This window comes from Scyliorhinus canicula, chromosome 13, assembly GCF_902713615.1.
Source record: "Scyliorhinus canicula chromosome 13, sScyCan1.1, whole genome shotgun sequence".
Lineage (NCBI taxonomy): Eukaryota > Metazoa > Chordata > Chondrichthyes > Carcharhiniformes > Scyliorhinidae > Scyliorhinus > Scyliorhinus canicula.
In genome coordinates this window covers 33247181-33319269 of record NC_052158.1, presented here as the reverse complement: position 1 = coordinate 33319269, position 72089 = coordinate 33247181, and the positions used below count along the sequence as shown (strand labels likewise).

At 48.4% G+C, this 72089-nt stretch overlaps 1 protein-coding gene across 1 annotated transcript; it reads right to left on the bottom strand.

Annotated features, from left to right (window-relative positions):
- Nucleotides 1-20473: 20473 nt before the first annotated feature.
- LOC119976596 (netrin-G1-like) lies at nt 20474-64264 on the bottom strand. The gene is made up of 6 exons (XM_038817203.1): nt 64150-64264; nt 47335-48222; nt 29588-30231; nt 24506-24678; nt 23109-23135; nt 20474-22519 (listed from the first exon to the last, which is right to left on the bottom strand). The coding sequence occupies exons 2-6, from the start codon at nt 47572-47574 to the stop codon at nt 22290-22292; spliced, it is 1314 nt and encodes a 437-aa protein (XP_038673131.1). The 5' UTR covers nt 47575-48222; nt 64150-64264; the 3' UTR covers nt 20474-22289.
- Between the last annotated feature and the right edge of the window lie 7825 nt (nt 64265-72089).

Genomic DNA, 72089 nt, shown 5'->3' with positions numbered 1-72089 from the left:
ACACTGGCGCTGATTAGTACTCCTTTTTAAGAATATGAAGCTGATGGAAGGGCTTCTGTGGAATGCCAAGAAGGTGAGTAGCCATCTTTGCCGACAGCCAAAGAGACTGGGGCGCTGGCCTGTCACCCCAGCATTTGGCGGGGCGGGGAGTGACTTCCGCAGGAGTAGGCGGCCTTTAGAAGGTGGGGAGAGCTGCAGGGGTGCATCTGGGGGGGGGGGGGGGGGGGGATCCCTCACGGCACCACCATGCCAACCCTTGAATCCCAACCCTCATAACCCCCACCGACTGCTGCATGGCTGAAGGCTATCGCTAATAGGGAATCATCGGTCATGGTTAAGTGAGCACTTCACACATGCTAAGTGGGTTGCGGTGAGTAGGCGGGCCATGTAGCAGGTGGGAGTCACTGTCTTGCATCCCAATCACACCTTGGTGCATGGAGGGTGGGTAGATGGCACGAGGAGGGGGAGGTTGCCAGGAGGGACAGGCAAAGGGTCCGGGGATCAGCTCACATTGCAGAAGAAAGTGACAGAGGCATCATAATGCCTGTGCAAATCATGAATGTGCTGTAGAATACCCCATTTCGGATAATGCGCACCCCTAATCTTCTCGGCACCCAACCCCACGTTCTTCCCATCCCCTTCCCCTCAGCCCAGTGTCCTCAGTGATGCCCAACGTGCCTGGCCTTCCTAGCTCTACCACTATGTCATGGTGCTTTCCGAGGATGTACATCTGAGGTGGAGGTAGCCAGCTGCTTACCTCATCCCGTGGCCTTTGATGCGCCTGGCAGGCTTCCTCTGAGGGCTCTGGGGCCGGAGGGCCCCAGCTCATGCCCACAGTACATGCACAGTTGTCCGCCCTGTCTCATGTGCTGACCCCGAAATGTGGCCTCATCAGAGGGGTGGAACTCGGGAGTGCTGGTGGCCACCTTAAACGCCCAACGGGAGGGGCCCATGTTGGCATAGAGCGCCACCACCTCCGGGTCGGTGCCCATAGAGCCCGAGGGTTCATCTTGGGATAGAGCGGCAGCTGGTTCGGGCCCCGACTACTCCTGCATCATCTGGCTCTGCCAGGCCTGGTAGATCCCCATAGTCTACACCATCAAGTTGATTCCCCTCAGTGACTGGGACACATTCCCCAGTAACCGGGCTATGCGCTATGGTGCCTCAGCCATGCCCACCTGCAACTTGGACAAGCTCCGAAGCACCTCGGCCATTCCCACCTGAGAGCGGGACATGTCCCGCAGAAACCCCTCAAGCTTGGCCTGGTACTGGATTACATCCTCCGGTGAGGCAGACAAACTGCCGAAACGCTGAGCCAAGGCTGTCACTGACTTTGTGACGCCTTGGACACCTTCACTCATTGTGCCGACATTGTGCACCAGGTTCTACACTGCAGTCACCACCCTATAAGTGTTGGCCTCAGTACAACTCATTTCCAGCACCATCTCCTGCACCTGCAGCCTCTGGAATTCCTTCAATCCGCTATACATCTGCTGGAGTGTTGCTAACATCTGGATGTTCAGGTTGGTCTCTATCGTTCCCACTGTTCCTGAGGCTCAGCATCAGGTTGGGACCCAGATGGGTCCTGGGATCCAGCAGACCTCCAACTGCTGTCTTGACTGGGAGTTCCTGCCTCCACCAGATATGCATCATAAAGAATGTGGTGCTCACCAGTTTGTGCCCCAGATGGCTGACCATTAACATCCCACCAAGCTATGTGTACCTGTGCAGGTGGAGGGTGGGGATGGCAGCTGTGCAGCGACTATATCAGTTGCATCCTCGGAGCTCTCCTCCAAGGTGGTCTCCCCAGAGTAAGGAGATAGGGCCACCCGGGATGGGCTGGCGCCGTCGTCTGCTGGACCTGGGGGAGAATGGACTTGTGGTCAGTGGGAGGGATGGTTCAGTCAGTAAGGCAATTATTACTCATAGGTCCTCTGGGTGTAGCCATGGTACATTGGTGAGACCATGCAGACACTGCAACAATGGATGAATGGACATCACGCGACAATCATCAGGCAGGAATGTGCATGCGGGTAAGCGTTCTCCAAGGTGGCCTTCAGGAAGCACAGGAGCACAGAATCGCCAAGCTGAAACTGATAACCAAGTCCCACACACATGAATACGGCGTCAGCCGGGACCTTGGATTTATGGCGTACTGTATTACATTCAGCCCCCCCCCCCCACCCCCCCCCCCCCAACCATCTGGCCTGGCTTGTGAAATTCTACCAACTGTCCTGACGAGACCATTCACACCTCTTTAACTTGTGATTATCCCTCTCTCCAGTTGATCCGTCTCGGCCTGAAAGACTTTGTTAGCTGCAAAGACTCGCATTCAAAGTTTCGGCTTGCATCATTGACTTTTTCTATACATGTTTTTCTGGAACGCACCTCATCATTCACCTGAGGTAGGAGCTGCGCATCCAAAAGCTAGTGATTTGAAACAAACCTGTTGGACTTTAACCTGGTGTTGTAAGACTTCTTACTCTAGACTCAGAGCCCACTCAGTGATCTAAGGTTGTTTCGTGAGCTGAAAACCAATTATGCTCAAACTGAAACCACTAAAACTCGCAACAGATAAATGGAAACCAGAAAACATTCTTAAGCTCTACACATCACCATGAAGAAGTAGCCTTCCAGAGTTCACTGGATGCATTTAAAATCATATCGCTCTAACTCCAAAACCGAATACGCCATACTGTGATCCTGATTGGTAATCTTAACTTGTGGTCAGTTTAATTCTTGGCACATCGAGAATTCTATAGTAACTGTTGTAAAACACAGTGGCCAACGTTAGAGCTGATTCTGTGATTGGACAATATTTGCATGGCCTGGAAGCTATGCAGAGTAATACATGGGACCCTGTTTTTTGTAGTCAGAAAGAACATGTATAGCATTCCTCCAGTTTCATCCAAACAAAATCAACAGCAGCCATTCACTGGATTTGCATTTGTTGATTGTCACGTGTACCATTCCTTTGGAAAATTGTTTGACCAATCATGTTCACGCTCCCTGATTTAAATTTCAAACAATGCTTGTCAGTTAACTGCCAGTCACATGGTGCCTTCGCCATGGCAACATCACCACCAGAGTCTACTTGTCAACCAGTTAGGATTTTCTTCTCATAAAACAAAAATTGTTCTTTTCTTCTAATATCAGCATTATTGTGGTGTCCTGATGAATGAAGGTGAAAATCTTCTATCTGTCTCTTTTTTCAGCAACACTCAAGTTCTGCACAACAAACCATCAAAACCAACATGGGTAAAATTGTACCCTGCAATTTCTATTAGCTTTTCTAGCATTCTCTACAGCCCATGTTCTTAGTTGCACTTCCTTCACCAAACTAACCTTTGCTGAACTATACATTACCACTTAATGATAACCAGAACTAAGCATGGTAATCAACCCTTACCCCTCTCCCATCTGCTCTCTCAAATCAGAACACCTCATCTCCCCTTCCCCAAACACCTCACCATCTCTCTTTCTCTATGGGGAAATCCCTGCCTCTCCATCGTGCATCTCCTTCTGAACTGGTCATTTGATGGCAACAGAACAGCAGGGCGTAATTGTGCGGAGTGTGATAAGGGGGACGGGGACAGAACAGGGTTGTCAGGATGATTTCCTCTGTGGACGAATAGAGCAGGATGGTCATACAAATGTACCATTTCTCTCAGCGTGAACCATCAATGCAATTGAAGAGACAGCTGCCAAAACACGTTGCCCCCTTATTTAAAATATCTTCAATACATGTTAGCTCCTAATTACATCTGTCAAGATTCTAAAACATTGATATGCAATCGAAAGTGCTGATATAACTTGCAGTCGTTACTTTTCAATTATTTGAAACAGCAATTAAAAGTCTTTGAATGATGAAGGTTGATTTGGGAAAATCTTATGCAATTAAAAAATATATTGCATGGCAACACTGCAGGTATGTTGCCCTTACAAGAAGTTGCCTGGGCTGGATACTACAGGAAGGATTCCAACCTCACTGTTCCATCTTCTAAATCATCCATATGGATCCCTGTGTTCATTCCTCGCTCCTGGACACAGGACCGGATGTCTCGGCTGCAGGGTCTTAAAAAGTGTAAGTATTCCTTTTCATGGTGGCCTGCGGCACCCCTCATTCAAATGACCCAGTCTTCATATGTAAGGACGTGTTAAAATTGTGCTCATCCAGGAAGCCTTCACAACTGTCTGAGATGGATTTCACTACCAAACAGGAAGGCAGTTTTTTTCAGGACAAGAGGCCAGCTCTCAAAGGGCAATTAAAGATGGGCAATTAATTATGTCCTTTACCTGAATCACAAGGAAACAAATCTTAATCAACGTTCGACAAAAGTAAAAAATATTTATTCAGGGTCTTTCCCAAACGCTGGTGAGTGGGGGAATATCGTGCAGTATGTATTCTGGTACTCTGAGTTTGGACGTGTGACTTCTAAAGTTGCATGTGCAGTGTTGATCTCGGCATCCCTTCATACCTGTTCACCAGGCCCTTAGACCCCCTTCCTATCTCCGACCCGTGTCCAGCCCTGCAATTTTCACTAGCCCGTTCTATTCACCACATTACTACTCATTTCTTTATTCTCCTCAGGTCCTTACACCCCACCCTATTTCTTTATCCTATTTAAGCACCTACAATCCTCATTACCTTTGTAACATCTCACAGTCCCTACAGCCCTCCCAATCTCTGTATGTTTCTTCAGATCTACAAGCTGTCCCATTTTTCAACCTCCCTCCATACGAATGTACGTACGAACTTCCGAATTTGGAAAAAGAGTAGGCCATTCAGCCCCTCGAGCTGCACTGTCATTTTCTAATCATGTCTTATCTGACTGTGATTTCAACTCCAATTTCCTTCCACGCCCCTATACCCTGTGTCTCCCTACCCAATCAATAATCTATCAAACGATACCATGATCCTACCTCTAGTGCTTTCTGAGGAAAAGAATTCTGCAGACACTGGAACACTCTTCAGGACTTAATCCCCTACCCTAACTTTGTGAGATTACCAAATTTAGGAACAATACATTCAGGTCATTGATACACATTATAAATAGTTGAGGCTCCAGCACATATCCCTCTGTCACTCCACTGGGAAGAGCTTGTCAACTGAAAAAGTCCCATATATCCCTGTTGCCTGGTCCCTGTCAGCTAACTAATCTCCAACCTCTATCAATATGTTCCCTTACTTTGTGGTGTAAACCTTGATGTGGTATGATCTAAGGATATTGTCAACGGATCAATAAGAACCTGATGAAGTAACGTTCCGTCTGCCACTGAATAAAAAGTGATATGAAAGAAGTTGCTAAGATAACTTTGTTACGTTAGAAGGAGGGTCATCAAGGAAGGTGTTAGGCGAATCGCCAAAAGCAGTTACTTCCACCCAAACGGAGCTTGCACGGCTGTGATTAAATGACCATTTTCTCAGAACATATTTTGGCATTGCATTGCTTGGACATCTTCATTGATTAGGTCAACTTTAGAAGGGCATTGTTTTGTCTGTTAGACAAATAAGGGCACTAACCTGCAATTAGAAGAATGGGATTTCCTGCCCAACGAGACAAAGAGGGGCGTCGTCTTTACAGGTTTGAGGGACTGATTTTGTCTGGGTACTGTATTCCTTTGTGGAGCAATAATTAGTTTGAGGACCTGCATTAGTTTGAGGGGTTATTTTAGTTTGAGGGACTGTATCATTTTAAGGCTGTATTATTTGAGGGACGGTATTTGTTTGAGCTGCTTTCCTTCGAGGAGCTGCATTGGTTTCAGGGTCGGATTATTTTCAGAGTTTGATTTAGTTTGAAGGACTGCATTAGTATTTTTTAAAAATCATTTATGGGATGTGGGCGTCCATGGTTAGACCAGTATTTATTGCCCTTCCCTAGTTGCCCTTTAGAAGTTAATGGTGAGTTGCCTACTTGAACCGCTGTGTAGGTGCACCCACAGTGCTGTTCGGCAGTGGGTTCTTGGACTTTGACCTAGCAACATTGAAGGAACGGTGATATATTTCCAAGACGAGGAGGTGAGTGACTTGCAGGGGGAACCCCAGGTGGTGGAGTTCCTAGGTGTCTGCTGCTCTTGACCTTCTAGATGATAGTGGTCATGGGTTTGGAAGGTGCTACCTAAGAAGCCTCGGTGAGTTCCTGCAGTGCATATTGCAGATGGTACACATGGCTGCCACTATCCGTTGGTAGTGGAGGGATCAAGTGTATTAGGAAGGGATAGCAGTCAAGCGGGCAGCTTTGTCCTGGATGATGCAGAGCTTCTTGAGTGTTGTTGGAGCTGCACTCATCCAGGTAAGTGGGGAGTATTCCATTACACCTGCCTGGATGAGTGCAGCTCCAACAATACTCAAGAAGCTCGACTCCACTGTCTGAGGGATTGTGTTAGCTTGATGGGCTGTACCACTGTGAGGGGCTGTATTGTTTGAAGGACTGCATTAGTTGAAGGACTTTATTCATTTCTGGGGCTGAATCATAGAACATAGAATTTTGATGTTTTGTATCAGTTTGAGGGGCTCTATCAGTTTAAGGACTTGTATTAGTTTGGGATGTTGCATGGGTCGGGCCTCTGTTAGTTTGAAGGCCTGTATTAACCTGAAGGCCTCTAGTAGTTTGAAGGGCTGTATTAACCTAAGAACCTGTATTTGTTTAGTGGACACTATCAGTTTGAGGGTATTCATTAGTTTGAGGGAGTGAATGAATTTGATGGTGGACGGGCAGTGTTAGTTTGAGGAGCTTCATTAGTCTGAGAGACTGTGTTACCTTTGAGTGTCTTGATTAGTTTGAGGAGCTCTATTATCCTGAGGGACTGTGTTTGATGGACGGTATTAGTTTGAGGGACAGCCTGGGTTTAAGAAGCTGTATTAGCTTGAGGCACAGTATTAGTTTGAGGAGCTGTTTAAGTTTGAGGGGCTGTATCAGTTTCAGGGACTGCATTGGTTTGAAGCGCAGTATTAGTTTACGGTATGTATCAGTTATGGAAATGCACGAGATTGAGGGGCTGCGTTATTTTCAGGGGCTGTATTATTATGCGGGAGTGTATTCATTTGAGAGTTTGTATCAGTTTAAGGTACAGTATCAGTTTGAGCATCTGTATTATTCTGGAGGGCTTTATTAGTTTCAAGGACTATATTAGTTGGAGGTGTATTATTTTGAGGCATTATTAGTTTGAGCTTCTTTTCTCTGAGTGTTGCATTAATTTGAAGAACTGTATTAGTTTGAGGGGCTGTCTTACTCTCAAGGATTGTATTAGTCTGAGTGACTATTAGTTTGAGGGACTGTATTAGTCAGTGGGTGTATATAAGTGTGAAAGACTGCATTGGACTGCATTGGTTTGAGGGACAGTATGAGCTTGAGCTGCTTTTCTTTGTGAGGTTGTATTAGTTTTAAGGACTGTATGAGAGCGATTCTCTGGAACAATGTCCTAGTGCTGTAGCGAGTGGGAATTGCCACAGAGTTCCCGGCACTCAGCCCACCGAGGCCAGCAACACAATTCAATGTTAATTGGTCCACTTAATAAGGCCTAATAGGCTTCAGGCCCCAAATGCCGGCTCGCCAGCTGATTTGTTGGGAACGAGCTCGCCAGCCCCCAGCTAACAATGGTGAGCAGTACTTGAGCTGACCTCGCTCAGCGAACCCCAGCCAGCTCGCAACAATGGCGCTGAAGAGACTGGCATGATTCGGGGATGCTGACTTGAGGAGGCTCCTGGATGCTGTGGAGGCCAGTAGGGATGTCCTGTGCTCCCGGGGGTCCAACTGAGTGAGCCACAAGGCAGCCAGTGTCCGAAGGAGTTCAACGATCTGCACCAAGCAGCAAGAGTGAGTAGATACAACGTTCCATCCCCTACCCCCAAGAGAGTATCCCTCCAGATGATTCCCAAACCTCCCTCCTTCCCACTCCCCCTTCAGCACTCACTCTACCCATCTCTTCAATCCTCCCTCCACCAACCCTCACTTCAGACCCCTTCCCGACCAATATGAACCATGTGTGTGGCTAACGATGCACTCGCTGTGTCTCCTGAGGAAAAGATCTCCCATAATCAGCGGGAGAGGGACCAGACTTGCAGTGGGGTGCCGGATCTGAGAATCTTCACCTGCTTCATGGAGCGGGCCCTGGAGGTGACTGCTGTGGCCGAGGAGAGGGCGGTCACCCATGCGGACATTGGAAGACTCCGCAGCAGTAAGGGACCATCAGGCCCCACCCGGGGGACCTGTCACATGTGAGCTGTTTCACCTCACTGAATGACCCATCCCTCCCACTGACCACATGTCCATTCTCCCGCAGGTCCAGCAGCCAACGGCATAGGCCCAGCCTGGGCGGCCCCCTCTCCTGACTCCGAGGGGAACACTTCGGAGAAGAGCTCCAAAGATGCAACTATTATAGTCATGGCATAGCTGTCATCCCCCACCCTCCACCAGCACAGATACACACATCTCAGAGAAAGGTTAGTGGATAGGCTTCTGGAGCACAATCTGTGAGCACCATACTGCTGCTGAAGTACATCTGGAAGAGGCAGGAACGCCCATGCGAGACAGCAGTCGGAGGTCTGCTGGATCCCAGGACCCAGCTGGATCCCAGCCTGATGCTGAGCCTCTGGAACTGAAATTCCTGGAGATAATGGCGATGTTAGGGACCAACCTGGACATCCAGAGGGAGATGTCAGTGTCACTCCAACAGGTCCATAGCTGACTGGGGGAGTTCAAGAGGCTACTGACGGAGGATATGGCACCAGAAATGATTGGCACTGAGGCCAACACTGCTAGGGTGGTGACTGCAGTGTGGAGCCTGGTGCATGATGTCAGCATCATGAGTGAAGGTGTCCAAGGTGTTGCGTAGTTGGTAACAGCCATGGGTGAGGTTCTTGGCAGTAAGCCTACTTCACTGGGGGATGTCACCCAGCATCAGGCTAACCTTTATGTGGTTCTGCGGGACATGTCCCACTCTCAGATGGGAATGACAAAGGTGGCGCAGAGCATGTTCCATTCACTGGAGGATGTGTCCCAGTCACTAAGGAGCATTGCTGAGGGTGTCCACTCAATTGTGTGGGCTATGGGGAACCTCCAGGGCTTGCAGAGACACATGATGCATGGGCAGCTGGGGCCTGAACCAGGTGCCCCTCTGTCCCAAAGTGCACCCCAGGGCCTCATGAGCAGCGACTGGAAGGAAATGGCGCTGAGTGCCAACTTGGGCCCATCCCAAATGGCAGCAACGGTGGTCACCAGCACTCCCCAATTCCACCCGCGATGAGGCCACGTCTCAGGGTCGGCACACTGGACAGGGCAACACGGCTGCGTATGTGCTGACAACAAGCGCGCTGTGGCCCTCCAACCCCATAGCTACGAGAGGATGCTTGCCTTGGGCATCAAAGACCAGGGGTCGAGGTAAGCAGAGGTGGCTGCCTCCACCTGAGCCGTGAATCTTGGGGAAACACCGAGATGTAGTGGCAGAGCTAGGAGGGCCAAGCACGTTGAGCATTACTGAGGGCACCAGGGCAGGGGGTGGGGCTGGCCGCCGGGGGTCTGGGTGGGCACACTATCAGAAATGGGGTATTGTACAACACATTAAACAACTCCTTGCACAAACATTATGATGCCTCTGTCACTTTCTTCTGCAATGCGGGCTGGACACCGAACCCTTTGCCTGGCTCTGCAGGCAACCTCCCCCTCCCCATGGCATGTACCCACCCTCCGGCCATGGTCATCTCTCGGGAGCTGTATCCCATCCCCTGGGTGTTCAGATTTTCCTGCTCCCTGTGTGGTGTTGACTCCCACACAGTGTCCAGGCATCAAGTTGCAATTGGAAAACTAGACAATGATTCCCACATGCTACATGACCCGCCATCCACGGGAACCCACTTGGCATGTGTGAAGTCCTCACTTAACACGATTGCCAATTCCCTAAATGTTAACCTTCAGCCGTGCAGCCAGAGGCTTTGGCAGTTGGCAGGGGTTATGGGTGTCCAGTGGGGAAGGTGCGCAGGGACATGGGTTGCCCCCAGAATGGGGTTGGGATCTCAGGTTTGGCATGGTGGTGCTGCGACATCCTCCAGTTGCCCCTGCAGTGCCTCCCCGCCACCCTCGCATGGCAGCCCACCACTGCGGAGGCTCCCACACCCCCGCCAAGCCCAGTGCCCCCAGTCTCTTTGCCTGTTAGCAAAGTTGGCTACTCACCTCGGCTTCCTATGGAAGCCCTTCCACCAGGTTCACGTTTGTCTAAAGGAGTACCAATCAATGCCAGAGTGACCACTTGCTGGGAAGGCCGGTGAATGACAGGAAGCCGTAGGCCAATGGGTGGCTCTCATTAATCGTATGGAAATGGGGCGTAAGTGGTGATAATTGGTTTCTCGCCACGCTATGACAATATTCTGAATTTGCCTCAGGAGCGGGGCAGTTGCATCACAAACTGTTTGACGCCTGGTGCTGTTTCTGTTTTTGGCCTCTCCCGCTATTCATCGGCCTCGTTTCGCTTGAGCGAGAGAGTAACAAGGCCAGATGATCACGCACATATTAAATTTTCCTCTTCACTTCCCCATCAAACTTTCACAGGGCATTTACAGCATAGGGCTGGATACAGAGTAAAGATGCTTCTAAACTGTCCCCACCAAACACTCCCTAAATAGCTACAGCATGGTTTTAGACACAGAGGAAAATTCCCACTAGAGTGTCCCCATCAAACATCCCCAGGGCAGGTGCAGAACTGACATTGTTAGTGATTGCCTCCCGCGGGGTGCTTCTGAGAGAGCTGTGAAGAAATCATTAGTCCTTGACTGAAAAAGGAACTCCTCTCCGTTGATGTAAAGAGCTGCTTCATTGTTCGAAAGCCTGTGAATGCCTGCCACATCATTACTATAGAGCTGGAAGGTGCTTGAATCTACACGTAAAGTAGATGGCCTGGTCAGAGAAAACTCTCTCAAGCTTAGAAGGAAGAAGCATCCAAGTGAAAGCATGATTCCCCGAAAGATTTTAACTGGAAACCATCCGAAGGCAAAGGAGATCTTTCATCCTTTTTGCGTTATCATCATTTTTCTTCCCTCTCCACCACCCATTCCCTCTATACTGTGCCTGTGTGTGTGTAGATTGGGGTGAATTGAAAAGGGAAGATCCTGTAACGGGTATGACGTAGGCAATTACATTTTTTGCCAGTTTAATTATATTACTGTTAAGTAATAAAAGGTTTTTTGTGTTAAATTTACAAAGCTGGTGACTGTAGTTTATTGTGTTCAGCTAAGATCCCGAGGTCATTTAAAATAACATATAACTTCACGTGTTGCGACTCGGGGTCAAATGGGACAGCAATTGACCACAGACTAGCCCAGGGAGTCTTGACAACGTCCATAGACTCCTCAGGTCAGCATATGGGCCGAAATGTTTCAGCCGCCGGACAATGACAACCGGCGAGCACTGGGAAAGGCTCAGTGGTCCAAGGTAGTGCAGGGAGAGGGCGGGCGCCCAGAAATGGGAATGTGCGGCCTGGACCTGCTAATGTGCTCCCTGTGGGAGACGGAGATGTCTCATGGAGCTGCTGGCCCATGAAAAACGAATTGCGACGGCGGGGGAGGGGGGGCAAAGAGGCAGCACATTCAAACACAAATTTGTTATTTTAGCCCTGACATTTCACCCTGCCCTGGCTTGAGATTTCAGCTAAAACGTGAAGTCCACCTGACCAATCGGGCCATCCCCCAGACGTAAAAGCAGACGGGCCCCTTATTGGAGTACACTTCCTGCTCGGTTATCGGAAGGAGTGCTTCCTGCTCTCCAGATATTTGCATGAGAGTTATATTGGGATGTGCAGCCAATGTCTTCCCGCAGAGGTCACGCGCTTTAGGGTCGGGCTCACACCCACACGAACTGCATAAGATTCTGGCCACGAAGATGATCCTGGAAAGGGGTGAGGCAGCATTGGAGGTGAATTAGGATGTCAAGCACAAAAGGACAGTCGCCTGGTAAAACTGATAAAGGAGGAGAGGATCTATTGGAAACCAAAAGAGAAAATGCTGGAAAATCTCAGTAGGTCTAGCAGTATCTGCAGGGAGAGAAAATAGATAATGTTTCGAGTCCAGTTGACCCTTTGTCAAAGCTCCAGAAGATCTATTGGGTTGGGTTAATGGTGGTGGGGGTGGTGCTGTTTGAATGTGCTTACTGGCGGTTGCATTACACTGGACCTGATGGACCGGATGATCCATTGATCAGCTAAAGGCTGGGACAAGGAGGGATGAATGGTGAGATTGTGGAGGGGGAGGGACACGATGAAGTAAGAGTTTCTGGAGCCGCCTGGAGAGCAGTAGGCAGTTTCAAAAGGGCCTCAATTGGCATGTGTCTCTCCCAATTATGATTTGAATGGGAGTTTAGGTAATAACCGAGTGTGAATACCTCATGGAGGTGAAACAACTTATGGACGATTGGGGAGGTCCATGTATGTATATATATATATACATATATATATGTGCTAATTCATAGTCAAGGAAGTTGATTTAGGTAGGCAACCAAATACACAGATGGAATAATCAAAAACCGTACAATTACCCAGACCCTGAGAATGAAGACTGGCAGTTGCCATCTACCAGACTCAGAAAGAGGGCAGGCCAGTTTCCAGCCACCAAGCCCGAAGGCCAAGTTTACAGCAAACAACCATCTACCTCTTAGAGCCAAGGCAGTGCAGAAAACCTTCGTAACAGCAAATTAAAATATCTTCACTGAATCAGGAAAAAGGCAGTTCCCAGATTTGAGTATCACCCATGTATTGTGTGGTACCAATGTCTGCTAAATCAATTTGGATGTTGTTGGGCGGAACAGGAGTTCATGTATCAAAGATATGTTGTGTAAGAAGGAGTATGCTCCATAAAAATTATGTGTGTTTAGTAGTTCATACATCTTAATTGCATGAAAGTAGAGTAGTCTGGTTTGTGTGTTCTATTTTATTTGTTCATGAGATGTGGGCTTCATTGGTTGGGCCAGCATTTATTGCCCACCCCTGAGAGCATTTAAGAGTCAACCACATTGCTGTGGATGTGGAATCACATGTAGGCCAGAACAGGTAAGGATGGCAGATTTCCCTCCCTAAAGAACACGAGATGTGTTTTTACGACAATTGAGAATGGTCTCATGGTCATCATTAGACCTGTAATTCCATATTAGTTTAATTGAATTCAAATTTCACCATCTACCATGCTGGGATTCGAATCCAGGTCCCCAGAGCATGTCTTTGGGTCTCTGGATGACTACTCCAGTGACAACACCACTATGCTACTGCTTCTTTACTTTAATAAATAGTCTTTAATTAATTGTTACATGACGATTGGGTTGTTTATTCTCATTGGGGTTTCACCTGATTCCTCATTCCAAAACAATACTCCACACCCACATGAACCGGTGTTCCAAGTTGGGATCCCCTTGCAAATAACATTAGCGCCATTCTTTGTGACAGCGGGAAATATGATAGATACTATTGACATTATGTTGATAGGGATGGGTCGGTGTGGAAAAGGTGATGCTCATCTAGAAGGCTGCTTTGTTGAACCAGAGTGGATGACGGAATAGGGAAAATGAAAGAGATTCTTGACAGGACTCCATCAGCAGGATATTGAGATTTTTGTAATCTGTCTCATAGATCATAGAATTTACAGTGCAGAAGGAGGCCATTCAGCCCATCGAGTCTGCAGCAGCTCTTGGAAAGAGCACCCTACCCAAGGTTAACAACTCCACCCTATCCCCATAACCCAGTAATTCCACCCAACACTAAGGGCAATTTTGGACACTAAGGGCAATTTATCATGGCCAATCCACCTAACCTGCACATCTTTGGACTGTGGGAGGAAACTGGAGCACCCGGAGGAAACCCACGCAAACACGGGGAGGATGTGCAGGCTCCGAACAGACAGTGAGCCAAACCGGAATCCAACCTGGGACCCTGGAGCAGTGAAGCGATTGTGCTATTCACAATGCTACCATGCTGCCACTTGTCTCGAATCAGGGTTAGGAAACTTGTGGGGGTTGGGAGGGGCAACGTGGGATTTGCTGTGCCTTGTGTTTTCTACAGGCTGACAACTCTCAACAGCTCAGTTGACCTCACCTCACATTCCCTCCTGCTGTTAACTGGAGAGAAATGAGCTATGGGGCCTGAGGATCACCATGCTTCATGCCTGAAGTGACGTTAATGTACAGACATGGCCGCCAAACCCCAGCTATGGCTCCACCTGTTTCCAGTCGCGGCCTTGCATCATGGGCCAGGTGACTCCATCTCCCAGTTTTCACCGTGACATGTTAAGGAAATTGAACCTTTTCCCAACCTCGCTGTATTGTGGGAGAGGGGAATGGAAGTGCGGCCATCCCCCTTCCTGGGCACCCATGCCGCAATCCCCCCCCACCCCCCCCCCCCCCACCCCACTCCCCTCATAACAATCCAATACTGAGACTCAATCCAGCGAGAAGTGGACAGGAATCTTCCCCACCAGGGCCCTCAGGGGTTGATCCACATTCTCAATCATTTAATATGTCACGGGACACAGGGGGAAGGTTGTGGGGGGGGGGGGGGGGGGGGGGGGGGGGGTTATGTGTGGTATCTGACAGTTCAGAGAAAGGGAGAATCAGATAAAAAGAAATAGAGAGAGAAACATTGAGGACAAATTTGAGCCCGAATTCTCTGTCCATCAGAAACTAGGCTCATGCTTAAAATCCTGAGAGAATCGAAAAATGCAATTCTCCCTGGTGCCATTGTGTTTGGGAGTTTTGACCCCCAGTGGTAGACCAGTGTAAATCACACCATGGTAGCACAGGAACCACAGACTGGATGCTCCGATTCTGGGGCTATGTCCCCCATGTATGCGTGGGAAGGAACGGTGACGTTTTACGCCAAAACAAATGGTGCACAATGGCCACAGATTCCCCATTTTGCTGGGGGCATGCAGGCCGGCAGCGTAGAGCAGCCAGCTCTCAATGCCGATAAGCACCATCAGAATTACAGAGTCCGTTGCGGTGCATGTGGACGGCGGCGGCCTGCATTGGTCACGTCATGCTACATGGCACCGGCCGCACGCGGACCCAGATCGCAAAATAGCCTCTCCCTTTGGCCAGCCCGTGCCCCAGACCATCCACCCACAGTGTCCCCAGCACTGAATAATGCACCCCCCCCCCCCCCCCCCCGCCCACGGATCAGCCCTCCCCCAACTGTGGCAGTGCTGGACTGAGTCCACAGCCACCACTCCGCGTTCCCGACGGGTGAGACCACATGTGTCCCACGCCATCGGGAAATTGGCCGGTCTGGGGTGGAGCATCGTGGGGCAGGCCTCAGGCAACGTCCGGAGGCCGTTGATACGTGGCGTTGCGTATCCCTACAGTACGCCGCTTTTGAGGGGCGGAGCATCCGTGATTTTGGCATTGGCGACCAGAGAATCCAGTGCCTCATTTAAAACATAGGCAGGTCATCAGAGAGCACTCTCCACAAACCTTGCACCCTGCCCCCCCCCCCCCCCCCTCCCATCCTCACGGAATATTGATCCTGTGCTGGCATAATGTTATGCTGGCATCATTTCCATCAGGTTTCGCCAGGTGTGAGGCAATACATGGGATTCCTCCAGGGGTGCAGAGGTAACCATGACCCCGAGGGTTCAGGGACACGCCCAAGGTGCCTTGACACTTCTCACTGGCACAGGTTGGCACTGCCATGTTGGCATTACCAGTTGCCAACCAAATTCATGCTGGTCTTCACAGACAAAAACACAGAAAATCTCCCAGATATTCTAGGGAAGCAAGCACCTTGTGAAAATAAAGAATTGAAAGAAATCAGTGTTAATACAGAGGTAATACTTGAAAAAATACTTGGAGTGGAGAATGAGAAGTAATCTCAAACTGATGACATATATCCCAGAGTTTAGGAGGAGGTTGCGACAAGGATACAAAATACATCGGTGGTTACTTTTCAAAATTGTATAGATTCTGGAAAGGTTCCTACTTACTAGAAAGTTGTAAATGTAACCCTATGAATTAAGAAGGGAGGAATAGGAAGAATGGAGGACTACAGACCTTGGAGCTTGATGTCAATAGTAAGGAAAATGTTAGAATCTATTATAAAGAGTGTGATATCTGGACAGTTGAATGGTAATGATATGACTGGGCCGAGTCAACATTGATATATGAAAGGTGGGCAGCACGGTAGCACAGTGGTGAGCACTGTGGCTTCACAGCGCCACGGTCCCAGGTTTGATTCCCCACTGGCTCACTGTCTGAGCGGAGTCTGCACCTTCTCCCTCCGGGTGCTCCGGTTTCCTCCCACAGTCCAGACGTGCAGGTTATTTGGATTGACCATGATAAATTGCCCTTAGTGACCAAAAAGGTTAGGAGGGGTATTGGATTCCGGGGATGGGTGGGGTGGGAAGTGAGGGATTAAGTGGATCAGTGCAGACTCGAAGGGCCGAATGGCCTCCTTCTGCACTGTATGTTCTATGTTCTATGAAAGGGAAATCACATTTGTCAAATCTGCTGGAGTTTTTTAAAGGTATTACCTGCATCATAGGTAAAGGAGAATCAGACAATGTGGTGTGTTTGGATTTTCAGAAGGCTTTTGGTAACGCCCCCAAGATGGAGATTAGTAAACAAAATTTGAGCATGTGGGATTCAGGATAATATACTCGCATGGATTGAGAAGGGCTAGATTCTCCTGTACATAGCTGCGTGGCATGGCACTCCCTTTGCTGGTGGCTGGATTCTATACTCACGCCGCCTGTCAGTGGAATTTCCCAGTGAAGCCTCCTCCACACCATTGGGAAACCCATGGGTGGGCAGGCTCTGTCGACACGGAAAGTGAATTGCAATAAGTGGAGAATTCTGGTCGTGGTTCTCAGACAGAAAACATGAGTGAGAATAGGTGTGTGTTGAGGAGCGAGTGGATGAGCAAGTAAAGCAGCTGGGTGTGAGTGGCTGAGGCAATGAGGAGAGTGGGGGAACATGCTTGAGTGAGTGCGAGGCTGCATTTGAGTGAGTGGCTGAATGAGAGAGGGGGCTGGGTGTGAGTAGCTGAGTGAGTGAGGGGGTTGGGTGAGTGAAGGGGTTGGGTGTGAATGACTGAATGAGTGAGTGAGGTTGGCTGTGAGTGACTGTGAGTGAGTGGGTAGGGTGAGTGAGGGGGCTGGGTGTGAGTGAGCCAGGAAACTGAATGAGTGAGGAGGTTGTGTGGGAGTGACTGAGTGAGTGAGGTTGGCTGTGAGTGACTGTGAGAGGGTTGGGTGTGAGTGGCTGAGTGAGCGAGGGAGTTGGGTGTGAGTGGGTGAATGAGTGAGGTTGGCTGTGAGTGACTGTGAGTGAGGCGGCTGGAGGCGAGTAACTGAGTTTGGCTGTGAGTGACTGTAAGTGAGGGGGCTGGATGCGAGTGACTGAGTGAGTGAGGAGATTGGGTGTGAGTGGTTGAGTGGGTGAGGGGACTGGGTGTGAGTGGCTGAGTGAGTGAGGGGGCTGGGTGTGAGTGATTGACTGAGTGAGGGGGCTGGGTGTAAGTGATGGAGTGAGGAAGGGGGCTGGGTGTGAGTGGCTGAGTGAGTGAGGAGATTGGGTGTGTGACTGAGTGAGTGAGGGGGCTGGGTGTGAGTGACTGACTGAGTGAGGGGGGCTGGGTGTAAGTGATGGAGTGAGGGAGGGGGCTGGGTGAGAGTGTCTGTGAATGAGGGGGCTGGGTATAAATGTCTGTGTGTGAGGGGGCTGGGTGTGTGGGACTGAGTGATGGGCTGGGTGTGTGTCTGTGAATGAGGGGGCTGGGTATGAGTGTCTGTGTGTGAGGGGGCTGGGTGTGTGGGACTGAGTGACGGGCTGGGTGTGAGTGTCTGTGAGTGAGGGGGCTGGGTGTGTGGGACTGAGTGACGGGCTGGGTGTGAGTGTCTGTGAGTGAGGGGGCTGGGTGTGTGTTGGTGTGTGAGGGGGCTGTATGTGTGTCTGAGTGAGTGAGGGGGCTGGGTGTGAGTGACTGAGGTGGCTGGATGCGAGTGGCTGTGAGTGAGGGGCTGGGTGTGAGTGACTGAGGTGGCTGGATGCGAGTGGCTGAGTGAGTGAGGGAGCTGGTGTGAGTGTCGGTGTGTGAGGGGCTGGGTATGAATGTCTGTGTGTGAGGGGGCTGGGTGCCAGTGACTGTGAGTGAGGGGGCTGGGTGTGAGTGGCTGAGTGAGTGAGGGGCTGGGTGTGAGTGACTGAGGTGGCTGGATGCGAGTGGCTGAGTGAGTGAGGGAGCTGGGTGTGAGTGTCGGTGTGTGAGGGGGCTGTATGTGAGTGTCTGAGTGAGTGAGGGGGCTGGGTGAGTGCCTGAGTGAGTGAGGGAGCTGGGTGTGAGTGTCGGTGTGTGAGGGGGCTGTATGTGAGTGCCTGAGTGAGTGAGGGGGCTGGGTGCGAGTGGCTGAGTGAGTGAGTGGCTGGGTGCAAGTGGCTGTGAGTGAGGGGCTGGGTGTGAGTGACTGTGACTGAGGTGGCTGGATGCGAGTGTCTGAGTGAGTGAGGGGGCTGGGTGAGTGACTGAGTGAGTGAGGGAGCTGGGTGTGAGTGTCGGTGTGTGAGGAGGCTGTATGTGAGTGTCTGAGTGAGTGAGGGGGCTGGGTGCGAGTGGCTGAGTGAGTGAGCGGGCTGGATGCGAGTGTCTGAGTGAGTGAGGGGGCTGGGTGAGTGACTGAGTGAGTGAGGGGCTGGGTGTGAGTGACTGAGTGACTGAGGTGGCTGGATGCGAGTGGCTGAGTGAGTGAGGGAGCTGGGTGTGAGTGTCGGTGTGTGAGGGGGCTGTATGTGAGTGTCTGAGTGAGTGAGGGGGTTGGGTGAGTGACTGAGTGAGTGAGGGAATTGGGTGCGAGTGTATTTGAGGATGAGTTTGAGTTTATCTTAGTCCAGGCTCAGATGGATCACTCAATCTCACCATTACAGCACAACACATACACATGGTCCCACTCATTCATAAAAACTGACCCTCTCACACGCTGATTATATATATTACTCTTTATCATACTCAACAATTTATTATGATGCCATTGCTGTATTTCTCTCAGCAATTGTTGCTTTCATTAAAACCTCAATGTGTTTTTGGAATGGAGTTTGTGTTTGTGCCAAACATTTTTTTCTGAAATATACTCATCGGCCCATTGAGTGCGAAATATAAGCAATGTGCCCCAGAGCGAAAAGGTTACACAAGCCTGAGACAGAACCTTAATGATACCACATCTGGAGGATTGTGTTCAATTTTGCTCTCATTATCCGAGAATATATCTGCCAAAGAGTTCAATAGAATTTCACCAGAGTAATCCCCTAGATGGAGGGATTGATTTATGAGGAGAGAATGAGGAAACTGGGCCTATATAATAACAGTCTTTATTATTGTCACAAGTAGGCTTACGTCAACACTGCAATGAAGTTACTGTGAAAATCCCCCAGTTGCCACATTCCTGTGCCTGTTTGGATACACAGAGGGAAAATTCAGAATGCACAATTTAGCTGACAAGCACGTCTTTCGCGACTTATGGGAGGAAACCGGAGAGCCCGGAGGAAACCCATGAAGACACGGGAGAACGTGCAGACTCCACACAGACAGTGACCCAGTGGGGAATTGAACCTGGGTCGCTGGCGCTGTGATGCAACAGTGCTAACCAGAATGAAAGGAAATCTCATTGAAACATGCAACATTCTTACAGGGCTCAAAGGTGTACAATCAGGATGGGCTTTTTGGGGGTCGTAGAACAAGAGGGCACAGCCTCAAAATAAGCTCCAGGCCATTTAAAATGGAGGAATGTCTTCACTCACAGGGTGGGGAACCTTTGGAATTCTCTCCCCGAGGACTGTGGCGGTTCAATCATTGAAAACATTCAAGGCAGAAACCAAAAGAGTTTTGGTGACTGATGAGGGATTGAGATATAAGCAGGCACAATGTAGTTCAATGGCAGTGGAGGCAATGGGCCGAAAGGTCTACTCTTGCATCTATATTCCCAAAACAAAATCTTAACTCTCCAGTAAATCTACAGAATATTCACTCTCTCCTTCCCCTGTGCAGAGGCTCCCGATTATTTGTGGTTATTAGCTCCAATCTCACTGCCATGATCAGCTAGAGTTAAAGTGTCAAGTTGTGTGAAGTGTTTGTGAAGAAGGTGGCCTGTTGGGGGTATTGGATTTCTTTCCCATTCAGCACCGGCTCCATCATCCCACCAAGCAACTTGTCGAGACTTCTTCGACAGTACAAGCAAATTTTAAATATTTGCATAAATCCTTAACAATCTGTTCACCAAGTGTGCAGTGTTCCGATGTGATAAGATGCCCGGTGGAGACATTCTGAACTTGTTCAGTGATTTTACAAAATCTAATTATCTGAAATGTCAGATCAAGCAGCTGTGATGATAATTCTTTGAAACCAGAAATATTCCATTGGCGCTCCCGATACAGATTAGGAAGAGATTCTCCTGAACAAGAAATCAATGACGATTAATATCCCTGTCTAGAGGATGACCGACTGGAATAGTTGCAGCACACAATATCTCTTCTATTTTATTGTACTTAAAGCTTCAAATCCTCGGTGTAAAATAAACTCAGGACAAGTGGGGAACTGCTTCGCAAACAATCAAATACTTCACAAGTGCAGTCCCTGTTGTCACATAATAGACACAACAGCTGATTTATGGGCAGCAATATTTCTCAAACAGCAGTGACTGACCAACGAAGCCACCTCACAGCACCCCTTCCTTTCCTCCCTTAAACAAATTCACCCCTCCCATTACCCCAGATCAGGCAACGACTGCCATTACCAGGATTTCCACAGTAATAGATACACTCAACAACACAGACCTCCAATCAGACAACAAGCAAAGCGCATTGTGCCATTACATGAATGTAACTGGATCTTAATACAAAACAATTAGCAAACACATTTATGTTGTGATCGCTGTACTGGATTATTCCCACATGGAACCAATGAGGTCTCCATGGATGAAGCAGGATAAGAGTGGGATTTTATAAGGAGGGAGTCGGCGAAAGTGATTCCACTGTGATCAGGATTACATAGTAGCGCTTGCTGAAGCCCAGGCTGTGGGGAGCTCGAAACTTCTCCTGGCAATACCTCAGGTCACGACACACTGACCTGGTCACCACACGGCAATCCCTCAATGGACAAGGGGAGGAAGTTGGGGAAGATGGAAGGAGAGACAAGTACGAAGTGAAGGAGAGAGGGAGGAGGGAGAGGGAAGTGAAGGAGAGAGGGAGACAGAGGGAGAGGAATAGGAGGGATGTGATGGTCAGAGGGAGAGGAAGAAATGAAGGGGAGAAGGAGGAAGAAGAGGGAGAGGAAGTGAGGGGTTGAGGTAAAGGTAAGGAAAGTAGGGAGAAAGAGGAGGGTAGAGAGAAAAAGTGAGGGAAATTACGAGAGGTAGGACGTGGAGACAAGAATAAGGAGGGAAAGAGTGAGGGGAAGAGGGAGAATTTGAGGCAGGCTGAGAGAGAGATGGAGTAAAGGAGACAGCAGGAAGGATGCAAGATCGGGGGAAGAAGCAGAAAGTATAACGTGAAGAAGATGGGGAAGGAAGTAGGGAAGGAAACGAGGAAGACTAGAAAAGAATTGAAGGAGGTGGGGGGAGGAAGAGACAGGGCAGAGGGAGGAAGTCAAGATGGATGGGTGATGGAGGGAGAGGGAGGAGGAGGGAGGGAGAAAGTAGGGGCTGCACTACACGAGGAGCAGTATATTGATGAGACGCTAAACTGAAGCTCCATCTGTCCTCTCAGATGGAGGATCCCACGGTCATTAATTTAGAAGAGCAAGAAAGTCCTCACAAGTGTCAACATTTATCCCTCGATCACCATCACGAAAACAGGTTATCTGGCCATGACCACAATGCTGTTGGTTGGAAAAGTTCTTCATTGTCTAGAAAGCACTTTGGGACATTCTGATGCGGTGAAAGGTTCTGTAGAATTTCTCGTCCTTTCTTTGTCCCAAAGCTAGACATGGGCAGCGTGATTGGCGATTGGAAAATGAATATGAGCAGTTGCCTGGGTCCCTGAAGAATTTGGCCTTGTCACGGAGTTAGTGGAGCCGTAAAATTCAGTGATCCATTGACTTCGGCGGGAGCGGAAAATGCCACTGGTGGAGAGAGTCCAGCACTGTCTGCCCATTCCTTCCAGCCTCTGAAATCCAGTCAGCCTGGGTGGGCTCGGACCTCGGTTGCAGTTTACCATTCCCGGGAATGTGGAGGGCAGGAAGGGAGCTGGTTTTGTTTTTTAAATGGTGACTCAGTCAATGCCTGAAGTTCCTGCTGCTCCTCCCACCTCCCGGTAAGCGGTCAGTGCAATGGTTCGGGGTCAGAGCAGCGGGCGGCCGTCAGCAGCGATGAGCAGCGCAGTCAGCGAGAGCAGCAGCCGGGGTAAGGTGGAGATTCGGGGAGATCGGGAGGTACATCCTCCGGCTTCCTTCCCACACTGGACTTTCTCACACAGGAGGCCTGTGTACGGAGCGGGGCAGCGGCATCTCCCATTGTCCTCACACACTCCTCCATTCTGACACCGTGTCAGCAGGTTATCACACACGGCCGCTGCAAGAGACCAGAGAAACAGAAAGGTCAGATAATTGACAAACATCTCCCTATTTCACACATTGTTCAACTGCCCCACTCTCACTTGTACAAGATTTTCTTTGAGATAAAATAGCCAGACACCAAAAATATCACAATTAATGATTACAATGATTAATCACTGCAGATTCCAAATGGAATACCATAGAACCATGGAAACGTTAAAGCAGAGCAAGAGGCCATTCGGCCCATTGTTTCTGAGCTGGCAGAAAAATAAAACCAGTAACTAGTCGCCTATCTAATCCCATCTTCCATCATTTGGTTAGTAGCCTTGCAGGTTACAGCATTTTAGGAGCAGATCCAGGAACGATTTGTATGCGTTGTGCTTATCTGTCCCCACCACCAAATTCCAAACACCTACCACCCTTTGCTGAAGACATCTGCTCCTCACTCCCTGTTCACTCCTCCACCTGTTCCACATTCACTCTCTCTTAACCTCTGTGTGTGCTCATCAATCATCGGACACTTGAGAGATGTTTGACAGGAGCCTTTTGCTCCGATACAGAAATTGACTTTGCGTAAGAGATCAGAGAGCAGAGGTCATACTTACAGCCACTGGTGACCGTGTCAGGGAGGCCTGCAGGGGGAAACACAGAGTTAGAGGGCCATCTGTTCAACATACTTTATCGATAAACACTGTAGCTTTCTTGTCAGCTGGCCTGATTTATATTCCAAGAAAATTTGTAACTAAAACTATAAACAATGTATTAACATTGGCAATGGGTAAACTACATAGAAAACAAGTATGATCATGCACAAGCAAACTCTTTCTCCTGCTCCCTCCAGTTAGTCTGAGGTCACCTGACCCTAACATTCAATTATATAGTGACACTCCTAGGGTCAGTCGATGAATTACAATACAACCATGATATCACTACAAACATGATACTACAACATATCACAAGCTGTCATCACGATGTAGACCTCACTACAACTCACGCAGAAAGATCTCTTTGTGGTTTACATGGTTCATCATCTGACTACTCAGAACAGCCCTGAGTGAGTTGAGCTTGAGTTGCTCAATAAGGTGTGTTTGAGCATAGTGTGAAAATGGATTCCCACGATGTGATTAATGTGTAATCAGGCAGGTTTAACATGTGAGGGTGTCAGTAATCAAATAAAACCCTCTCCTACTGCCCATTCCGGTCACTGTCACGTGACTGATCTGGTGGTGCTCCACGGACCGTAATGACCACAGCTATCCCTTCCAAACTTAATTCCTGATCTGTTTCATAGATTTATTGCAGAGGTTTGTCCTGCTCTCACAACCCTCCAGCTGTTCCCCAGATATTCATCCAGCTTTGGACATTGCAACACACAACAGTCTTCACCTCATTGATGCCTGTCTATCTATCTATATGTGCCACATGTAACCCAACAGACTCTTACAATCTCACCATTTTCAGAATTCCACCTTGCCCATTGATTCTGCCATTGCAGTGATAGAGTGATTCAAGAATCGGGAAGGGAGAAAATAAGGCGAACCTTATTTCATATGGCAAGAGAATCTGTAACCAGAGGAGACAGATGGAAGACAACTGGGAAATGAGCCAGAGAGGGAGATGGGAAAGTATTTTTAAACTTAGCAGACTGCCGTCACGGGGAATGGTGTGTGGGCAAGATCATTAATTTCAAGAAGGAATAGGAGGAATGCTTGGGAAAAGGGAGAGATTTTCAGAGTTTAGGTTGAACAGAACTGTGTTTGGTCTTGTCTCAAAGGGCCAGCACAGGTAGGACTGCCTGAATAGCAGCCTCTACCTGTGCTGTCCGATTCTGTGTCCAATCTAAGCTGTGAGTCTCTGTTGGTGCCTTAACAGAGTCACAAACATACACTGGTTTGGAGGACAATCGATGCGTTGCTAGGAGTTTAACAATTGGACTGAAATCTGGGAGTGAATCTTTCCACCGGCACTGGACCCCGGGACGGAGAACCGGCCATTTACTCACAGACATTGGCCGTCCCTTTGGGGATTGGGAGGTAGGAGCCCGCTCTCCACCGCCGCCCTTGATACCCTTTCCGACACCTCCCGCAGTCCGGGCCCGTTGTGTTGTGCTCACACACGCAGCTCAGCCTGTCCTTCTTCACGATGCAGTTGTTGGCGTGAAGGTTACACTTACACCTGGAAAGGAAGCACAGCGGGAGACCGGTCAGCTGCCGTTAGAAATCGGGACTCCCCCCTCCGGGAGTCCTCTCCCCCCACCCCGCCTCACCTTTCACCAGCTTCACCCTGGGCACAGACACACTTCTGTAAGCAGAGGCGACAGGACAGTTTCTGGTTGTATTTCTGCTCACTCATTCTGAGCAGCAAGTTAGGAGAGAGTTCATAATCAACCCAGACCAAAACCACTCAAAGAAATTAGGACTTGCATTCCTATAGCGTCTGTCATATCCGCAGTGCCTCCCTTTGGCTGGAAAGCTCTCCAGCACCTCCTGACTTTGTGAAAATGTGCTGGAGAAATTACAGGATCTTCCTTTCTTAACAACAAAATCACCACATGTTGCATTTCTATAGCACCTTTCAGTGTAGTTTAAAAATCCCATCCCAGTGTTTTGACAAGATTGTGGGAAAGGGGGGTGTCGGTTAGCTCGGTTGCCTGGACGATCCGCTCCATTCCTGTGCCAGCTGTGGTTTTCCATTAAGATATGGACTGAGATTATCATGAAGGCCCTGCCTTTTGAGCCTTGCCTTCGCCTGAAGTGTGGTGATCCTCACCTTAAATTACCACCAGTCAGCTCTCTCCCAAAAAAGCAGACCAGCCTATCCTCTCTGGCAACTTTCACTATGAAATAATACATGACCGCCCATGCCTTCTGCCATCTGGGCCCTCCGCGCTTTGGAATTAAAATCTTCCCAATCTTTCCCTCGAATTCCAAGCTTCAATTCGCCCATTCTAATATCTCATGTGACTCCGTCCTATTCTGTCTGATATCAGCTCATGTGAAGCAAAGGTGCTATATCGCTGAAAATTGTCATTTAGTGAATATATTTGGAAAAGACTAAGTTGTCTATGTGTGTGGTAAAGGTCTGTCACTCTCTGGAGGAGACGGTATTTGTCTCTCTCTTGGGGGGGGGGGGGGGGGAAGGGTCTGTCCCCCTCTGGAAGGCGCGGGGTCTCTCTCCAGAAGGCAGGGATCTGTCTCACTTTGGAGGGGGTGGGGTCTGTCCCCCACCAGAGCATATGGAGATGCCGGCATTGAACTGGGATGGGCACAGTAAGAGGTCTTCCAATACCAGGGTAAAGTCCAACAGGTTTATTTGGAGTCACTAGCTTTCGGAGCGCAGCTCACCTGATAGATTGGACTTTTAATGTGGCGTAAGACTTATTACTTTGCATGACAATCTTCTTCCTTACTGTATCATTCAGTCTTAAGAAGGCAGAGATTCGTCCCCATCTAGAGGGGTTGGGGTCTGTCTCCCACTGGAGGAGGGGGTGGGGTCTGTCTCCCTCTGGAGGAAGTTGTGGGGTCTGTCTCCCTCTGGAGGAGGGGATGGGGTCTGTCTCTCTCAGGAGGAGGGGGTGAGGTCTGTCTCCCCCTGGATGAGGGGGTGGGTCCTGTCTCCCTCTGGAGCAGTGTTCTTCAAGGTCAGGGGCACGACCCGCAGGTGGGTCGCGGGAGGGTCGCGGAGCTGTTGTCCGCGGCGCTCCCGATCACGCAAACCCCCGTGCAGCAGCTGGCTTTCCATAACACCTGCTGCAAGCGGCCGCGACCATTATAAAAAGAAAATTTGCCCGCTTTGCGCATGCGCACATGATGATCAGCACGCATGCGCATTCCGCGAACATGTAAAAACAAATTCGGCCACATTGCGCATGCGGGTCGATAATCGGGCACACATGCGCTGTGCGGCCGCTATTTTTAAAAAACAGTTGCAGCTTTTTGTTTCACAAGTTCTGCAGTGGTTTTTTAAATCATTTATTCACTTATTTTATTGATTTGATTTTCATTTTTTAAAATTTATTTTATTCATTTTATTTGTTTTACAAATTCAGGGGCGGGTTTATTCATTTTCTTCATTTATCTTATTCATTTTTTTTTACAAGTTCGGGGCGGGGGTTTATTTGATAAAACTTCACAGGAAAAAAATTCAGAACTTTGGACAGATGGAGACTCCATACTTCCGACACAGGAAGACTTCTCCTTCATCCAACAGGTTCCATTGGAGGAGTGTGTATGAGGGCCAAAGGGACCCAAAACCATTTCCTCCATTTTTGGCAGCAGCAAACAAGGTAAGAGAAAATAGTGGGTCGCGCATTTCGGCCGGCGTGTGTCGCGAAGGTCAGCTGGGTTGGGTCCCGAAGGTTGGCCGGTTGGAAAAATGGGTCCCCGAAAAAAAAGTTTGAAGAACACTGCTCTGGAGGAAGGGGTGGGGTCTGCCTCTGGTGGAGGGGTCTGTCCCAGGAGAGGAGTCTGTCTCCTGGGGGGAAGAGGGTGACTGTCTATCCTGGCGGAGGTTCTCCCTGGAAAGGGGCGGCCTCTCTCCATGGGGGAGGGGTCTGTCTCCCGGGAGGGGGGGGAGACTGCCTCTGTGGTGGTGTGAGAGCTTGCTCTTGGCGACTCTACTAGCAGCATTGAGCCGCTGTTTAACTCACTGTCAAAGAGAGGTTTCAAAATCTGCCGTTTCCACTTTATTCTGATATTCCCAATTCTGGCAGCTTTTTTGTTGAAATATAGAAATCCCAGACTGTTCCTGGGAGACAGTTGAACAGCAGTGCAATCAATTTCCAGCTCCTGGTGTCTAATTCATGTCTGAAGAATCTCCTGGTCTAAAAAAAATCTAGTGAGTTTCCCAAAAGCCGGAGTGCAGAATAATGAACAGCAATGACTCGAGTCCCGGTGAACGGGAACTCGCTGATCCAGACTGGGTAGGGGTTGAAAAGGAAGGAAATATTCAGTCAGAATGATTCATTCAATCATGGGTGTTTTTGATAAGGGGAAGTCAGGAGAATCTGTCCCCAATGACAGGAGAGTCAGTCACAGGAGGTGGCAGGAGAAAGTCATTTGAAAAAGAACCATAATTATTTTACACAGTGAGTTGCTGTGATCTGGAATTCCCAGCCTGAAAGAGCAGTGGAATCAGGTAGAATAAAAATTGGGAAATATTAGAAAGCGATGGGGAATCAGGAAGGGACTGGGTTCTCCCCAGGGGTTATGGGGAGAAGGCAGGAGTATAGGAATGAGAAAATATCAGCCATGATTGAATGGCAGAGCAGACTCGATGGGCCAAATGGCCAAATTCTGCTCCTATGTCTTATGGTCTTATGGGTTTTGGACAGCTCTTTCAAAGAGCCTGCACAAAAAACAATAGGCTGAATGGCCTCTTTCTGTGGTATCTAAATCTCTGAATACTGGGGCTGGTTTAGCACAGGGCTAGATCGCTGGCTTTGAAAGCAGACCAAGGCAGGCCAGCAGCACGATTCAATTCCCGTACCAGCCTCCATGAATAGGCGCCGGAATGTGGTGACTAGGGGATTTTTACAGTAACTTAATTTGAAGCCTGTGTGTGACAATAAGCGATTTTCATTTCTTTCCTGATGCTATTATAAGAGGGCAGAGTTGAGGTAAAAGGGACAGATTCTGGTCACGGTGCTGCTTGAATGGAGGAAGAGTGAGCAGGACATCGCTCCCTTAGAGTGAACCAGGACTCTGAAAGCCCGCTGAGCAACAGGGGCATGGGGAGCTGTCACCATGCCGGTCCGCACAGATGATCACAGGCTTGTCTGTACACACTGTCACACAGCCATTGAAACGGGGCTTCATGGCTGACACAGAGGCAGCAGATGGTGCTGAGTGGGGAGGGATGGCATGGCGTTACTGATCTATCACTGTAAATCCCTCACCAGCTACTTAACGCTCACATCAGAGACTCTGTGCAAAACTAGCAAGCAGCTCTCATCCTCTGAGAATGTTAGAGTTGAAATTGTGAGTCCAGATATTAGATATGAAAGAGTGACTCCAGGAGTTAACTCTAATTAGGACAGAAAGTGTGACTTGAGATATGACCCTAATAGATTGATTACAGATGATAGCCCCGAGAAAGTGACTTCATATGGTAACCTGGATAGACTCCAGATGTTAGCCTTGCTGGATTGAATACAGTTGTTAACTCCAGTTGAGTGGCTGCAGATGTAAACTCTGGTAGAGCGACTCTAGATGTTCCCTAGTCATGCTCCCAAAGATGTTTCCCAGATGTTAGCCCTGGCCAGGTGCATCTGATGTTCCCTCTGATGCTGACCCTCCAGATGTTCTCACTGATATTGTTCCCCCATTAGGGAATTTTGCCTAATTGTGCTGTCGGGGAGAATTTGGTGTTGTGGTAATGTTGCCAGATAAATAATCCAGAGACCACAGAGATAGAGGCTAATGCTCTGTGAGCATGAGTTCAAACCCCACCATGGAAGCTGGTGGAATTTAAATTCAATTCATAAAATCTGGAATTGGAAATTAGTCTCAGACATGGCGGCCATGAAACGAAAGCATTGATTGTTGTAAATCTCATTCACGCATGTCCTTTTGGGAGGGAAGTCTGTCATCCTTACCTGTTATGGCCTATGAGTGACTTCACACCGACAAGCAACATGGTTTACACATAGCTGCGCTTCTGGAATTGACTAGGAACCTATTCAATGGAAGAGGAATCAGGGATGGACAACAAATATTTGTCTTGCAGTGATGTTCATTCCTCAACAAAGAAAAAAAAAGATGTTTTTACTGAGCCAGTGTCCCCCCAGCTTTACTCTCTGATCATGCTCCACAGATGTTGACCCTGACCCAGTGCCCTGTATATATTGATCATGTTGGTGCCCCCTCGATGGTGCTGCCCAAATGTTTGTACTGATCTAGTGCCACCAAGAATTTTACCCATCATGTTGACACTAATCTAGTGCCAGACATATTGTTGAACATGTTTGTGCCCCTCCAGACATGCCCCCTGATGGGGCTCCCCAGATGTTGAGCCTGACCCTTTGCTCCTCTGATGTGTAGTGTGGGCTCAGTGGCTCAGCACAGAAGGGTTGCGAGGCTCTCACCTGCCGCGGATATCCAGGTTGGAGATGGCGTAGAAGTACTTGGACAGGTTGAGTGGGTCAACACTGGTGGGTCCAGTGGCTGGTCGGAGCAGCCTGAGCCGGAGGTCAGTCAGAGTGAAGAAGTCTCTCAGCTCCTTGATAGTGTCCAGCTGGCCGTAGAGCGAGGCCATGTCACTGAGACGGGGTCCCCCGAACTGGGACAAGCGCTCCTGGATCTCGAAGCGAACCATTTTGTCGACCTTCCACACGTATCCCCTGGAGTATTGCTCAGTGCAGATGATGTCCAACACGGAGGCCTGACTCAGATCCTGGGCCCTCCTTGCCTCCATCCCGAAGGAGTTGAGGCAGTCAGCTGCGTAGAACTGGTAGGGCTGCCATGTCCGGCCATGGTCCAGTGACTTCTCCAGGACCATCTGCTCCGGCCGGCCTGACTCGAAGGTGATCACGATGTCCTCAGTCAGCTCAATGCTCTTGCCCCAGGACAAAGTGATGTTGACCAGGAGGGGCTGTGGAAAATTTCTCCAGGAAACACTTTGCCAAAACGTGTTGGGAATCCGCCCCTCATCATCCAACATCAGCTCAGGTGGGTGTGCGAGCTCGGGTGTGCGAGCATCACACTCATTGTTGCACATGTACGGATTCTCCTGGAAATAAAGACGGCAATAACACCGGTTAGATCCAGAGTAAAGATCCCTCTACACTGTCCCCATCAAACACTCCCAGGCAGGCGCAATGCGAGGTTAGATACAGAGTAAAGATCCCTCTACACTGTCCCATCAAACACTCCCGGGATAGGTACAGCACGGGGTTAGATACAGAGTAAAGATCCCTCTACACTGTCCCATCAAACACTCCCGGGATAGGTACAGCACGGGGTTAGATACAGAGTAAAGCTCTCTCCACACTGTCCCCATCAAACACTCCCAGGACAGGTACATTTGACACAGAGTAAAGCTCCCTCTATCTTGTCTCCATTGCTGGCTTTTAAAGCAGACCAAGCAGGCCAGCAGCACGGTTCGATTCCCGTACCAGCCTCCCCGGACAGGCGCCGGAATGTGGCGACTAGGGGCTTTTCACAGTAACTTCATTGAAGCCTACTCGTGACAATAAGCGGTTTCATTTTTCATTTTCATTTGAAGCCTACTCGTGACAATAAGCGGTTTCATTTTTCATTTTCATTTGAAGCCTACTTGTGACAATAAGCGATTTTCATTTCGTTTTCATTTCATTTCATTTCATCAAACACTCCCATGACTGGTATATCTCGGGATTAGACACAAAGTAAAGCTCCCACTACAGCATCTCATCAAACACTCCGAGGGCAGGTACAACATAGGTTAGTAAAAACAGCAAAGCAGCCTCTACACATTCTTGGAAACAATGAATATTTACATACTCATTTTCGCAAGGCGATGTCTTCATAAATCTGTCGGTGCTACATCACACTGCACTCTGTACTGGACAGCTAGACAGCTGGGTAATTATAACACTGTTGTGTTGAGGAATGATGTTCACTGTCTAACTAAAAATAGCTTCCCATCTTTAAAACATTCACAGACATGAGTTATAGAACAGTAACATAGCAAAGCACAGGATTTGGAAACAAATGTTGCTACTCAATACATTTGCAGTACTCTGGAAATAGCAGGGGGCTAATTTGGATCATCTTTTTCAAAGAGCTCGAAAAGTTATGATGGGCTGAATGGTCCAATTCTGCATCGTATCTTTTTTATGATTCTATGATGCTAAATCAGGGTGGTGTTATTCAGAGGGGAACCTAGAGCTGATGGTTTCCCCATGTACCTGCTGTCCTTGTCTTTCTGGGTTGTGAAATGAGTGGGTCTGGACTGGTGCTCTCGGGAAACCTTGGCGAGTTGCTGCAATGAACTTTATAGATAGTGCACTCTGCAGCCAGGGTGCACTGGTTGTGGAGGGAGTCTTTGGAAGTTGCTGTTGAGAGAGCCTTGGTGAGTTGCTGCAATGAATCTTATAGATAGTGCACTCTGCAGCCAGGGTGCGCTGGTGGTGGAGGGAGTGTGTTTGGGAGTTGCTGTTGAGAGAACCTTGGCGAGTTTTTGCAATGAATCTTATAGATAGTGCACTCTGCAGCCAGGGTGCCCTGGTGCTGAAGGGAGTGTGTTTGGGTGTTGCTGTTGAGAGAGCCTTGGCGAGTTGCTGGAGCGAATCTTATAGATAGTGCACGCTGCAGCCAGGATGCGCTGGTGGTGGAAGGAGTGTGTTTGGGAGTTGCTGTTGAGAGAGCTTTGGCGAGTTGCTGCAGTGAATCTTGCAGATGGTGCACTCTGCAGCCAGGGTGCGCTGGTGGTGCAGGTAGTGTGTTTGGGAGTTGCTTTTGAGAGAGCTTTGGCGAGGTGCTGCAGTGAATCTTGCAGATGGTGTATTCTGCAGCCAGGGAGCGCTGGTGGTGCAGGGAGTGTGTTTGGGAGTTGCTGTTGAGGGAGCCTTGGCGAGGTGCTGCAGTGAATCTTGCAGATGGTGTATTCTGTAGCCAGGGAGCGCTGGTGGTGCAGGGAGTGTGTTTGGGAGTTGCTGTTGAGGGAGCCTTGGCGAGGTGCTGCAGTGAATCTTGCAGATGGTGTACTCTGCAGCCAGGGAGCGCTGGTGGTGGAGGGTGTGTTTGGGAGTTGCTGTTAAATTAGCCTTGGTGAGTTGCTGCAGTGAACCCTGATGATGTGACACACTGCTTCACTACCTGACATCAACAAAACATAATCAGCCTAATCTCTCCCAAATGATCATACAGCTCACTCTGTTGAGAGCTGAAACTGTATAAAGTGTCAGTTTACAGCAAACTATCAAACTAATGGGATTTAAAGATGGAGAGTGTGGTAACAGAGAGAATCAATTTAATTAATCTACAATTGTTACAGCATCAGCTAAAGTTACTCGCTGAAGCTGCATATTGGAATCAAATATTTGTAATTCTCTGTGTTAATGAAATTCTCTGAATATTAGTAACAGATATTCGTAACAGAATATTAGTAATGCTAAAGCTGTGTAAATGCTGAATAAATAATTGATCAGTACAGATGTTAAATTCTCCTGAATCACTGTCTCCTCGGTCCATCATTAACAGTTCTGGGTCCCAGCGCTGCAACTGATGTTTCAATGAAATGATGCTGTTTGAAAAGTGATGTTTCTTGAGGGCTAATTGCTGGTGGGATTCTCATGGAAACTACAGTGGGTGAAGTGAGAGACGGAGAGTGTCAGGTTCCTCCATTCCTCAAGCTCTCTCTTCTCAATCCATAACCAGCACAAGATTCCTCGTCTCCTGGTCCCCTGCACAGATCAGTGCTGTGTCACCTCCAGTCTGGACAATTACAAATCTATTTTTTTTCTTTATTCATTTACAGGATGTGGGCGTCGCTGGTTAGTGCAGCATTTATTGCCCATCCCTGGTTGCCCTTCAGAAGGTGGTGGTGAGTTGCCTTCTTGAACCGTTGCAGTCCTTGAGGTATAGGTACACCCACTGAGCTGTTAGGGACAGAGTTGTAGGATGTTACCCCAGCCACAGCGAAGGGACGGCGGTATATTTCCAAGTCAGGGTGGTGAGTGACTTGGAGGGGAGCCTCCTGGTGGTGGGGATGCCAGGTATCTGCTGCTCTTGTCCTTCTCGATCGTGGTGGTTGTGGTTTGTAAGGTGCTATCCAAGGAACCTTGGTTAGTTACTGCAGTGCATCTTGTAGGTGGTACAGATACCTGCCACTGCTCGTGGGTTGTGTAAGATTTGAATGTTTGTGGAAGGTGGAGCAATCAACTGGGCTGCTTTGTCCTTGATGTTGTCAAGCTTCTTGAGTGTGGTTGGAGCTTTACTCATCCAGGCAAGTGGAGAATATTCCATTGTACTCCTGACTTGTGCCTTGTAGATGGTGGACAGGCTTTGGGGCAGTCAGGAGGAAAGCTACTTGCCATAGGATTCCTAGCCTTTGACCTGTCCTGGTAGCTACTGCGTTAACGTGGCTTGTCCAGTTTAGTTTCTGACCAATGGTAAACACCCAGATGTTGATTGTGGGGGATTCAACGTTGATAATGCCATTGAATGTCAAGGAGCGATGGTTAAATCCTCTTTTGTCGGACACGGTCATTGCCTGGCACTTGTGTGGCGCGAATGTAACTTGGATTGGATTGGATTTGTTTATTGTCACGTGTACCGAGGTACAGTGAAAAGTATTTTTCTGCAAGCAGCTCAACAGATCATTCAGTACATGGAAGAAAAGGGAATTAAACAAAATTTAAAGAAAATACATGAGAATACATAATAGGGCAACACAAGATATACAATGTAACTACATAAGCATTGGCATCGGTTGAAGCGTACAGGGTGTAGTGTTAATGAGGTCAGTCAATAAGAGGGTCATTTAGGAGTCTGGTGACAGTGGGGAAGAAGCTGTTTTTGCGTCTGTTCGTGCGTGTTCTCAGACGTCTGAATCTCCTGCCCGATGGAAGAAGTTGGAAAAGTGAGTAAGCCTGGTTGTTGGGATCCTTGATTATGCTGCCCGCTTTCCCCCGGCAGCGGGTGGTGTAGATGGAATCAATGGATGGGAGGCAGGTTTGTGTGATTGACTAGGCGGTATTCACGACTCTCTGAAGTTCCTTGCGGTCCTGGGCCGAGCAGTTGCCATACCAGGCTGTGATGCAGCCCGATAGGATGCTTTCTATAGTGCATCTGTAAAAGTTGGTAAGGGTTAATGTGGACATGCCGAATTTCCTTAGTTTCCTGAGGAAGTATAGGCGCTGTTGTGCTTTCTTGGTGATAGCGCCGACGTGAGTGGACCAGGATAGATTTTTGGTGATATGCACCCCTAGGAATTTGAAACTGCTCACCATCTCCACCTCAGCTCCGTTGATTCTGACAGGGGTGTGTACATTACTTTTCTTCCTGAAGTCAATGACCAGCTCTTTAGTTTTGCTGGCATTGAGGGAGAGATTGTTGTCGTTACACCACTCCACTAGGTTCTCTATCTCCCTCCTGTATTCGGACTCGTCGTTATTCGAGATCCGGTCCACTATGGTCGTATCGTCAGCAAACTTGTAGATGCAGTTGGAACCAAGTTTTGCCACGCAGTCGCGTGTGTACAGGGAGTAGAGTAGGGGGCTAAGTACGCAGCCTTGCGGGGCACCGGTATTGAGGACTATTGTGGAGGAGGTGTTGGTGTTCATTCTTACTGACTGTGGTCTGTTGGTCAGAAAGTCAAGGATCCAGTTGCAGAGTGGAGAGCCAAGTCCTAGGTTTTGGTGCTTTGATATGAGCTTGTCTGGGATTATGGTGTTGAAGGCAGAGCTGTAGTCAATAAATAGGAGTCTGATGTAGAAGTCCTTGTTTTCGAGATGCTCTAGGGATGAGTGTAGGGCCAGGGAAATGGCGTCTGATGTGGACCGGTTGCGGCATCCGAAGTCTGGATATTGTCAAGTTCTTGCTGCATTTAGACATGGACTGCTTCATTATCTGGGGAGTCACAAATAGTGCTAAACATTGTGCAGTCATGTGCAGTCATCCGCAAATACCCCTTGATGGAAGGGAGGTCATTGATGAAGCAGCTAAAGATGGTTGGGGCTATTCGGCCTGGAGCTGATAGGATTTACCTCTAACAACCACGACTATTTTCCTTTGTGCCAGGTATGACTCCAACCAGCAGAGATATTTCCCTCTTATTCCCAGTTTAGCTAGGGCTCCTTGGTGCCAAACCCAGCCAAATGCTTCCTTGATATCAAGCGTAGTCACTCTCATCTCACCTCTGACATTCAGTTCTTTTGTCCATGTTTGAACCAAGGCTGTAATGAGATCAGGAGCTGAGTGACCATGGCAGAACCCAAACTGAGCATCCGTGAGCAGATTATTGCTGAGTAAGTCCTGCTTGATAGCACTGTTGATGACTCCTTCCATCAATTTGCTAATGATGGAGTGTAGACTGATTGGGCAGTAATTGGCTGGGTTAGATTTGTCCTGTTTCTTGTGTCAAGCACACAGCTAGGCAATTTTCCATATTGCCAGGCAGATGTTATAGTGTTGAAGTTGTACCGGAACAGCTTGGCTAGGGTGTGTGGCAAGTTCTGGACACAGTCTTCAGTACTATTGCCGCAATATTTTGAGGGCCCATAGTTGTTTTAGTATCCAGTGCTGTCAGCTATTTCTTGTTATCATGTGGAGTGAGTGGTATTGGCTGAAGACTGGCATTTATGATGCTGGGGACATCCGGAGGAGACCGAGAGAGATCATTCACTTGGCACTTCTGGCTGAAGGTTATTACAAATGCTTCAGCGTTGTCCTTTGCACAGATGTGCTGGGCTCCTCCATTATTGAGGATGGGAGTATATGTGGAGCCTCCTCCAGTGAGTTGTTTAATTGCCCACCACCATTCAGGGCTGGATGTGGCAGGACTACAGAGCTTAGATTTGATATGTTCATTGTGGAATCGCTTAGCTCTGTCTATTACCTGCTGATTATGCTGTTTGGCACAAAAGTAGTCCTCTTTTGTAGCTTCACCTGGTTGACACCTAATTTTTCAGTATACCTGATGTTGCTCCTGGCATGCTCTCCTGCACTTCATTGAACTAGGGTTGATCACCTGGCTTGATGGTAATGGTAGAGTGGGGGATATGCCAAGCTATGAGGCTGAATACAATTCTGCTGCAGCTGATGGTCCACAGCGCCTCATGGATGCCTAGTCTTAAGATGCTGGATCTATTCGGTCTATCCCATTTAGCACGTGGTGGCAGTGCCACTCATTATGCCCAATATGCTTCATGGAGAGTAAATCACACAGCAATTAGCACTGACCCACATAAAGATATGTTAAAACAAGTGAAACTCGGTCAAAGAAAGAGTATCTAAGAAGGAGGCCAAGATTTCATCACTAAATCACATACCGAGGTGGTGACATGCTATTAAAATGCAACACCTTTCTTGTGAAGTCGGCCTGAAGTTTAGATTTTTGTGACTCACATGTGTCGGTTGTTGTAAAAGGAACTTAGTCACAAGACACTTGGTAGTTTTGAAATCTACAAGAGTTACATTCAGTTTGGAGCACCCAAACACGCCATTTGGCCCATCTGTTCCATGCTGGGGTTGATGCTCCAATTGATCTTCCTCCAAACCCCATCCGTCTCATCATATCAGCAAATCCCTCTGATCCTTTCTCCCTCACGTTTCTCTAGTTTCCTCTTATTGTTTGTCTCGACCGCTCCCTTACCACTTCTCACCACTCTCAAGGCCATACATCTTTTTCCCTCATTCGCTTTTAGATTTATTTATGACTGTTCCACATAATCCTAGTTTTGAAAATATCTCTTCTCCATCTACCTTATGAAAGCACATTATAAGTTGAAATCGACTCATCAGGTTCACGCACACCTCCCTCTTCGAGGGAATAGAGCTCTGGCCTGTCACATTTCCATTGCACTAGGGTTCAAGTCAGCATGAAGCAGCCAGATACAGAAGAATAGGCAGTTGTGTCAGGGATTGTTAATGGATCAATCATCCAAGCAATGCAAGTTCAAATGCCACGCTGGGCAGACTTAGAATTTGATTTCAGTTCCAAAACTCTGGGATCAGTAAACATCGGACCGCTGCAGAATCCTAACTGGTTCACTAATTTTCTTTAGGGAAGGAAACCCCTTTTTGACGGTCTTTAGTTTCCCAGGTAACAGGTTGACCCTTCAGTCTAACCTCTCTCTCTGGCCTGACTCTCAAAGATGGGCCTCCGGTCAAATCAAACATTATTGACACGACCCTGTGTGGATCAGTCCTGATGGATCGCAATCGCCTTTCATTAGGCGCTGCACTTTCAAATTTACTCTGCTTCCCTGGAGTGGGAGTCCATGTGACTCCAGTCCTGCGCTAACATCCTCTGAAGTGGCTTAATGAGACCCTCAGTTATATCAAAACCACCAGCTGCTCACAAATGGCGGCATTGACAAAGAGTCACCCAGACTCAAAATGTTAGCCGCCTTCTCTATCCACAGATGTTGAGAACTGCTGAGGTTGTTTAGTATTTTCTGTTATTGTGCTCGCTCAACAATGAGGCCTGGCTCCACCTTCTCGGGGTGATTAGGAATGGGGAATAAATGACAGTGACACCCACATCCCAAGAGTGAATTTAACAAAGGAAATGGAGGTTTTATGTCAACATCTTGTGTGGGAGCTCGGGGAGATTATAAATGTTGGAATTTAATTATAGAGCATGTCGATTGCCAGAAATCAAAGTCTGTTTAAGTTAATGAAGCCAAGAACTCTGCAGCTGCTTTGGTGTCTTAACATTTGCGGAATGAGAAATCAAGAGAGAGGTTTCAGAGAACGGAAAGCAGACTGGAGAAAGAATCTCCAATAAGCAGTGCTGTAAATCCCACGTTATTGACAGGACCTTGTTGTAGATCAGGTCTTATTGACCAGTCACTCTTTCATTAAAAACTGAAATCCCAGCGGGAAAGCATCCTTCCCAGTGGCTGACCGCCTTCTCGTGAAAGGTCTTAGATTAAGGGAAATCACATCAGACAGCTCTCACTCCCTCCCCCCAGTTGTCCAGCCTCTATGAAACTCGGTGCTGTGAGCAGGTGGCTGGGCAACTCCAAACACTGTTCGTCAACTCGGATTCAAAGAGGCACTTTAATTGCAGGCTTATTTCTGCTCCATCATCGAGCAGGTCACTGGGGGAGAGCGGGATAAGACAGGAGCTAACAGCAAGAACTAAACTCCATTGTCAAAAAACATGAAAATCCAAATTGGGTCAAAATCCTGTAACTCCCTCCCCTAAAAACACTATGGGGGTACCTACACCACATGAGCTGAAGCAGTTCAAGAGGATGGCTCACCACCACCTTCTTAATGGCAATTAGGGATGGGCAATAACCGTTGACTTAAGTCAGCAATGCCCACATCATGTGAAATAAATTTTTGGAACAGTGTTTTTAGTGAAAGAACCAAAGGTGTGTGTGAATTTGTATGTGTGTGCATGTCTATGTTTGTATGTGTATTTATGTCTGTGTGTCTGTGTGTGTCTATGTATGTAGGGACATTGAAATTAGGAGCAGAAGTACGCAATTCAGCCCATCCAGCCTGCTCCGCCATTCAATCAGGTCATGGTTGACTGCTTTCTGGTCTCAAATCCACCTCCCTACCTGTTCCCCATATCCATTTTTTAAAAAATCAGAAATATATCTATATCCTTCTTGAAGTCATTTAATGACTCAGATTCGACCGCATATTTCCACAAATTTATTACTCTCTGCAAGAAGTAGTTAACCCTCATCTCAGTTCCGCATTTACCGCCTCTCAACCTATATCTGTGACCTCTCCTCACACATTAACCCTTTCATCCCCAGAATCAATCGGGTGAATCTCGCCTGAACTGACTCCCAATGCCACCAAATCCTACCTAAAATAAGGAAACCAAAACTGGACACAATACTCCAGATGTTGTCTCACCAATACCCTATACAATTGCAACAATACTTCTCTACTTTTCTTCTCCAGACCTTCTACAATAAACGCTAACATTCTATTTGCCTTTTTAATTACATACTGTATCTTAATGCCAACTTTCTGCGATTCATGAACAAAGACACCAGATCTCTTTGCCCAGATGCATTTTGAATCTGCTTTCCATTTAGATAATACTTTGTCTTTCAATTTTTTAAAATAGATCATCACATACTTATGTATATTAAACTCCATCTGCTAAATTTTGGCCCAATCTCCAAGCCTATCTATATTGACCTATAAAGTATTTACCTGTGTATGTGTGTATATATATATATATATATATCGCTTTCCCACTTATTGAATTGCATTGTATCGGATTGGTTTATTATCACGTGTACCGACGTACAGTGAAAAGTATTTTTCTGTCAGCAGCTCAACAGATCATTAAGTACATGAAAAAAAGGAAATAAAATAAAATACATAATAGGGCAACACAAGGTATACAATGTAACTATATAAACACCGGCATTGGGTGAAGCCTACAGGGGTGTAGGGTTAATGACGTCAGTCCATAAGAGTCATTTACGAGTCTGGTAACAGCAGGGAACAAGCTGTTTTTGAGTCTGTTTGCACGTGTTCTCAGACATTTGTATCTCCTACATCATCCAAAAATGCTATTTTAGCATCATCCGCAAATTTTCTCTGCTATACTTTGTCCCTGCTTTCAGATCATTGATATAGATTGTGAACAGTCGAGGTTCGAGGTCCCTGTGGCACTCCGCTAGTTGCACTTCACCAGCCTGAGAAGGATCCTTTTTTCCCAACCCTCCAGTTTCTGTCAGTCAGCCAATTCTCAATCCAATCTAGTACTCTACCCCAATCCACTACAATCTCACCTTCTGGATCAGTCTTCCATGTGGCACCTTGTCAAATGCCTCCTCGAAGTCTAGAAATACCCCATCCAAATGTTCCCCATTATCAGCCTATCTGGTTACATCCTCAAAGAACTCAAGCAACTTTGTCAAGCATGATTTATCCTTCACCATGCTGACACTGTGTGTGTAAGTTTATTTTTGTCTGTGTGTGTATGTAACAGTGTCTAGGTGTCTGTGTGTGCATGTATGTGTGCGGGTGGGTGTATATACATGTGTGTGTATATATATATATATATATATATATATATATGTGTGCGTGTGGTGTGGTGGGATGGGGCTGGGAGTGTCAGGGAAGAGGACAGTGCAAAAGAGATAGAAATAGAGAGCAGAATGCCACATTCTGGACAGCGGTAGGGCCATAAAATGGGCGAGTCGATCAAAAGACGGTTGACTTCAGCGCGACTGAAATTTTGCATGGCCATAAAATGACATGCAGAGAAACTGACAGGAAAGAGAGATGTGAAAAAAGGAAGAACGAGAAATAAACAACTTGTTTTATTGTGCCTTCTTAGCCCAGAAATTATGTTTTGAAGTGAAATCATTGTTGCAATGCAGGATACACCACCCACACTGTGCAGACAGCAAGGTCCCACAGAGAGAAATTAGATTATGACCAAAGAAACTGATTTTTGTGATCTTGATTGAAGGAGAAATATTGGTCGAGCACACTGGGTGAGGGCTCAGCACTACAATAGGAGTGTCAGCTTGGATTATGGGCCCAATTCTTTCAGGTGGCTCTTGATCCCGCAACCTTGCCTGCCTGTATCTATGCCTGTAATTAAATTTGCTCCTGGGTGTAAGAGAGAATGGAAAACAGAGAGAGAGACTCATCTCATTTCAAATCGCTTGCTCTGAAAATCCATCCCCTGACTCAGGGTCAGGGGGTCAGTCAGTAACCCCCACAGCAACGATAAATAATTCTTCAAATGTTCTCCTGTCTCAGCTGCTAGGGGACAAAGAGATTGATAACAGTTCGATGAGATATCGGGGAGGGGGGGCAAGGATTAAAGGGGATGACGTCGACAGCCTGAAATTTAATCGACTCTCTCTCAGACCCACCCATCTCCATTACGGTATTACACCTTTAGTCACAGAAATAATAGACTGTGCTATTATAGAGTGAATGTACCATCTCACTCTCTCCCGGTATCTCACCGACAGTCAAATTGTGACCAGATGGGCAGCACGGTGGTGCAGCGTTAGCCCTGTTGCCTAGCGGTGCCAAGGTCCCAGGTTCAATCCAGGCTCTGGGTCACTGTCCGTGTGGAGTTTGCACATCCTCCCCGTGTTTGCGTGGATTTCGCCCCCACAACCCAAAAGATGTGCAGGCGAGGTGGATTGGCCACACTATATTGCCCCTTAATTGGAAAAAAGAAATGAATTGGGTACTCTAAATTTATATTTTAAAAAATTGTGATCGGAGAACTCTGGCAATTGTGATTATCTGTTCTGGCTGGCAGGGCACTCCCGCCTGTGGGCTTACTAGCGCCTAGGCTGATTCAATGGGAAATCCCATCGACAAGCGCAAGAGAATTCTGCTGCCAGGGAATGTCATACCGCCGAGAAATATGGGGATGAGGGACGGGAGAATTCAGCCTGGTGTCTCACTGTATACCGTGTCCCATCCCTCTCCTACAGCGAGGAATCCGATCTGCACACAGAATCCCTGACCTGTTGTTTTGGGCAGAGTCACTGTTCGAGTTTTGTTTGTAGTTTGAGAAACACTCAAATCAATTCCACAAATTGACATTAAAATGGATTTAGATGCGAATACTTTGAACAGAGATTAATCAAATAGGGGATTATACCGTCAGCAGAACATTCCATTTACAACACCAAGATCGATGGGAATTAACTGAAGTCTTTTAGTCTGGAAGAGCCAAGAAAATAATCATCTCATCTCCATCAGCAAAGAGCGGCTACTTCCGCCTGTGGAACATCGTCTGGCTCAATCCCATCTGCTGTTGAAATCCTCAGCACAGACTCTATACCTGACAGACGCAAAAGTTTCAACACTATCCTGACCAGCCTCTGTAAACTGGAGATCATCCAAAAATGCTGCCCACGTCAAATCCCATTCACCCAGTGCAACTGTGCTTGATGAATCACAGAAGTGTTACGTTTATTTGAATGGGTGTAAATTGAGAGAGGTGGAAACTGAGCAAGATTTTGGTTTCCCCATTCAGCAGTCGGTGAAAGTAGGCGCGCAGGTACATCAGGCAGAAAAAGCGACAAATTATGTCGGCCTTCATAGAGCCTAGGAATAGGCATTTTTACTGCAATTATATTGGGGGATGGTGAGGCTACACCTGGAGTATTGTGAGCAGTTTTGGTGTCCTTCTCTGAGGAAGATTGTTTTTGCTATGGATGAAATGTTGCATAGGTTTACCAGGCTGATTCCTGGGATGGCAGGACGGTCATATGAGGAGAGATTAAATCAGTTAGGATTATATTAATTGGAGTTTAGAAGAGTGAATGAGAATCACGTAGACAGTTACAAAATTCTACAGGATTCGACAGGGGAGATTCAGAAAGAATGTTTCTGATGGTGGGGGGAGTCCAGAACTAGGGGTCAAAGGTTAAGGATACATCCTTTTAGAACCGAGGTGGTGGTGTTGGTTGGGTGGGGGGGGGGGGGGGGGGGGTGATTCACCCAGAGAGTGGTGAAACTGTGGAAGTCACGACCACAGAAAGTTGTTGAGGCCAAAACATTGTGTAAGTTGAAGAACTAGTTCTTGAGGCTAATGGGATCAAGCGATAGGTTGGGGGCGTGGTGGGTAGGTATTGAACGATGATCAGCCATGATCATAATGAATGGTGGAGCAGGCTCGAATGGCCTCCTCCTTCTTCTATTTTCTATGTATGTTACGGTGCAGAAGGAGGAAATTTGGCTCAGCCACTGTTTCTGCATCGGCTCTCTAAACTCACATTCATAGTTTCTGCCATCCCACCCCACCCCTACCCTGCCCATTGTTTCCATTCAAATCTACATTGAAAGACCTCTGGAATGCTTCGATTGAACGTGCCCCCATCACAATTCCAGGCCTTGCATTCCAGACCCGAGCCACGCTCCCGCCACATTTGCTTCTTTTGCAAATCACTTTAAATCTGTGTTCTCCCAGCCTCGGTTCTTTGACGAGTGGGAGAAGTTTCTTGGCATATTGAGTCCTGATCTGGCAAAACCTCAACATTAATATTCCTGTGCAGCCTGTAATCTCTGTGAACGTTCCCAGCCACACAACCCTCTAATATGTCGGAGCTTCTTCTGTTCAGCATATCCCCAGTTTTGATCACCATTGGTCGTGCCTCTGACTAAGATTGCCCTCAGCTCTGGATTTCCCTCTCGACTCTCCAGCACCTGATTATCCTGTCAGATCCGTCATTAAACTGTTCCACAAACCATCCCTCCATTAAAACCGTGCACAAATCATCCTCCACTGAACTTATCCACAAAGCATATTGCCCATCCCGAATTGCCTTTGACAAAGTGGTGGTGAGTCACCTTCTTGATAACTGAGTGCCTTGATCGACTGTTTCAGAGTGGGGCAGTTCAGTGTCAATGACACTGCTGTAGGTCTGGATTTACAGTGGTCGGACCGATAAGGACAGCAGATTTTCTACCCTAAAGGAATATTAGTGAACTAGATGGGCTTTCATGACAATCACAAGTTTCATGGACACATATTAATAAGATTTTTATTCCAGATTTATTTAATTAAATAAATTTAAATTCCCGAGGCAGGTTTTGAACTCATGTCTGTTGAACATTAGCTTCGATCAGTGCTCTGTTAGTCCCATAACATAACCACTGATATCGTATTACATTTACATTTTGTTGAATTTACAGTTCAAGTAAAATGCATTGAAATGCAAAGCAGATCAAATTCATCCCATTTCATGTTGACTCAGACATGCAATTGATGGGTTAATCTGATTGACGATTTGCTGTTTTTTCATGAAGAGCGAGGATTCTGATTCACTCTTTGCTCTGATTTCCTTTGTTAACCAGTGTCAGAGACTGACTGTCTCGTGTCCTTACTCTGTATGTGCGGAGTTTTCATGTTCTCCCGTGGCTGCATGGCTTTCCTCTGGGTGCCCAGTTTCCTCCCACAAGTCCTGAATGACGTGCTTTCGGTGAATTGGACATTCTGAATTCTCCCTTTGTGTACCCGAACAGGAGCTGGAGTGTGGCGGCTAGGAGCTTTTCACAGTAACTTCATTGCAGCGTTATGTAAGCCTCCTTGTGACATTAATAAATATTATTACAAAGACTGTGTGTATTTGTGCACGCGTGTGCTGGAGCTGCATTGAAGGGGATGAGAGAAAGGGGCAAGGTGACAGGTCGATAACTTAATCTTTGAACTCCTGCCAATGCTGTCGAGGGAAGCATCAGGATGTCTGTTGAAAAGTGCTGTCTGTTCAGGTCAGGTTGGAAGAGGGAAACGGACAATGAATAAATGACCATCAGAACCAGGAGCAGGATTAGACAATTCAGCCCCTCAAACCCGCTCTGCCATTCAATACGATCATGGCTGATCTCCTCTCAGCCTCAACTCAACTTTCCTGTCCATTCTCCGTAACCCTTCAACACACTACTTGTTAAAAAATTCTATCTCCTCCTAATTTTACACAATGTCCCAGCTCCCACCAAACCCTGGGGTACTGACATCCACAGATTCACCAGTCTTTTGAGAGAAGTTATTTCTCTTCATCTTTGTTTTAAATCTGCTACGTCTTATTCTCAAACTATGACCTTTCCTTCCAGATTGCCCCGAAGAGGAAGCATCCGCTCTGCGTCTACTGTGTAAATATCTTTTATCATTTTACAGAACCCCCCCCCCGACTCCAGTATTTCCCTCACCTAGTCTCAAACCCCAGTGGGGGACTGGTACTGCCAGTCTCTGGATTACTGCTTCAGTAATGTCACCCCAACACCACCCATACCCCCGGGACATTATATCACCACAGCATCTGTGCAGGAATTGATGTCTTTGCACAAACGTCACAGCCACAGGCTGAATATATTCTCACCCAGGAGTCATTCCGTCTCATTCACCCACTCCACACTGAATATAGAATCAGAAAGCAGAAACTCTGGAGACGGAGCAGATTGGGAAAGGAGGAACGAAAGCATGTGTCAAAAAAACAGTTAAGAATCAAAAATATAAATTACGAGTGAAACGCCTCCAAATTTGTGCTCGTTGTTTGGGCGTTATCTGGTCAAAATTGTGGACTGGAAACCAATATTAATTATTCAACGAAGACCAATGGAAGCAGATGATCTGGTCATTGTCGTGTTGCTCTCTCTCATGTGATCTTGCTGTGCATTACAACAGTGGCTACCCTTCAGAAAGTTATCCATTGCCTTGAGGGCAGCACGGTGGCACAGTGATTAGCACTGCTGCCTCACAGCTCCAGAGTCCCAAGTTCAATTCCAGCCTCAGATTGTTGTCTGTGAGGAGTTTGCACTTTCTCCCCGTGTCTGCATAGGTTTCTTCCGGGTGCTCCGGTTTCCCCCACATTCCAAAGATGTGCAGGTTAGATGGATTAGTCATGTTAAATTGTCTCTCAGTGTCCAAAAAGTTAGGTGGGGTTACTGGGATGGGGTGGAGGCATGGGCTTAAGTGGGGTGCTCTTTCAAAGGCCGGTGCAGACTCGATAGGCCAAGTAGCCTCCTTCTCCACTGTAAAATGTATGATTCTAAGTGCTTTAGGACATCCCAAGGTGGTGAAAATGAGAGTGACATCAAATCTGGTCCCATTGGATCCCGGGCAGTATTTCGAAGACAGCTCCGACAGTGCAACATGGAACAGTTGGAAGATTTACCCCAAAGACTGGTAGTATTTTTTATAACCTCTTACGAATTGACTTGGAGAATAATTCCCTCTGATGAGCTACATGTTCATAATAAATTATAAATTTTTAATTATTGCTGAAGCATATGGATTACTAAATCAGCAGATTCCCCTCGAACAATGATGTAGGAGCTAATTTTCCCAAGAAGATGATTCATTTAACAAGAGGATAATTAATATTCAGAAACAACCTTGAATTTCCATCCAAATGACTTCATTGTCAGACAGTGTGTATTGGACTGGAAGCCAATCAGATCAGATTGCCAGGCAGAGAGTGCGGAGATTCCAACAACACTCACCCGAATCCAGTCTGGAGACTCCAGGGTGGAAAATCAGACCTCCAGAAAATCAGGGGTCTCCCAACAGTCCCGGAGAATAATAATCTTCATTATTGTCACAAGTAGGCTTACATTAACACTGCAATGAGGTTACTGTTAAAATCCCCTCGTCGCCAAACTCCGGGGTCTGTACGGATACACTGAGAGAGAATTCAGAATGTCCAGTTCACATAACAAGCACGTCATTCGGGACTTGTGGGAGGAAACTGAAGCACCCGGAGGAAACCCACGCAGACACAGGGAGAATGTGCAGACTCCACAGACAGTGACCCAAGCCGGAAATCAAACCTGGGACCCTGGCGCTCTGAAGCAACAGTGCTACCCACTGTGCTACCATGCCACCCATAAACTGAATGTTATAGATATCAGTGACCAGAAACAAAACTGGGTAGCTTCCCCACTGGATATTGAATAGGATCTGAATCACAACATTGTTTCAGAGCAGAAGGAGGCCATTCAGCCCATCATGTCTGCACCAGCACTCTGAACGAGCAATTCACACAAGTGTCATTCCCCTGGCTTCAGCCCATAACCCAGCAGATCAGAAGCTCAATTCAGCATATGCTTACTGGATATATAAGAGAGAGTCCATATGCCCAATGGGGGCAGGGTCAATATACCACACTGAAGATATTCGACAGCGTCCAAATGCCCAATGGGGGCAGGGTCAATATACCACACTGGAGATATTCGTTGGAGACCAATACCCCTCTGGAGATATTAGACAGAGTCCATATACCCCACTAGAGATACTGGACAGTCGATATACCCCACTGGAGATACTGGCCAGTCGATATGCCCCATTGGAGATACTGGACAGAGTCCATATAGCCCAATGGATCAGAAACATATTTGGACATATTCCCCAGAGGAGATGCCACTCCAGATTGTCCGGTCGCTCCATATTAATTGAGCCTCTAATTCCACCAACCATTCCAGTGAATCTCCTCTGCAACCTCTCAAAGTGTAGTGTCCAGAATTGAACACAATACCTCAGCTAGGGTCTAACCAGTGATTTATCAATGTTTCCCATATCTTCCTTGTGTTCATACTCAATGCCCCTGTTAAATAATCCAGTGTGCGAGTCTGGAAAGAATTTACTTTGAAAAGGGCAGTTCAGTGAGTGTCCAATCGCAGTATGATACACAACAGATGATAGTTCAGAAAGGATTCTACTCACCAGTGTGCAGTACATCTCAGGGCTCTCTCCACACGTACTGTTGGGAGGTTCCAACTTGATCTTCAGGAATCTGGTGAGCAGGTTGGCCTCAGGCTGGCAGGCCATGTAATCCCAACTCATTCCCTGGTCCCAGTAAAGCCGAGTCTTACACAGGTCATAGTGACCCCAGGATGGGAAGTGCTGGGCGGCGAGAGACAGGGTCACACAGAGGGTCTGAATGGTCAGACTGGACAGACACATCACTCCAACTGGATACCAATGGGAGAGGGAGGGAATCTCAGTCTGTGTGGGGATGATTCAGGGGGTCTCCACTCTGACTGGACCCTCACACAGAGAGAAGGAAACTCAGTGCTGCAAAATGCTCGCGATGTTATGATGCCAGCTATTTTCCAAGTGTCTTTGCTAATATTCCAGGTGTTTGGATTTCAGCTGTTTTCTCAGAGTTGGTGCTGATATTCCGAGTGTTTGGAATTCAGTTGCTTTCCCAGTGTTGGTGTTGATATTCTGGGTTTCAGGATTCCAACTGTCTTCCCAGTGTCCGTGCTAATATTCTGGGTGTCACAATTCCAGCTGTTTTTCTCAGTGTTGATGCTGATATTCCAGCTGCTCGGATTTCATCTGTTTTCCCAGTGTTGGTGCTGATATCCTGGGTGTCAAAATTCCAGCTGTTTGTCTCAGTGTTGGTGCTGATACTCCAAGTGTTCGGATTACAGCTGTTTTCCCAGTGTTGGTGCTGATATTCCAGGAATCAGGATTCCAGTTGTTTTTCCTAGCTGAAAAGCAGATGTTCTGATTGGCTGAACAGTCAGTGTTGGGAGGCAATATGATGACTGCGGCCTGACCACATCTGTTTCCCATCGATCATCTCTTGCTTCTGGCGCCGATTCACTGTTTGGAAAGAAAATAAGTCATTAGATTTCAGATTTCCTGAGTCATTAGATTTCCTGACAGTCAACCTTTAACCCCCATCCTCAGTCTTTGCGTCATATCGGCTACAGATATACAAAATTAGCGACCGCTGCAAATCAATAAATTGCAGAAGGTAAGATTCCAAATGAGGCAAATGGCCAAAGATTTTGTTTATTTTGGGATGTGGGTTAAAGGAGAAATTTTGGCTCAGACAGTTGGGAGAATACCCGTTACACTGAGAAAGAGTAGCGGTATGTCCTTCTAGATCAACATGAGAGAGCAGAAGGCGCCTGGGTCGAAACTGAAAGATGATGATTCACAGTGTGGTGGTCCCTCAAATTTGTCCAACTAAAAGTGCAGCAACCAATCATCACTGACTCTCTGACAATGCAGCTTAACCTCAGTACTGACCCTCTGACAGTGCAGCACTCCCTCAGTACTGAATCTCTGACAGTGCAGCACTCCCTCAGTACTGACCTTCCGACAGTGCAGCACTCCCTCAGTACTGACCCTCTGACAGTGCAGCACTCCCTCAGTACTGACCCTCTGACAGTGCAGCACTCCCTCAGTTTTGACACTCTGACAGTGATGCGCACCATCAGTACTGAGCCTCTGACAGTGCAGTCCTCCCTCAGTACTGACCATCTGACAGTGCAGCACTCCCTCAGTACTGACCCTGACAGTGCAGCACTCCCTCAGTACTGACCCTGACAGTGCAGCACTCCCTCAGTACTGACCCTCTGACAGTGCAGCTCTCCCTAAGTACTGACCCTGACAGTGCAGCACTCCCTCAGTACTGACTCTCTGACAGTGCAGCACTCCCTCAGTACTGACCCTCTGACAGTGCAGCACTCCCCCAATACTGACCCTCTGACAGGGCAGCACTCCCTCATTAATGACCCTCTGACAGTGCAGCCCTCCCTCAGTACTGACCCTCTGACAATGCAGCACTCCAGTACTGACCCTCTGACAGTTTAAGTCATCCTCTCCCAATCTCGGACCATGATTCAATCAGCTCGTCGGAGATTTCAACCGGAATATCAAAGCAAAAATATTATTAACATTGCTCCATCCTGTCCCTTCAATCTTAGCAGCAGTCACAATGGGAAAGCAAAATTATTCTCAGTCTGATATTTCCTTTATATACTCTCATTAAACTGGAAATGTTAACCCAACCCATCTTCTAATTTAGAACCCGAGGTGTTACTCTGAGCTGTGACGACTAAATCGTTTCGTACCAGGGATATTTATAACTGACTCACGAGAATAAATACTACGGGGTTCGATAAGATGCTCCAATGTGAGCATAAATAGTCTCTGAATATCTCACTACCTCCCACATAATGCTGTTCCTCTTCAGCTCAAACGTCACAAACCACAGTCACATTCTGGGCCAAAAGTCACTGTTCAAAGCTTCAAGTCACACTCACCATCTCCAATAAAACTAACGACACACATTCACGATATCCTATGAAACTCTCAACACACACTCACCATCTAAAACCAAACCCTCAACACACACACTCACCATCTCCAACCAAACCCTCCACACACACTCACCATCTCCAATAAATGTAACGACACACATTCACAATATCCTATGAAACCCTGAACACACTCACCATCTCCAATCAAATCCCCCTCGACACACGCTCACCACCTCCAATCAAACCCCCCTTGACACACACTCACCATCTCCACTCATCCCTCGACACACACTCACCATCTCCAATTAAAACCCCCGACACACACTCACCATCACCAAACATATCCTCAACACACTCACCATCTCGCACGAAACACCCAACGCACATTCACCATCTCTAATCAAAACACATACTCACCATCTTGACTCAAACCACAACACAAACTCATCTCCTTGAATTAAAACCTAACACGCAGGGTAGCACAGTATTTCGATCCCGGCCCCGGGTCACTTTCTGTGTGGAGTTTGCACATTCTCCCCGTGTTTGCATGGGTCTCAATGATGTGCAGGTAATTAGATTAGCCATGCTAAGTTGCCCCATAATTGTGCAAAATAAAGAACTGGGTACTCTAAATTGTTTAAGAAACATATACTCACCAAATGTGGGAAAATTGTCCCACAGACTAGTTAAGAATCTGGCTACCGTTGTAATATTCACAAAATCATACCTACAGACCATTTCCCAGATACCACCATCAACATCCTTGGGAATGTACTATCTCACTGTGAGCACAGACCCAGCAGAGGTGGGGGCACATTGGTACAGTGTCGGAAAAGTTGTCCAGGAAGCCCTCAACATTGACTCTGGACTCCATGTAGTCAGATGGGACCAGGTCAAATATGGGCAAGGGAGCCTCCTGATGATTGCCAAATACCATGTTGATGAGTTAGTACTCCTCCATTTTGACCAGTCAGAGGAAGCGATGAGGCTGGCAAGGGCGCAGAATATACTTCATAATACCGTTACTAACCGAGTTGGCTGGGTCCTAAAGGACCTAACTGCTGGACTGGGTCTGCAGCATGTGGTGAGGGAAATACATACATGACCTTATCCTCACCAGCTGCCTGCCACAGATGCTTCTTTTCATGGCAGTATCGGTAGATCCACCACACAGTCCTTGTGGAGACAAAGTCCAGACTTCGCATTGAGGTTACTCTCCATTATGTTGTGTAGCACTGCCAACATGCTAAATGGGGTAGACTTTGATCATCTAGCAACTCAAGACTGGGCATCCATGAGGTGCTGTGCACCATTAGCAGCAACAGAATTGTAGGCAATCACAGTCTGCAACTTGATGGCTCGGCATATTTTCCAATTTACCATATCACCAAGCCAGGGGGTCAACACTGGTCAAATCACAAGTGCAGAATATCATGTCAGAAGCAGCACCAGGAGGACCAAAAAATGAAGTGTCAATCTGGTGAGGCTACAACACAAGACTACTTGCATGACAAACAGCAGCAAGTAATAGACGGCTAAGTAATTCTACAATCAGTGTATCATATCTGAGCTCTGCAGTCATGACATATCTAATCATAAATGGTGAGCAATTAACCGAGTGAGTCTTCACAAATATCCCCATCCTCAATGATGGAGGAGCCCAGCACATTAGTGAAAAAGATAGGACATGCATTCACAACAATCTTAGCCATAGGTCCTCTGGAGGTCCTCAGCATCACAAATGTCAGTCTTCAACAAATTTGATTCACTCCACATGCCAGCAAGAAATGGCTGAAGGCACTGGATACTGCAAAGGCTATGGGTTCTGATAATATTCCGGTAATAGTACTGAAGGCTTGCTTGCAAACTTGCTGCGCCCCAAGCCAAGCTATCAGTACAGCTACAATACTGGCATATACCCAGCAATGTGGAAAATTGCCCACGTATGACCTATACACAAAAAGCAAGAAAAATCCAACCCTGCCAATTACTGCACCATCTATTCTCGATTATCAGCAAAGTGATGGAAGGGGTCATTAACAGTGCTTTCAAGCGGCATTTACTCAACAATAACCTGCTCATGGACGCTCAGTTTGGTTCCGCCATGGTCGCTCAGTTCCTGACCTCATTACAGCCCTGATTAAAACGGACAAAAGAGCTGAACTCCAGAGGTGGGGTGAGAGTGACTGCCCTTCTCCTTAAGGTAGCATTTAACCGGGTATGGCATCAAAGAGGCCATGCAAAACAACAGTTAATGGGAATCAGAGGGAAAACCTGTTGGAGGATGGTTATTGTGGTTGAAGATCAATCACCTGTCCATGGACATCACTGCAGGAGTTTTTTAGGGTAGTCCCAATGCTCAACCGTCAACAGCTGCTTCATCCATGACCTTCCTTCCATAATAAGGTCAGAAGTGGGGGTATAATTGATGACTGCACAATGTTCAGCACCATTCGTGACTCCTCAGAAGCAGTCCACAGTTCTTTGAAAGTGACAACACAAGTGGACAAGGTAGTCAAGAAAGTATATGGAATGTTTGCCTTCATTGGACAGGGCATCGAGTTTAAAAACTGGCAAGTCATGCTAGAGTTGTATGGAACCTTGATAAGGCCGCACTTGGAATATTGCGCACAAATCTGGGGCGAAATTCTCCGACCCCACGCAGGGTCGGAGAATAGGCTGGAAGCGGCGTTATTTCCGCTCCCGCAGGTTTTTCAATTCTCCCGCCGGTCATAAACCGGCGTTGTGCAAATCCCGCCGGCAGCCTGTGAAAACAGCTGGCGCCGGCGGGATTTCATTTTTTAAAAAACTTACCTCAAATCTCCGGCCCGGATGGGCCGAAGTCCCGCCGCTGGGAGGCCTTCTCCCGCCGCCGAGGTTTAAACCACCTCTGAAACGGCGGGCTCAGCGGCGCGAGCGGGGTCCTGGGGGGGCGGGGGGCGATCGGACCCGGGGGGGTGTCCCCACGGAGGCCTGGCCCGCGATCGGGGCCCCCCGCTCACTCCGCGGGGCAGTGCCGTGGGGGCACTCTTTCTCCTTCCGCTCCGCCACGGCCTCCGCCATGGAGGACGCAGAGGAGAACCCCGCATCGCGCATGCGCCGGCAGTGACGTCAGCGCCAGCTGCCGCTGACGTCACTGCCGGCGCATGCGCCGACCGCCAAAAGCCTTTCGGCCAGCCCCGCTTCTGACGGCGCCGGGTGTTTGCGCCAGTCTTCTGGTGCAAACTGCTCCGGCGCGGGGCTGGCCCCCAAAGGTGGGGAGAATTCCCCACCTTTGGGGAGGCGCGACCCCTGAGTGGTTGGCGCCACTCCCCTACGCCGGCACCCTCCGTCACGCCGGGTAGGGGAGAATCCAGCCCCTGATCTCCACACTACCTGGAGGTGGAGGCTTGTGAGAGTGTGCAGAGGAGGTTTTTGCCTGCTCTTAAGTGTGTTCGCGGAGAGGCTGAATAGCCTCGGACTGTTTTCCTTAGAACAACGGAGGTTGAGGGGCGACCTGATAGAGACCTAGAAGATTATAAAAGACAATGATACAGTGGAGGGGCAGGCATTCTTTCTCAGTGTGAAGGGGTCAGTCACTAGGGGCATAGGTTTATGGTCTGTGGGGCAAAGTTCAGAGGAGATGTGCGAGGCACGTTTGTTGCACAGAGGGTGGTGTGTGCTATGAATGAGCTGCCAGGGGAGGTTGTGGAAGCAGATACATTAACGCTGTTCAAAAGGCATCTCAACAAATACATGGATGCAGTGTGTAGAGAGGGATACGGCACAAGGAAGTGCTGAGGATGGTATCGTGACCGGAACAGTCTTGGAGGGCCAAAGGGCCTGTTCCTGTGCTGTATATTTCTTTGTCCAAAGGCACCAAGACCTAGACAGCATCAAGGCTTGGGCTGACAAGTGGAAAATAACAATTGCATCACACAAGTGCCAGATATAGAAAGCATCCTATCTGCCTGCATCACAGCCTGGTATGGCAACTACTCGGCCCAGGGCCACAAGAAACTTCAGAGAGTCGTGAACACAGTCCAATCCATCACACAAACCTGCCTCCCATCCATTGACTCCATCTACACCTCCCGCTGCCTGGGGAAAGCGGGCAGCATAATCAAAGATCCCTCCCACCCGGTTTACTCACTCTTCCAACTTCTTCCATCGGGCAGGAGATACAGAAGTCTGAGAACACGCACAAACAGATTCAAAAACAGCTACTTCCCCACTGTTACCAGACTCCTAGACGGCCCTCTTATGGACTGACCTCATTAACACTACACCCCTGTATGGTTCATCCGATGCCGGTGCTTATGTAGTTATATTGTGTACCTTGTGTTGCCCTATTATACATATTCTTTTATTTCCTTTTGTTTTCATGTACTTAATGATCTGTTGAGCTGCTCGCAGAAAAATACTTTTCACTGTACCTCGGTTCACGTGACAATAAACCAATCCAATCCAATCCAATCCAATGATCATCTCGTACAAGCTATAATCAAACCATCGCCTCTTGACATACAACAATATTATTATTGCGGAATCCTCGACTGTCAACATCCTGGGGGTTACCATTGACCAGAAACTGAATTGGACTAGCCATATAACTACCGTGGCTACCAGAGCAGTTCAGAGGCTAGAAATCCTGTGGAGGGTAACTCCTGGCCCCCCAAAGCCTGTCCACCATTTACAAGCCACAAGTCAGGAGAGTAATGAAATATCTCTCCATTTGCCTGGGTGAGTGCAGCTACAACAACACTCAAGAAGCTCAACGCCATCCACAACAAAGCAGCCCATTTGATTGGCACCTCATCCACAAACATTCACTCCCTCCACCACTGAGGAACAGTGACAGCCATGAGTCCTGTCTGCGGGATGCACTGCAGGACCTCTCCAAGGCTTCTCTGGCAGTACCTTCCAAACCCATGACCGCCAACATCTGGAAGGACAACGTTAGCAGATACCAGGGAACAACAAGCACCTGGACTTTGCTCTCCAAGTCGGTCAACATCCTGCATTGGAACTTTTTTGCCACGCATTCACAGCCAAAATCCTGGACTTTCATCTGTAACAGCACTCTGGGTGTACCTACACCACAGATACTGCAGTGGTTCAAGAAGCCAGACCACCACTACCTGCTAAAGAACAAATCAGGATGGGCAATAAATGCTGGCCACATCCCATAAAAAATTACTTGAAAAAACGTTGCTGGAGGAGGTTCCAGAGAGAGAGGGAATGTAATTGAAGCTGGAGGAGGTTTGGGAGATAGGGAGATGTGTAAGGGCTAGAGGAGCCGACAGATACTGGGAAGGTCGTCGGGGCTTGAGAAGGTTACAGAGACGGAAAGGGACGTCGGGACTGGAGCAGGTTACAGTGATTGGGAGGCCAGATGGGGCTGGAGGAAGTTACAGAGCTGGGAGATGTGTATTGGCTGGAGAGGTAACAAACAGAAGGTGGTTTGTCAGGCTGAATGCTTTCATTGCTAGACTTTACTGAAATTTGATGAGGTTGTAATATAGTCTGCTGAGATTTTTGGGGATCCTTTTCATTTTCACCTTTCCTTTAAAAACTGCAGATCAATATAACCAATCCTGCCCTGAGTACAGGTGAATTGAGTTTTGAGTTTATTGACAGCTCTGAGCTGAAGGCAGTTTGTGGTTCAGGGATGTCGGCTCGCTGATGTCTTCTCTCTGGAAACGAGATGATTTCCACATTAAATTACATGTTGGGGAAAGTTAATGTGATGCCAGTCAGGAGCCTCAAAGACCCCACGGCAAAACAGACCAAGTTCAGAAACTGCTGTTCATCAAGAACTCATTTCCAGCAACATTGATTTAATTCTCACCCAATTCCATTGTTTGTCTGTTGAGAAATATTTCATTCTTCACCATTAAATAAAGAAAACTCCTTGCACGTCTGAAATCAATTTTAAAGTCAAATGATGTACGAGTGAGAGTGGGGAGATCCTCAATGAAAACCAATTGTCCCCTGGGAACGCTTCAGGGTGTGAGAATGTGTCGGATTAGCAGGAGGCGCTTTTCAGTGTTCCCGCCTTGCTGACCCACAATATGAGACTGAGCGAGTGAGGGGATCCTCAGTGAAAACCAATTGTCCCCAACGGTGGGGGTGGCCCAGGGTGTGAGATTGGGTAGGATCGTAGGAGGCACTGTGAAATCTTCCCACCTTGCTGTCCCACAATGTGAGACTGGGCAGAAACAGCAGGATGCGCTGTTTCATGTTTCCATCTCGCCGTCCCACGGTGTGAGGTTGAGTGAGACCAGTGGGACACAACATTCAGTGTTCCAGCTGCTTTGTCCCAGGGGAAATGTGAGTTGGTCAGGGTTGGAAGTTGGCTGATTCCAGGAAGCATTGTAACTCACCCTACACTGCACTATACACACCCCCATATACACATATCTCCATGAACTAATTGGCACAGGGTCAATAAGATTAAACAGGTAAATGCATGGCTCAAAGGTTGGTGTGGGAGAAATAAGTTTGAATTTATGGGCATTGGCTTTACTACTGGTGCCATGGAACAGTCTTCACCTGAATCAAGCTGGGACCAGACTCCTGGCCAATCACATAACGAGAGCTGTAGCTCAGGCTTTGAACTAAATAGTTATGGAGGGAGGCGGTTCAGTTGCATGGAAAATCAGAAAACCAAATATGGAGGGGAAGGTGAGTGCAGGTCTTTAAATGAGTTAAAGGGAACGAGGGCTCAGGAGAACATGTAATAGAGCAGAGATTATAGAAAGCGGCAGGAGTCTAACTTCAGCCACAGTAAAAAAGGGCCAACTTTGAGAAGGGGGTAGTCAACTCAGGACTGAGGGTGTTGTAACTAAATGCGCGCAGTATACAAAACAAGTTAAATTAGTTTGTTGCGCACATTAAAATTATAGATATGATGTTGTGGGCATCACAGAGACATAGCTGAAAGGGGATAGGGCTGGTATCTAAAATCTAATACTATGGGCGGAATTCTCCGCTCCTCACGCCGGGTGGGAGAATCGAGGGGAGGTCTGCTCTCGCACCTTCCGCGATTCTCCCACACCCCCCCCCAAAATGGCGTGTCGCGTTTTGCGACACGCCGCTCGGAGAATCGCGGGCCGCCGTGAAAAACGGCGACCCGCGATTCACCGACACGGATGGGCCGAGCAGCCTTCCGTTCGCGACGGTTTCACGATGGCGGCAACGACACCTAGTCGCTGCCGTCGTGAACACGGCGTGAGATGCCCGTTTGGGGCTTGTGGGGGGCCTAGAGGAGACTGAGCACCATGACCGTGCTCGGGAGGGGACAGGCCCGTGATCGGTGCCCACCGATCGTTGGGCCGGCGACTCAATGGGACGCACTCTTTCCCCTCCGCCGCCCCGCAAGATCAAGCAGCCACGTCTTGCGGGGCGGCGGAGGGGAAGACGGCAACCGCGCATGTGCGGGTTGGAGCTGGCCAACCTGCGCATGCGCGTCTGACGTCATTAAGCGCGTCGGCCATGTCATTCTTGGTGCGCCGGGCCTTGACGCCAGCGACAAGGCCCCGTGGCCGAGTTTCCCGGCATGGCCCTCCTAGCCCCCTGGCGGAGGGAGAATAGGGGGCCAGGAGAGGCCTCCGACGCCGTCGTGAACCTATCTGGGTTTCACGACGGCGTCGGGCCTTTGGGAGAATTCTGCCCTTTGTGTCTGAGCATTCTGAATTCACCCTCTGTGTACCCGAAAGGACAGGCAGATGGGCAAAAGGGGTGGTCGCATTGTTATAAGGAATGAACTTAAATTGATAGCGAGAAGTGATATAGGGTCGGAAGACATAGAATCTGTGTGGGTGGAGTTGAGGAATCGCAAAGGAAAAAAGACCCTGATGGTTGTTATGTACAGGCCCCCAAGCAGGAGTCAGGATGTGGAGCAGAAAATCGATCAGGAGATAGAAAAGGCACATAAGAAAGGTAATATTACAATAATCATAGGGGACATCAATATAATAAGAATAACCATCTTTATTGTCACAAGTAGGCTTAATTTACTGAAAAGCCCCCAGTCACCACCTTCTGGTACCTCTTCATGTACACAGAGGGAGTATTCAGAATGTCCAAATTACCGAACAACATGTCTTTCGGGACTTGTGGGAGGAAACCGGAGCACCCGGAGGAAACCCAAGAAGACAGGGGGAGAACGTGCAGACTCCGCACAGACAGTGACCCAAGCCTGGAATTGAACCTGTGACCCTGACGCTGTGAAGCGACAGTGCTAATCACTGTGCTGCCTGCAATATGCAGGTGGACTGGGTAAATCAGGTTGTTAGCGGATGCCCAGAAAAGGAATTTGTGGAATGTCTAGGAGATGGCTTTCTGGAGTAGCTTGTGGTAGCGCCCACTAGGGAACAAGCAATTCTGGATTTGGTGATGTGTCATGAGGCAGACTTGATGAGGGAACTTAAGCTGAAGGAACCCTTAGGGAGCAGTGACCACAATATGATGGAATTTACCCTGTAGCTTGAGAGGGAGAAGCTGGAATCAGATATAACGGCTCTGGAATTCCCACGCTAAACTTCTCGAACCCTCTCTCTTTCTTTAAGACTTGTTTGAAACCTTGCTTTTTGAACAAGCTTTTGGTTATTACGTGTCTGGCTGTCGCATTTTGATTGGTACTTGCTCTCATGAAGCGTTTGGGGCGTTTTACCGTGTTCAATGTTGGCATTCTATCGGAATGATGTAGAAACCCAACAGGAAAATATTGCAGATACTGGAAATCTGAAATAAAAATAAAAAATGCTGGGAAAACTCAGCAACTCTCACAGCATCTGTGGAGACTGAAACAGAGTTAACGTTTCAGGTTAATCATCCTTGTCAGAGGCAGACAGAAATGCAAGTTGTTGCAATGCGCTGAGAATGTTCATCCGATAGAATATACCTGACAGTCCTACACAATCCTCACATCTGCTGTATAATTCCCACCCTGCGATACAATTCCACATTTTCTATACAATTCCCATTCAAATCAATTCCCACATCTTCTACACAATATCAACATCGCCAGGGGCAGCACCGTGGTACAGTGGTTAGGACTGCTGCCTCACGGCTCCGAGGACCCAGGTTCGATCCCAACCGTGGGTCACTGCCCGTGTGGAGTTTGCACATTCTCCCCATGTCTGCGAGGGTCTCACCCCCACAACCCAAAAAGAAGTGAAGGGAAGTGGATTGGCCACGCTAAACTGCCCCTTAACTGGAAAAAAAATTATTGGGCACTCCAAATTTATATTTAAATAATTTAATACCCATATCTCCAATACAAATCCCCACATCTCCTATACAATTCCAACATTACCAGTACAATTCCCACATCTCTGATACAATCCCCACATACCCTATATAATTCCCACATTCCCTGTACAATACTTGTATTGCTCCAATGTCTGGAAGTCCAATGTCAATGTTATTCCTATTGAATGCAGCCAGAATCTCCCCCTGTCTTATCCAATACTGTCAGGAACATATCTAATCCCCAGGACAAGCAGCCGACACTACTGCAAACGGGAAGGTGATCCTGGGAGAGCGGAGACTCCCAGGAGTCCCTGGGAGGAGAATCCTAGTCCTGGGCGATGGACAACTACAAAAATGTGCTGGAGAAATGGGAGACTGAGAGATTGTTCAACAGTTAAATGAGAGGCGAAGGGGGAGAAAGGAGGGGATAGGGCAGGGAATGAGAGGGAGAGACGGGAGGGGGAGAGAGAGGGGAGAATGAGTGTAAGAGTGGAGTCAGCAGGGGGAAGGGGAAAAAGGAGAGGGGGGGGAGGTGAGAGGATTACAGAGAGCAGCAGGAAGAGCATGAGATTGGGTAATGGGAGGGCGAAAGATGATGGAGGAGTGGAGGAAGCGAGGAGTGTGGCAGAAAGAATGAGAACATCGGTTGGGGGTCAATAGCGAAATAAGGCAGGGGAGGGACGGTTCGAGAGGTAGAAATGTAAAAGCGAGACAGCTGAATAAAGAGATAGAGAGGTGGGGAGGGAGAGGTGGGGAGGGAGAGGTAGGGTGGGGAGGGAGGGAGAGGTGGGGAGGGAGGGGTGGGGAGGGAGAGGTGCTGAGGGGAGGGAGAAATGGGGAGGGAGAGTTGGGGAGGGAGAGGTAGGGAGGGAGGGAGAGGTGGGGAGGGAGGGGTGGGGATGGGAGGGAGTGAGAGGTGGGGAGAGGTGGGGAGGGAGTTGGGATGGGGAGGGAGAGGTGAGGAGGGAGAGGCGGGGAGGGTGGGGTGGGGAGAGATGGGGGAGAGATGGGATGGGGATGGAGAGGTGGGGAGGGAGAGGTGGGGAGAGAGAAGTGGGGAGAGAGAGGTGGGGAGAGAGAGGTGGGGAGAGAGAGGTGTGGAGGGATGGGGATAGAGAGATAAAGATCAATGGATGGGGATAGATGGAGAGAATGGGATATATGGAGAGATAAAGATCAATGGATGGAGAGATGGGGATAGAGGGAGAAATGGGGTTGGATGAGGGGATTAATGGTGATGGGGATAGAGAGATGGGGTTATGGAGAGATGAACATCAATATAAATGGAGATAGGGAGACAGATAGAGAGGTGGGAATAGACAGATGGGGACAAAGTGATGAAGAGAGAGACAGGGAGAGAGAGGTGCAAAGAGAGAGATGGTGATTTGGAGATGGGGACAGAAAGATGGAGATAGATGGGAACTGAGAAATGAAGTGCTGATTCCAGAGCCGGAATAATTAAAAAATAAAAAGTGAATCGAGGAACAGCCCCACCTGAGGATTCTTCATGGTCCTAAAACCCTCCGAGTTACTTTTCAACCTCTATTGAACTGCCCAAATTAAATTGTCTAATATTCAGCATGCTTTTGAGCTGTGTAAAGTGCTTTTTTGTTATTTATGAACAGAAAAGTGGGCAGCACGGTGGTGCAGTGGGTTAGCCCTGATGCCTCATGGTGCAGAGGTCCCAGGTTTGATCCCGGCTCTGGGTCACTGTCCATGTGGAGTTTGCACGTTCTGCCCGTGCTTGTGTGTGTTTCACCCCCACAACCCAAAGATGTGCAGGCCAGGTGGATTGGCCAGGCTAAATTGTCCCTTAATTGGAAACAAAAATAAATTGGGTTCTCTAAATTTTAAAAAATATATAAAAATTTATGAACAGAAAATACAAAATATGAAGTGTCCGATAATATCAGGGAGGAGATGGCAGTCGAGGAACCAGATGAGATGTCATTACTACCTCAGTGATCTGTTCCTGTTGCTGTTCCTCACCTTCTCGAGAGAGCAGGAAATTGGGGGCAGAGCAATTGGGACTGACTGGATAACTCTTGAACATCGAACATACATAGGACATAAAGTGCAGAAGGAGGCCATTCGGCCCATTGAGTCTGCACCGACCCTCTTAGGCTCTCACTTCCACTCTATCCCTGTAACCCAATAACCCCACCTAACCTTTTGCACACTAGGGGCAATTTAGCATGGCCAATCCACCTAACCTGCACATCTTTGGACTGTGGGAAGAAACCAGAGCACCCAGAGGAAACTCACGGAGACATGGGGAGAACGTGCAGACTCCTCACAGACAGTGACCCAGTGGGGAATCGAACCTTGAAGAGCCAGCACAGGCACACATGGCCTCCTTCTCCAGTTAATTGCGCCATCCCATAATATTCCTATCTCGGTTCCTTTGACTTTCCGAGGAATTGACCAGAACTCCTAATCTGCGATCATCCACCGATTTTCCCGGTGAAAATTCCCCAGGCACCTATGGGCTGAGTGTCCCAAGACTCACTAAATAAACAGATGATCTGCTCATTATCTCACATTGATTTTTGTGGAATCTTGCTGTGCATAACCAGGCTGCTGAGTTTCCACCATTACCGCAGTGACTGCTCCCCAGAATACTGATTAATTGGCTGAAAAGTGCATTGGGCCGCCCTGAACTGTTGATAGGACTTGTTTGAATCCAAATACTTGTTTAAATACAAATACCTTGTTCAACAATCAATGAGGAAATGTATGAGTAGATTGAACCTTGACCAGTGGGACTGGACTGCTGTTTGTGTGCATGTGTATGTGTGTGAATATATATGAGTGTGAGTATATATGAGTGTGAGTATGTATGGATGTGTGTGAATGTGTGTATGTGTGTATCAGAGTGAGTGTGTGTGTATGTGTGAGTGATTGCATATTTGCATGGGAGAGTGTGTGTATGTTTGTGTGAATGTGTGCATGTGCGCGCAAGCGAGTCTGCATATGTGTGTGTGCAATGTGTATGTGCAGGAGTATGCGTTTGTGTGTGAGTATGAGTATTTGTGCCAGTGAGTGTATCTATGTACATGTGTGTGTGTGCATATATTTATATGTACACACATATAATGTGTGTGAGTGAGATTTTGTGTTTGAGTGAGAATGAGCGAGTGTGTGAGTGAGCATGAGTGAGTGATAATGTGCATGTGAGAATGTGATTGTGTCTGTGGGTGTTGGATTTGTGAGTGAATACGTGGAATTTGAGTGTATGTTATTGAGTGTATGTGTACCATTTGTATGTGTGTAGTGAGTGTGTGTAGGAGTATGAGTGTATGTAGCAAGTGTGAGTCTGTGTGGGATTGTGAGTGTGTAGTGAGTGTGTGGGATTGGGAGAGTGAGTATTGAGTGAGAGTATGCGTTGGACTCTATGTGTAGTGAGAGTGAGTATGGATGGGAATGCGCATGTAGTGAGTGTATGTGTGGGATTGTGTCTGACGGGTGAGTGTGAGTGGGATTGGGTGTGTAGTCAGTGTGAGATTGTGTGTTTGTAGTGTGTGTGACTGTGTATGGTGAGTGTGTGTATGTGTGGGACTGGGAGTGCATGTAGTGAGTGCAAGTGTGTGTCGGATTGTGAGTGTGTGTAGTGAGTGTGTGTATGTGTGGGATTGTGTCTGTGTAGTGAGAGTGAGTACGTGTGGGATTGTGAGTGTGTGTGTAGTGAGTGTGTGTGGGATTGTGAGTGTGTGCAGTGAGTGTGTGTAGTGAGTGTGTGCATGTGTGGGATTGTGTTTGTGTGGTGAGTGTATGTGTGGGATTGTGACTGTGTGTAGTGAGTGTAAGAATGTGTGGGATTGTGAGTGTGTGTAGTGAGTGTATGGGATTGCGAGGGTGTGTAGGGAGTGTGTGTTTGTGTGGGACTGTGAGTGTGTATGGGATTTTGTGTAGTGAGTGTGTGTGTGGGATTGTGAATGTGTGTCGTGAGTGTGACTATGTGTGGGATTATGAGTGTGTGAATTGAGTGGGCATGAGTGTAGTGAGTGTGCATGTAGTGAGTGTGCATAGGGAGTGAGAGTATGTGTGGGATTGTGTGTGTAGGGAGAGTGATTTGTATGATTGTGAATATGTATAGTGAGTGTGACTATGTGTGGGACTATGACTGTGTGTAGTGAGTGTCGGTATGGAGTGATTGTATGTGATGAGCGAGAGTCTGTTTAATGAATGTGAATAGTGAGTGTGTACAGTGAATGAGAGTGCATATTAAGTGTGAGTATGTGTGGGATTGTGTGTAGTGAGTGCGAATTGTGAGTGGGATTGTGAGTGTGTGTAGTGAGTGTTAGTGAGTGTGTGTGTTTAGTGAGTGTGGTCAGTGATTGTGTGCAGCGAGTGAGTGTCGGGAGTGTGTGCAGCGAGTGTGAGTGTGTGCAGCGAGTGTGAGTGTGCGCAGTGACTGAGTGTGTGTGAGTGTGTGGTGAGTGTGTGTAGTGAATGAGGGTGTGAAGTGAGTGAGTGTGGTGAGTGAGTGTGTGTAGTGAGTGTAGTATATGTATAGTGAGTATGAATGTGTATACAGTAATAAGTACGTGTGTGTATAGCGACTGTATAGTGAGTAGTGTGTGAGTGTGTGTAGTGAGTGTGATTAGTGAGTGTCTGACTAGCTGTTACCAGCACCGACCCTGTGTTAAACTGCTCCACCCCAGCTCCTGTCTCCTAACAAACCGCAATCGTTCACTTCCAGCTCCAGAATCATTCTCCATCATTAATGTCCCTGAGGATTCAATCCCGACCGAAAAGCGGAATAAACTTGGATTCGAGAGGAATATATGATGGAAAACGGTGAAAAGGGAATTATCTCCCAATCTCTGCTCCACGCTCCACAACCAAGAAATTACAGATAATATGAAAGCGTCAGTTTTATAAACCCTCAGAATAACAGCAGCAATATCTGAGGATTTATTTGGGATTTAGAAAGAGTTCAGTAAACTGAACCTGAGATTCGATTTAAACAATCTCCGAGGACAAAGAAATCGATCAAAAAAAGTTTTGAAACTGCCCACTCCAGAATTAAACACGGATTTGTGCGCTCCTGTCATTTTAATCTGAAGCGCTTTGGGATGCTTTACCAGTGAAAAGGCGCTATATAAATGCAACTCATTGTTGTTTTCGATGTGAGATGCCCACTGTCCATATAATGGACCAAATTGATGATATTCGGTCGCAATAGTCTATATATCCCCTTCCCAGAGCCCTCCCAATCTCCCTCCCATCTCTCACTCACCGGCTATTCCCGATAGGAAATTCCTGCCCAGATTCTTTCAGCCTCTCACTCCGCAGCGAAGCAGCTCCACTTTCAGACTCCCAGCCGGAGTGGGTTTGACTTCCTGAGAGTCGTGTCTTCTCCGGAGATGGGGCGGGGAGAGCGGGGAGGGGAGGGGGTGAGGGGGAGAGGGGAGGGAGTGGTGTGGGTGGAGGGGGGTAGGGCCTCCTCTCTCCAGACCTTCCACAATTCCCAGACCCACAGCAACAGCACCAGCAGCGAGTGCACCAACCCAGGGAAAAGTCAGCACTGGGCAGACTGGGGGTGTGGACAACCTTTCATCCAGTGTTAATGCTGACTCGGGGAAGCTTTGCTCTCTCTCTCTCACACACACACACACAAACTGTCTGCTAGGGCAGGAGCCTGGGATCCAGACAATGTCTGGGACACTGAAGCCTGGAATAAATTAAAGCCCCTCAGCACGGACACGCTGACCTCAGTGTCATTGCAAATCCCCATCTTCAGTCTGGGTCCCCTCAGTGTTACAGGGGAATGAGGGGCAGGGTCCTGTGTTTGGGGGCGAGGTTTTCCCACCCACATATTCATGTGTATGTGTCTCCCCGTCCAGCCTCATTCCAATCTCTAGCTACATGAGACCTCAACAAATTGAGATTTCTAAACCTGTTTCGGAACAGAATCGGTTTCAGCTGTGATTCTCCCCAAGGTCGGATATCCAGGCAAGAGCCTGGCAGATGAACAATGTTCAGTTTGGGGCGGGGAGCAGAGCCTGGTGAATCTCAGGAACAACAAGGGGCCACATGTGGGGTGGAGAGGAAAGGGAACTCAGATCAACAGAAACAAGGACCAAGAAACCGCGCTGAGAGCCTGGAGTCAGAGGAATGCCGCGGGATGTGGGAACAATGGGGTCTGGAATCACACCCTGTGGTGCTCATGCCAATCCCTGAACAGCCGGCTCGGCTAAACCTCCCTGGATTGAGTGTCCGCACACAGGACAGTGAGCAATGAACAGAGCTCGATGGCGATAGATCCCACACAAGAGGGGGAGGAATTCTGAAATCTGCCCTCATGTATTACCTGCCTCCAGGGAACAATGTCGCTTCACTCTGGGCGAAAAGTCAGTGCGAAGTCAACCCAGCTCTTGCTCACAGTCACTATATAGAGAAAAACAAGCATTTGCATTTCTCAAGCGCCTGGCAGCAGCTCAGCGCCTTCCGACGGACTTTCCAGCCAATGCAGTACACGTGCTGTAAAGTTTGCAGTCTGATCATTTAACCCCTTTCCTCCAGTGAATTGGCGCCCATTCCTGTCCCCAGTTATTTGACAGGTTCCAGGTCAGTTTTCCTCATCTTTACCATTCACTCTGATCCCATTCCCCAGGCGCTCCCGGGGCTCACACATTTTATTGGTGAATTAATCTTCCAGAATTTATCAACTCACATCATCATTCAGTCAACGATATTAATGTGAAACGTGACATGCTAACCTTTAACGAATTGCTCAGGGGGGCACTGGGTTGAGTGATGAATATTTAAAATTGACTCTTTGAATATTTCTTCTGAAGGATAACAATCAGGTAATCTGTTCCAGTCATCTCAATTGAGAGAGAAATATTGGCCCCAGGACATGGTGGCGCGGCGGCGGTGACGGGGGCGCGGGGGGAGGGGGCAGAGGGGCAGAGATGTTTGTTCTAATGCTGCCCATGCATTATTTAACACACACCGAAAAACATCGAGAGTCAAATGATTCATTTCCGACCGACAGTGTAGCACTCCTTCATTACTCACCCCCGCCCCCCCCCCACCCCCCACACCCCACCCTCAGTAATGACAGTGGACAGTGAAGCACTCCCTCAGTATTGACCCTCTGACAGTGCAGCATTCCCTCAGTACTGACCATCAGACAGTGCAGCATTCCCTCAGTACTGACCATCAGACAGTGCAGCATTCTGTCAGTACTGACGCTCTGACAGTGTAGCACTCCCTCAGTCCTGACCCTCTGACAGTGTAGTACTCCCTCAGTAATGCCGCTCTGACAGTGCAGCACTCCCTCACTCCTGACCCTGTGACAGTGCAGCGCTACCTCAGTACTGACCCTCTGACAGCGCATCACTCCCTCAGTGCTAATCCTCTGATAGTGCAGCACTCCATCAGTACTGACCCTGTGACAGTGCAGCATTCCCTGAGTACTGGCTCTCTGACAGTGCAGCACTGCCTCAGTAATGACCCTGTGACAGTGCAGCACTCCCTCAGTACTGGCCTTCTGACAGTGCAGCCCTCCTCCAGTACTCACCCACTGACATGCAGCACTCCCTCTGTACTGACCCTGTGACAGTGCAGCACTCCCTCAGTACTGACCCTCTGACAGTGCAGCACTCCCTCAGTACTGACCCTGTGACACTGCAGCACTCCCTTAGTACTGGCTCTCTGACAGTGCAGCACTGCCTCAGTAATGACTCAGTGACAGTGTAGCATTCCCTCAGTACTGACACTGACAGTGCAGCACTCCCTCTGTCCTGACACTGTGACAGTGCAGCGCTTAACCAGTACTGACTCTCTGATAGTACAGCGCTACCTCAGTACTGACCCTCTGACAGTGCAGCACTCCCGCGATACTGACCCTCTGACAGTGCAGCACTCCCTCAATGCTGACCCTCCGACAGTGCAGCACTCCCTCAGTACTAATCCTCTGACAGTGCAGCATTCCCTCAGTACTGACCCTCTGACAGTGCAGCACATCCTTAGTACTGGCCCTGTGACAGTGCAACACTTCATCAGTACTGACCCTCTGACAGTGCAGCACTCCCTCAGTACAGACCCTCTGACAGTGCTGCACGGCCTCAGTAATGACCCTGTGACAGTGCAGCACACCCTCAGCACTGAACCACTGACAGTGCAGCACTCCCTCAGTCCTGACCCTGTGACAGTGCAGCGCTTCCTCAGTACTGACCCTCTGACAGCGCAGCACTTCCTTAGTATTGGCCCTGTGATAGTGCAGCTCTCCATCAGTACTGACCACTGGCAGTGCAGCCCTCCTCCAATACTCACCCACTGACATGCAGCACTCACTCTGTACTGACCCTGTGACAGTGCAGCACTGCCTCAGTACTGACCCTGTGACACTGCAGCACTCCCTTAGTACTGGCTCTCTGACAGTGCAGCACTGCCTCAGTGCTGACCCTCTGACAGTGCAGCACTCCCTCAGTACTGACCCTCTGACAGTGCAGCACTGCCTCAGTACTGACCCTGTGAGAGTGCAGCACTCCCTCAGCACTCACCCTCTGATGGTACAGCACTCCCGCAGTACCGACGCTGTGACAGTGTAGTGCTACCTCAGTACTGACCATCCGACAGTGCAGCACTCCCTCAGTACTAATCCTCTGACAGTGTAGCATTCCCTCAGTGCTGACCCTCTGACAGTGCTGCACTTCCTTGGTACTGGCCCTGTGACAGTGCAGCCCTCCATCAGTACTGAACACTGGCAGTGCAGCCCTCCTCCAGTACTCACCAACTGACATGCAGCACTCCCTCTGTACTGACCCTGTGACAGTGCAGCACTCCCTCAGTACTGACTCTCTGACAGTGCAGCACTGCCTCAGTACTGACCCTCTGACAGTGCAGCACTGCCTCAGTACTGACTCTCTGACAGTGCAGCACTGCCTCAGTACTGACACTGTGAAACGGCAGCACTCCCTTAGTACTGGCTCTCTGACAGTGCAGCACTGCCTCAGTAATGACCTTGTGACAGTGCAGCACTCCCTTAGTACTGGCTCTCTGATAGTGCAGCACTCCCTCAGTTTTGACCCTGTGACAGTGCAGCGCTTCCTCAGTATTGACCCTCTGATAGTGCAGCATTCCCTCAGTTCTAACCCTCTGAAAATGCAGCACCCGCAGTACTGACCCTCTGACAGTGCAACACTCCCTCAGTACTGACACTTGACAGTGCAGCACTCCCTCAGTACTGACCCTCTGACAGTACAGGACTCCCTCAGTTCTGACCCTCTGACAGTGCAGCTCTTCCTCAATACTGACCCTCTGACAGTTCAACACTCCCTCAGTACTGACACTTGACAGGGCAGCACTCCATCAGTACTGACCCTCTGACAGTACCGCACACCCTCAGTACTGACCCTCTAACAGTACAGGACTCCCTCAGTTCTGACCCTCTCACAGTGCAGCTCTTCCTCAATACTGACCCTCTGACAGTTCAACACTCCCTCAGTACTGACCCTCTGACAGTGCAGCACTGCCTCAGTACTGACCCTGTGACACTGCAGCACTCCCTTAGTACTGGCTCTCTGACAGTGCAGATCTTCCTCAGTACTGATGCTCTGACAGTTCAGCACTCCCTTAGTACTGACCCTGTGACAGTGCAGCGCTACCTCAGTACTGACCCTCTGACAGTGCAGCACTCCCTCAGTGCTAATCCTCTGATAGTGCAGCACTCCATCATTACTGACCCTGTGACAGTGCAGCATTCCCTGTGTACTGGCTCTCTGACAGTGCAGCACTGCCTCAGTAATGACCCTGTGACAGTGCAGCACTCCCTCAGCACTGAACCTCTGACAGTGCAGCACTCCCTCAGTCCTGACCCTGTGACAGTGCAGCGCTTCCTCAGTATTGACCCTCTGACAGTGCAGCACTGCCTCAGTACTGACCCTGTGACACTGCAGCACTCTCTTAGTACCGGCTCTCTGACAGTGCAGCACTGCTTCAGTAATGACTTTGTGACAGTGTAGCATCCCCTTAGTACTGACACTGACAGTGCAGCACTCCCTCAGTCCTGACCCTGTGACAGTGCAGCACTCCCTCAGTACTCACCCTGTGAGAGTGCAGTACTACCTCAGTACTGACCCTCCGACAGTGCAGCACCCCCTCAGTACTAATCCTCTGACAGTGCAGCATTCCCTCAGTACTGACCCTATGACAGTGCAGCACTTCCTTAGTATTGGCCCTGTGGCAGTGCAGCACTCCCTCAGCACTGAGCCTCTGACAGTGCAGCACTCCTTCAGTCCTGACCCTGTGACAGTACAGCACTTCCTCAGTACTGATCCTCTGATAGTGCAGGACTCCCGCAGTACTGACCCTGTGACATTGCAGCGCTACCTCAGTACTGACCCTCTGACAGTGCAGCACTGCCTCAGTACTGACCCTGTGACACTGCAGCACTACCGGCTCTCTGACAGTGCAGCACTGCCTCAGTAATGACTCTGTGACAGTGTAGCATTCCCTTAGTACTGACACTGACAGTGCAGCACTCCCTCAGTCCTGACCCTCTGATAGTACAGCACTCCCGCAGTATTGACCCTGTGACAGTGCAGTGCTACCTCAGTACTGACCCTCCAACAGTGCAGCACCCCCTCAGTACTAATCCTCTGACTGCAGCATTCCCTCAGTACTGACCCTCTGACAGTGCAGCACTTCCTTAGTACTGGCCCTGTGACAGTGCAGCCCTCCATCAGTACTGACCACTGGCAGTGCAGCCGTCCTCCAGTACTCACCCACTGACATGCAGCACTCCCTCTGTACTGACCCTGTGACAGTGCAGCACTCCCTCAGTGCTGACTCTCTGACAGTGCAGCACTGCCTCAGTACTGACCCTGTGACACTGCAGAACTCCCTTAGTACTGGCTCTCTGACAGTGCAGCACTGCCTCAGTAATGACCTTGTGACAGTGCAGCACTCCCTTAGTACTGGCTCTCTGATAGTGCAGCACTCCCTCAGTTTTGACCCTCTGACAGTTCAGCCCTCCCTCAGTACTGACCATTTGAAAGTGCAGCACTCCCTCAGTACTGACCCTCTAACAGTGCAGCACTCCCTCAGTACTGGTTCTCTGACTGTGCAGCACTGCCTCTGTAATGACCCTCTAACAGTGCAGCATTCCCTCAGTACTGACGCTCTGACAGTGCAGCACTCCCTCAGTACTGACCCTCTGACAGTGCAGAACTCCCTCAGTCCTGACCCTGTAACAGTGCAGCGCTTACTCAGTACTAACCCTCTGACAATACAGCACCCGCAGTACTGACCCTCTGACAGTGCAACACTCCCTCAGTACTGACACTTGACAGTGCAGCACTCCCTCAGTACTGACCCTCTGACAGTGCAGCGCTCCCTCAGTTCTGACCCTCTGACAGTGCAGCTCTTCCTCAGTACTGACCCTCTGACAGTTCAACACTCCCTCAGTACAGTACTGACACTTGACAGCACAGCACTCCATCAGTACTGACCCTCTGACAGTACCGCACTCCCTCAGTACTGACCCTCTGACAGTGGAGCCCTCCCTTCGTACTGACCCTCTGACAGTACAGGACTCCCTCAGTTCTGAACCTCTGACAGTGCAGCTCTTCCTCAGTACTGACCCTCTGACAGTTCAACACTCCCTCAGTACGGACACTTGACAGTGCAGCACTCCCTCAGTCCTGACCCTGTGACAGTGCAGCACTTCCTCAGTACTGACCCTCTGATAGTACAGCACTACCTCAGTACTGACCCTCTGACAGTACAGGACTCCCTCAGTTCTGACCCTCTGACAGTTCAGCCCTCCCTCAGTACTGACCCTCTGACAGTGCAGCACTCCCTCAGTACTCACCCTATGACAGTACAGCACTCCCTCAGTACTGACCCTCCGACAGTGCAGCACTGCCTCACTACTGACCCAGTGACAGTGCAGCGTTCCTTCAGTATTGACCCTCTGACACTGCAGCGCTCCCTCAGTACTGACCCTCACAGTGCAGCACTCCCTCAGTACTGACCATGTGACGGTGCAGCACTCCCTCAGTTCTGTTCTCTCTGAATGTACAGAGTCTGCTAACAGCAGTTCACTGGTGAAAGCTCTGGTTCTTTGAAGCTGTAAATCAAATTGAATTGAATTTGATTTATTGTCATGTGTACTGAGGTACAGTGAAAATTGTTGTTCTGTGTATTTCCCAGACAGATAGTTCCATACATGAAAAAACATAGGACATACATAAATACACAATGTAAATACATAGGCACAGGTATCAGTTGCGCAGACAGAGTGGAGTACTACTCAGTGGAGATAATGTGTGAAGTGATCAGTTCAGTCCATAAGAGGGTCATTCAGGAGCCTGGCATGGGCAGCACGGTGGTGCCCTGGTTTACGCTGCTGCCTCACAGCTCCAGAGATCTGGATTCAATTCTGGACTTGGGCTACTGGCTGCGTGGAGTTTGCGCCTTCTCCCCGTGTCTGCGTGGGTTTTCTCCGGGTGGTCCAGATTCCTCCCGCAGTTCAAAGATGTGCAGGTTATGTGAATTGGCCATGGTAAAATTGCCCAAAAGGTGAGGTGGGTTTACTGGATAGCGTGGAGTCATGGGCTTAAGTAGGGTGCTCTTTCTGAGGGCTGGTGCAGGCTCAATGGGCAGAATTGCCTCCTTCTGCACTGTAAATTCTATGATTCTAACAGCGGGGAAAGAAGCTGTGCTTGAAACTGTCAGTGCGTGTTGGGCCAGGGTCAGGTTGTTGGAGGAGTCATGCTGAGTTGTGTTTGGTCATGTGGGCCAGCCCACGGACATTGGAGATTCTTCAGACCTGCAAGGGAACATAAAAGGGAAAGATTAGAGGTAGTGTTAGAAATAAATTTTAAAAGATTAGTACAGTGCTAAGAAATGTAAGAAGGGAATTGGTGTGAAGAGCTCGCAGAGAGTCTCCATGTTCTGGCACCATCTTGTTGCGTTTGGTGTATTTGGGCTCAATCTTGGTGTCCTGGTGTCTTTGGGCTGAATGTTAAACATGGACACTGTGTCAATGAGCTGAATGTGGTGTAGACTCTCCCTGAGAGATTCTCTGTATTGGATAGAGTCACATTTCTATCACTCTCTCTGGTGTCTCTGAAATGACCTCCTGCTCTCATGCATGGCCAGCACGGCAGCATAGTGGTTAGCACAGTTGCTTCACAGCTCCAGGGTCACCGTCTGTGCTGAATC

Coding starts and splice junctions, on each gene's coding strand:
- LOC119976596 (XM_038817203.1), bottom strand. CDS start 47,574: ATGTGTCTGTCCAGTCTGACCATTCAGACCCTCTGTGTGACCCTGTCT. Junction 23,136..24,505: donor CAAAGGGACGGCCAATGTCT/GTGAGTAAATGG, acceptor TTCCCCCTGCAG/GCCTCCCTGACACGGTCACC. Junction 22,520..23,108: donor TGACACGGTCACCAGTGGCT/GTAAGTATGACC, acceptor GGTCTCTTGCAG/CGGCCGTGTGTGATAACCTG.